The 66,700-nt window shown below is 40.4% G+C and overlaps 1 protein-coding gene across 1 annotated transcript; it reads right to left on the reverse strand.

Moving 5' to 3' along the window:
- Positions 1 to 25,029: 25,029 nt before the first annotated feature.
- Positions 25,030 to 60,476, reverse strand: LOC130839560 (phosphatidylcholine transfer protein-like). The gene is made up of 7 exons (XM_057713811.1): positions 60,411 to 60,476; positions 56,009 to 56,242; positions 32,950 to 33,067; positions 30,280 to 30,359; positions 27,098 to 27,269; positions 26,204 to 26,271; positions 25,030 to 25,095 (listed from the first exon to the last, which is right to left on the reverse strand). Exons 1-7 carry the CDS (start codon positions 60,474 to 60,476, stop codon positions 25,030 to 25,032), a joined length of 804 nt encoding a protein of 267 aa, XP_057569794.1.
- Between the last annotated feature and the right edge of the window lie 6,224 nt (positions 60,477 to 66,700).

The raw sequence follows: 66,700 nt of genomic DNA on the forward strand, positions 1-66,700 counted from the left end.
CCAAAGCATCACATGGTATCTAAAACAACAGGAACAAAGTGAGAACCACTTTAAGTAGCTTTCACGCAAACATTTCAATCTGTCGTGATCCCTTCCACGGGTGAAGGAACTGAAAATGAAGTATTTGGCTCTCAATAAGTAAGGCTCAATTCTTGGTTCACTTTGATAAATATTGATCTTGTATAAATTACTCAGGGGAGGCAGTCGATGGTTCTCTGAGCAACACACACACAGGCCCCCCCCCCTTTTACGCAAAGACATAAATCACTTATGAATAGAGCCCCACATGCTATATGAATAAGTCCCTTGGATTCCAAGATGACTGATACTCAAGCATTTTTCTCATTTGAGTGCAGACCTAAATTTAAGCAAACAGTCAGACTACATGAAGTTACAATGCCCTTTTGTTCACTGTAAGGTGAGAGATGCATAATAGGTTTCCAAGGGTAAACATGCATGCTTCCAAGTAAACACCATTAAATACGACAGCACATCTGTGCCTTTAATAAAACTGAAGGCAAGGGGATAAGCTCTTTAAAACATTTCATGTCATCATCATTCAATTTTAAGTTTTAGTTGCTGCTGGAAAGTGTAGGGTTAGTGTGTGTATGTGTGTGGAATTGTGCAGAATTCGTTTTCTTTGACTACAGTTGAATCAAGTCTCTGGTTTCATTTGGAAAGTTGTGAATAGCACAATGAGGTGTCTGTGTGTGGTGAGGAGTCACTAATATAAAAAACCAAAGGGCAGCAAACATTGGTTTTCAGGGATTCTAGTGGTAAGATTACTAATGAGAGTGTTTAACCTCTGGGGACTTCATCATTGAAGGGACAGGAGGAGGAGAAAAAGAGACTGACAAATAGCTTGTGGTCACTTGGCAGGAGCTGGAATTTGTCATTTGAGCTCACACAAAGGGTCAAAATGCTGAAACTTCTTGGAAGAAAGAAAGGAATGTGACTTATGCTTCTTGGTACCTTTATTTATGTGACTTTCCCCACCTTGAATGTTCCCCGCCCCCATTCCAACTTTTCACATTCTGCACATTTTTGTCAGTTTCATACTCAATTTAAAAGGCATATAACCCATGACAGAAGAAATCCTATTTTTAGGAATTAACGGGCAGAAAATCTTTAATGAAAACTCAGAGATGTACACACAAGAGAATTACTGTAGAATTATTTATAGAGGAGAAAATAGGAAACCACCTAAATGCCCACAATAGCACATTGGTTAAACAAATTATGAAACATTCTTACAAATAAATGAAAGGCAGCAGTTAAAAATGCAGTAGATAAATACAAATATAACAGATAGAATGTTGTCCAAGTTATATCGAAGTTTAAAATGATGAAGGGGGTACTGCAGAACAATATTTATAGTGGGATTCCTTTAAAACAAATAAAACAAAACCCAAATGTCATGTCTTTATACACAGATATATTTTATGATGGTTATGTCTTAGAAATGTAATTAAAGCAAGAGTGGGGGGAACTTTCACTTTCACTTGTTTGTATTAGTTGAATTTATTTTAACACATGGGGTTGTTTATGTTTTAGTAATTGAAATGATTCTTTTTAAAAAAGCTGATCCGTCTTTTGGATTCAAACTCAAATGTCATTTTATGTAGAAATGAATTCTCCCATTTCCGAAAAGCAGTAGATTTTTGTACCAATTTTTAACACTTGCTGAATATTGCTGCAGTGTTATGTAGGGAAAGCTTAATTTGCTATCAGAAAACTAGAGTTCAAATCTAATTCTACCACTTTCTAGCTATAGAGTCACCTTGGGAAATGATATATTTTCTAAGCCAAAATTTTCCTTTCTGCAAAACGGGAGAAACAATGTTAACTCCACAGATTCCTTGGGAATTGTAAAGGAGAGGCATGAATATACTGGTTGTTCGTGTACTTCTCTTGTGTATCCTATAACATTTAAATCCCCTCAGAGCACGGACTCCTACATTCATTGATTCATTCAGTAGATTCAGGAACAACTACGATGTGTCAGGCACTGGGCTAAGCTTTAGGGATACAGCAATAAAGAAGAAAGATGGCATCTTCTCCCATATGCAACTTACAATTAGGAGAAGGGAACACATGTAACCAGATAATGGCCAAACAGTGTAGCAAGTGTTAGAGTAGGAGAATCAGGAGGCTGCTTCTGTAGGAAGTAATATTTCCACCCGAGACCCAGAGAAAGAGTCAGCTTTAGGAGGCAAAGAAGGTAGATACATCAACTCAACCATATCTTTGCTGCAACTGCAGGCAAAGGGTCAGAGATCAAGATGCTTCTGAACATACAGAAAGCTCTGGTATTAAGACAAATATATGAAACAAAAAAAGGTATACTGCATTTGAGTAACAACACAAAGTCTAAGAATCATAGCATTTTAGTGATCAAAAAAGCTTTTTAAGGCACTTGGTTATCTCTCTTATTTCTTACAGCAGGGGTCCCCAAGCCCCTGTCTGCAGACTGATGCTGGTCCATGGCCTGTTAGGAACTGGGCTGCACAGCAGGAGGTGAGCAGCAGGTGAGCAAAGCTTCATCTGCTGCTCCCCATGGCTCCCCATCACTTCAATTACCACCTGAACCATCCCCCCACCCTGTCTGTGGAGAAATTGTCTTCTATGAAACTGATCCCTGGTGCAAAAAACATTGGGGACCGCTGTTCAGAGGATGAAGCCTGATGCTCAAGGACAATGAACTCTAGTCATTTTTTCATGCAGGCATCCATGAATTATCTCTAACAAGTGCCTAGTGGCATTTCCCAGTCCCATAAGCTGGGAGTAGAAAGATAGAAGAGTGCTTTCCTCTGACTGCACAGTGCTTACCACCTAGTAGTAAACCAGTTAAGATATTTTGAGATATGATGCAATACAGTAGAAACATCACAAGGAAAAGTAGGAAGAAGGAATTTAGGAAGTTTCACTGGAGAATTTAGCATGGAACATGTTCTGAAGAAGTGTAGGTCTTTGGCAGGTTCAAAGCAGAAGATAACACTGTAGACAGAGGAATCAGGACACACAGACAATAGCATAAACATGCCAAATCAAGACAGCCATTGGCAATAAAGCATTTACAAAGTAGCAGCAATTTCAGATCACCTGGCCAGGATATGAATGGCACTTTCTCAACATCAATCCCATTCCTAAACAAAAAGAAAGTTGAAAGTGATGGATGAACTCACATCTCCTAACACCATAATTGCTAGACAAAAACATCTAATAATAAGTTATAGATTTGACTTTCTAAGAGTTTTATTTTTCAAAAGGTAAGAAAAGAAAAAAGCATGAACAGGTATTAATCATTTAATTCAGGTTTGTAAGGAAGGAAATGATGGTTATATGCAAGGTGGCTAAGTGAAGAAAGTGGTGAAAGTGGGGCAGTTGTATTTTAAATATACTAAGTGATTATTGTACATAATTTTATTTACTTTTCAAAAAACTTAGGGTGTGAATATTACCCCATTTTAGGGATGAGAAAAATGGCAGCTCAGAGACTTATCGGGGGGCACAGAGCCAGTAGGGGCTGGGCTCCAAGTTTGAGTCCTAGTCCATCTTCACTGTGAGTGTTCTTTCTATTACGTGACATGGAAAAGGAGTAAATAAACTATGGTCACTGGATCTGTAATATAGTAGCCCTACAACAAGTATTTAACAAATGAACCTAAGCACCATCACCATATATAGTCATCAGATGAATATATGTTCATCTTATTTACCAGGAAAATGACAAACATAGTGTTCATTGAATTTTCATTCTAGTAGGTAAGTCAGCTAATAAATAAATATATGACATAAATGTAAGGAGCAATAACTTCCATAAGGAAAACTGCAGATGGGTAAGGGGGTAGAGGATAATGTGTGATCAGTTTTGTTGATTTGATTGGTTTGGGGGGTGCAAGGCTACTTTAGACACAAAGACATTTGAGCAGAGACCTGAGTGAAGTGAAGCACAGGATTAGTCACCTATTACTGTACCAAATTATGCTAGAACTTATTGGCTAAAAACAACATTTCTTATTTCAGGGTTTCAGGTGTGGCTGAGCTGGTCCTGGTGTCTGGCTCAGCATCTCTCATGAGGCTGCAGTCAAGGTGACCTCTGGGACTGCAGTCCTTGCAAAGCCGGACAGGACAGGGAAAGATCCTCTGCGGTCTCACGTGCAGGTTGTTGGCAGGACTCAGTTCCTCACAGCCTGTTGGACGGAGGGTCTCAGCTCCTGAGTGGCCACTGGTCACGTGACCACCCTCTGTTCTTTGTCACATCAGCCTCCCAAGAGAGCAGCTCACACATGGCAACTCACTTCATCAGAGCAAGTGAGAAGAGCCAGAGAGAGAGAGTGAGCAAGAAGGACGTCCCAGTCTTTCATAACCTGATCTCTGGGTGACATCCCATCACTGTTGCTCTTTTTTTATTTATTTTTATTTTTAAATTTTTTTTTCAGGTTTGCAAGGCATTTGTTGCCCTTCTTTAGAGCAGGTCTACTCTAGTCTGTTCTTTAGAAGCAAGGCACTAGGTCCTGCTCACACACAAACATGAATCCCAGGAGGTAGAGCCCTGGGAGCCCAGTCAGAAAGCTACCCACCACAGGAGGGCATTGTCCAGAGAACTGGGAGAAGAGCCCTGTGGATATGGGGAAGAACAAATGCAAGGTCCAGGGCTTGTTTGAGGAACAGAGAAAAGGCTGGAGAGGAATAAGAAGAGGAGGAGGTGGAGCTTGTAAAGTAGGCAGGGGTCAAATCCTAGATCATATGGCACTTGTCAGGTCTCAGTAGTTTGGATCCGATTATGAATGTGAAGAAAACTTCTTGGAGGGATTGGAGTCGAGGATGTTAAATTAACCTTTCGTTTATGAGATCACAGTGATAGCAAATGCTACATGCATTCTATTTTTTTATTTGTTCATTTTATTTTTAGTGACTTTTCTAAGGGGAAACTGGCCATTCCATATGTATGTTTCTTATATTAAAAAAATTGTGTTATTTTACTGGTTCTTAATACCCAGAACCTAGCAGGATGATATAAGGTGATAATTTGACATTAGATTTTTTTTAGGATTTGAGCTCCTCCATGTTTTTTTTTGGGGGGGAAAAGACATAGTTGGTTTTCATTAATACTAATTATTATTTTACTATTGTCCTTTGCAATCAATTGAGATTGTTCCGCTACAAGCTCAGGCAAGATCAGGAAAACAAGGAGCTGGGATGAGAAGTAATACGGTGAGTGTGATCCTGACCATGCATGGGGAGCCATGGTGGGGAGGGTCTCCTAGAGCCCCTGGGTATTCAGGGAGTGCAGGGTCTAATTCCTTCTGGAGAATAAACACACTGAAATTGCTAATTCCTTCTCCCTAGTTGTCTGGGTCAGTTAATCCTAGTGCAGAGCTGCTAGATGAACTCTTCTCTGGCCAAGCTGCTCTGCTTTGAAATCCTCCTGCAGACTACCTCACCCAGTAATGTCAGAGGGGGTGAGTGCCCACCAGCCTGCCCCTCTAATAACATGCTGTGTACTGTCTTTGCTCAGGAAACATCTGGTTGATCTGCTAGTCCTCCAGAAGATTGCTGGGTGTTTCATAAGTTAGTGGAACAGAATGGGATGGGAAGATGTGAAACTTCAGCAATTACTCAACTCCACCAGTAAGTTACAAACTTTAAAATGAGATGTGGGGGAACAGCCTCCCTGGCAGGCCCTCTCTGGGGGCCTACCACCATTGCTGCAGAGTCACATTTCCTAGATTAAATGAAAAATGAATGCTGTTTACAAGAGCCTGAAGTGGCTGGAAGGGGACTGGAGCCAAGCAGTGCAGTGGAGGGAGAGCTCCTACTTGGACACTTTCAGGAATCCAGCAGTTACTCAACACCACCCTGAAATAAGGCTCCTAATGAAGATCACTATTCACTGTCCCTGGGAAAATGAAACTCCACATTCATTGGGAAGCAGAATCCATGACCACTTAGAAATAGGCTCAGACCCTTCTAAGCTGTTTGACATAGAACAAAAGTTTCTGTGTGTCCTTCACTGAGCCCTAAGTATCGTTTTTGTCCTGCTTGTTTTCCATTGACTTTTTCTTAGTTTATGAAGCACAAAAGAGGACTCAAGTACAATAGATAGGAGAAAATAGATTTGGTGTGCTCTGCCCCCACCTCACCAACCTTCATATCTGTCCCTGGGGAAATCAGGTTTTCTGAACTTCCAGGATCTTGGCCTGCAAATGAAAAGCTCTTCTCTTCTTCTCCTGCTTTTCCTCCTGCCTCTCTCCCCTCCTCCAGTTACATTGATGATATATTTCTAGTGTATCATTTTCTATACAGTCTGTATAAGTCCTCCAAAGGTGTTGAATGAGAATGAAAAGGCAAAAAACAAGTTAAAAAAATTTTATGTTATAACATTAGGAAAAAAACCTGAAAGACAAATTAATTGTAGCTTTAAAAAAGTCTAAACATTTATTTGTTCTCAAAGTTTACCCTTTGAAAATTAGGTGGAAATCAAGATAAAAGTATACATTTTTATATCCATTTTTCTGTCATAGGATCAAATTGAGATCCTGGGGCTTTGGGGTTGCTGCCCCACCATCAATTCATTCATCCCTTCAGAGGAGAGTGTGAGTATTTCACGTGTTCTGTATATTGAGTGTAAGCTGGGAACAAGATAAAAATCCCATGCTTTCTCAAAAACTATATGTATACAAGATGAGGATGAAACAATCTAATGTCTGTGAAGTGCTCAGCCTGTGCCTGGCATTTAGAAAGTGGTCAATAAATGTCACTATTATTTAGTTATTAGCCCCAATTGCAAATATCTTTCTGCCTCCCAGTATTCCTATCTCTGTGCTTTGATGCAAGATATTTATTTTACCTCCCACATTTCAAAGGAAATCCTTCCCACATTTGTCAAATTGTGGTCCAATTCAAGGCTTATAATAAGGAATTGTTTCACATGATTATGTAGGCTAAGTCTCAAAAAGTTTTGGGAGACTTTTTAAGTAGACATAGCATAAAACATTTTATGTATAAACTTTTGTCTTACATTTAGTTTCCTTTATCTTAACATGTATGTTTAGATCACTCATGAAAATTTCATAAGACACTAAACAGCCAACCTTTATCTTTTCTGAATATTACTGTTTTTAAAAAAATTAAGCTGAGAGGAATCAAGATGGCAGAGTAGGAGGATGTGCACTCACTCCCTCTTGCAAGAGCACCAGAATTACAACTAAATTGCTGAACAATCATGGACAGAAAGACACTGGAACTCACCAAAAAAGACACCCCACATCCAGAGACAAAGGAGAAGCCACAATGAGACACTAGGAGGGGTGCAATCGCATTAAAATCAAATCCCATAAATGCTGGGTGGGTGACTCACAAGCTGGAGGATAGTTATACCACAGAACTCCATCCACTAAAGTGAGGGTTCTGAGCCCCACATCAAGCTTCCCAACCTGGGGGTCCAGCAACGGGAGGAGGAATCCCCAGAGAATCAGACTTTGAAAGCCAGCAGGATTTGATTGCAGGATCTCCACAGGACTGGGATAAATAGAGACTCCACCCTTGGAGGGCACACAAAAAAGTGTGCTCACCAAGACCCAGGGGGAAGGAGCAGTGACCCCATAGGAGACTGAACCAGACCTACCTGCTGGTGTTGGAGGGTTGCCTGCAGAGGTGGGGGGCAGCTGGGGCTCACTGAGGAGACAGGGGCACTGGTGGCAGGGGTTCTGGGAAGTGCTTATTGGTGTGAGCCCTCCTAGAGTCTGCCATTAGCCCTACAAAAAAGCCTTTAAGTGTCAGTGCTAGGTAGCCTCAGGTCAAACAACCAACAAGGTGGGAACACAGCCACATCCACTGGCAAACAAGCAGATTAAAGTTTTATTGAGCTCCACCCACCAAATCAGATTAAAGTTTTACTGAGCTCCACCCACCCAGCCAAACCCACCATCAGTCCCTCCCATCAGGAAGCACACATGAGCCTCCTAGATAGCTTCCTCCACAAGAGGTCAGACAGCAGTATCAAGCAGTATCAGCAGTATTTCATCTTGTGGAACTGAAAACCACAGCCACAGAAAGACAGAAAATGAAAAGGCAAAAGACTTTGTACCAGATGAAGGGAGAAGATAAAACCCCAGAAAAACAACTAAATGAAGAGGAGATAGGCACCCTTCCAGAAAAAGAAATCAGAATAATGATGGTGAAGATGATCCAGGACTTTGATAAAAGACTGGATGCAAAGACTGAAAAGTTGCAAGAAAAGTTTACCAAAGACTTAGAAAATTAAAGAACAAACAAACAGAGATATGCAACACAATAACTGAAATAAAAAATACACTAGACAGAACCAATAGCAGATTAACTGAGGCAGAAGGGCGAATATAGTGACCTGAAAGACAGAATGGTGATAATCCCTGATGTGGAGAAGAATAAATAAAAAGGAATGAAAAGAACTGAAGACAGGCTAAGGGACTTCTGGGACAATGTTAAATGCACCAACATTTGCATTAGAGGGGTCCCAGAAGGAGAAGAGAGAAAGGACCCAAGAAAACACTTGAAGAGATTATAGTTGAAAACTCCCCTAATGTGGGAAGGAAATAGCTACCCAAGTGCAGGAAGCACAGAGAATCCCAGGCAGGATAAACCCAAGGAGAAACGTGCCAAGACACATAGTAATCAAATTGACAAAAATTAAAGGCAGAGAAAAGTTATTAAAAGCAACAAGGGAAAAATGACAAATAACATATGAGTGAACGCCCATAAGGTTAACAGCTGATTTCTCAGCAGAAACTCTGCAAGCCAGAAGGGAGTGGAACAATATATTTAAAGTGATGAAAGGGAGAAACCTACAACCAAGAATACTCTACCCAGAAAGGATCTCATTCAGATTTGACGGAGAAATCAAAAGCTTTACAGACAAGCAACACCTAAGAGAATTCAGCACCACCAAGCCAGCCCTACAACAAATGCTAAAGGAATTTCTCTAAGTAGGAAACATATGAGAAGAAAAGCACCTACAAAAACAAAAACAAAAAAATTAAGAAAATGGTAATAGGAACATACATGTAGATAATTACCTTGAATGTAAATGGACTAAATGTGCCAACCAAAAGACACAGACTGGCTGAATGGATACAAACACAAGACCCATATATATGCTGTCTACAAGAGACCCACTTCAGACCTAGGGGCACATACAGACTGAAAATTAGGGGATGGAAAAAGATATTCCATACAAATGAAATCAAAAGAAAGCTGGAATAGCGATACTCATATCAGATAAAATAGACTTTAAAATAAAAAATTTTACAAGAGACAAGAAAGGATGCTACATAAAGATCAAGGGATCAATGCAAGAAGAGGAGATAATTATAAATATATATGCACCCAATATAGGAGCACCTCAATACATAAGGCAAATACTAACAACTATGAAAGAGGAAATGGACAGTAACACAATCATACTGGGGGACTTTAACACCCCACTTACACCAATGGACAGATCATCCACACAGAAAATTAATAAGGAAACACAAGCTTTAAATGACACAATAAATCAGCTGGATTTAATAGATATCTATAGGACATTACCTCCAAAAACAGCAGATTACCCATTCTTCTCAAGTGCACATGGAACATTCTCAAGGATAGATCACATTTTGGGTCATAAATCAAGCCTTGGTAAATACAAGAAAATTGAAATTGTATCACGCACCTATTCCGACCACAATGCTATGAGATTAGAAATCAATTACAGGAAAAAGCCTGTAAAAACACAAACACATGGAGGTTAAACAATATGCTACTAAATAACCAAGAGATCACTGAAGAGATCAAAGAAGAAATCAAAAAATACCTAGAGATAAATGACAATAAAAACACAATGATCCAAAACCTATGGGATGCAGCAAAGGCAGTTTTAAGAGGGAAGTTTATAGTGATACAATCCTACCTCAAGAAACAAGAAAAATCCCAAATAAACAATCTAACCTTACACCTAAAGATATTAGAGTAAGAAGAGCAAATAAAACCGAAAGTTAGTAGATGGAGAGAAATCATAAAGATCAGAGCAGAAATAAATGAAATAGAAACAAAGAAAACAATAGCAAAAATCAACAAATCTAAAAGCTGATTCTTCGAGAAGATAAATAAAATCAATAAACTTCTAGCAAGTCACATCAAGAAAGAGGGAGAGGACTCAAATCAATAAAATTAGAAATGAAACAGGAGAAGTTACAACAGACACCGCAGAAATAAAAAGCACCATAAGAGACTACTGTAAGCCACTATATACCAAAAAATGGACAACCTGGGTGAAATGGACAGATAATTAGAAAGGTATAAACTTCCAAGACTGAATCAGGAAGAAATAGAAAATATGAACAGACCAATCACAAGCAATGAAATTGAAACTGTGATTAAAAATCTTCCAACAAACAAAAGTCCAAGACCAGATGGATTCACAGGTGAATTTTATCAAACATTTAGAGAAGAGTTAACACCCATCCTTCTCAAGCTCTTCCAAAAATTGCAGATGAAGGAACACTCCCAAACTCATTCTATGAGGCCACCATCACCCTGATACCAAAACCAGACAAAGATACTACAAAAAAAGAAAACTACAGATCAATATCACTGATGAATTTAGATGCAAAAATCCTCAACAAAATACTAGCCAACAGAACCCAGCAACACATTAAAAGGATCATCCACCATGATCAAGTGGAGTTTATCCCTAGAGGAATCTTCAATATATGCAAATCAATCAATGTGATACACCATATTAATAAATTGAAGGAGAAAAACCACATGATCATCTCCATAGATGCAGGAAAAGCTTTTGACAACATTCAACACCCATTTATGATAAAAACTCTCCAGAAGGTGGGCACAGAGGGAACCTACCTCAACATAATAAAGGTCATATACAACAAACCCACAGCAAACATCATTCTCAATGGTGAAAAAATGAAAGCATTCCCTCTAAGATGAGGAACAATACAAGGATGTCCACTCTCGCCACTACTATTCAACATAGTTTTGGAAGTCCTTGCCACAGCAATCAGAGAAGAAAAAGAAATAAAAGGAATCCAAATTGGAAAAGAAGAAGTAAAACTGTCACTGTTCACAGATGACATGATACTATACATAGAAAATCCTAAATGTGTCACCAGGCTAATTGAGGTATTCAATGAATTTGGATAAGTTGTAGGATACAAAATTAACACACAGAAATCTCTTGCATTTCTACACACTAACAATGAAAAATCAGAAAGAGAAATTAAGGAAACAATCCCATTCACCATTGCAACAAAAAGAGTAAAATACCTAGGAATAAACCTAACCACAGAGGTAAAAGAACTATACTCAGAAAACTATAAGACACTTATGGAAGAAATCAAAGATGACAAAAACAGATGGAGAGACATACCATGTTCTTGGACTGGAAGAATCAACATTGTGAAAATGACTATACTACCGAAAGCAATTTACAGATTCAATGCAACCCCAATCAAATTATCAATGGCATTTTTCACAGAACTAGAACAAGACATTTTACAATCTGTATGGAAATGCAAAAGACCCCAAATAGCCAAAGCAATCTTGAGAAGGAAAGATGGAGTTGGTGGAATCAGGCTTCCTGACTTCAGGCTATACTGCAAAGCTACAGTGATCAAGACAGTATGGTACTGGCACAAAAACAGAAATATAGATCAATGGAACAGGAAAGAAAGCCCAAAGATAAACTGCGGTCAACTAATCTATGACGAAGGAGGCAAGGATATACAATGGAGAAAAGGCAGCCTCTTCAATAAATGGTGCTGGGAATACTGGACAGCTTCATATAAAAGAATGAAATTAGAACACTCAACACCATACACAGAAATAAACTAAAAATGGATTAAAGACCTATATGTAAGGCCAGACAACTATCAAACTCCTAGAGGAAAACATAGCAAGAACATTCTTTGATGTAAATCATAGCAAGATCTTTTTTGATCCACCCCCTAGAGTAATGGAAATAAAAACAAAAATAAATAAGTGGGACCTAATGAAACTTCAAAACTTCTGCACAGCAAAGGAAACTATAAGCAAGATGAAAAGACAACCCTCAGAATGGGAGAAAATATTTGCAAATGAATCAACAGACAAAGGCTTAATCTCCAAAATATATAAACAGTTCATCCAGCTGAATATCAAAAAAACAAACAATCCAATCAAAAAATGGGCAGAAGATCTACATAGGTATTTCTCCAAAGAAGACATATGGTTGGCCAAGAGGCACATGAGAAGCTGCTCAACATCACTTGTTATTAGAGAAATGTAAATCAAAACTGCCATGAGGTATCACCTCACACTGGTCAGAATGGGCATCATCAGAAAATCTAGAAACAGTAAATGCTGGAGAGGGTGTGGAGAAAAGGGAATGCTCTTGCGCTAAATTGATACAGCCACTATGGAGAAGAGTATGGAGGTTCCTTGCAAAACTAAAAATAGAGTTACCATATGACCCAGCAATCCCACTGGTGGGCATATACCCAGAGAACACCATAATTCAAAAAGACACATGCTCTCCAATGTCATTGCAGCACTATTTGCAATAGCCAGCTCATGGAAGCAACCTAAATGTCCATCAACAAGTGAATGGTTAAAGAAGAGGTGGTACATATATACAGTGGAATATTACTCTGCTGTAAAAAGCAATGAAACTGGGATACTTGTAGAGACCTGGATGGACCTAGAGACTGTTATACAGAGTGAAGTGAGTCACAAAGAGAAAAACAAATATCGTGTATTAACACATATATGTGGACTATAGAAAAATGGTACAAATCAACTGGTTTGCAAGGCAGAAACAGAGATGCAGATGTAGAGAACAAACATATGGACAGCAAGTGGGAAAAGTGGGGAGGGTTGGTGGGGAATGAATTGGGAGATTGGGATATCAAATTGTACACTCTAAATATATACAGTTTGTCTGTTAACTGCATCTCAATAAAAGTTCTTAAAAAATGAAGCTATGTTCTAAACATCATCTTATCTTTCTTGCTAAGAAATTTTTGAGTTTGAGGTATCATGAACTTATTTGATTTTTTGTAAACTTGGGTAGAATAGAAGTATTATATTTAATGCTAAAGATCCCCCTGTTTTAATTAAGCTGATAAATTTAAACTAGCTTTTATTTACTGAAAATTATCTTTGATCACAGGAACTCAGAAAATATTTGAGTTAGTTTCTATATTTCTGAGAGTATACTTGATTCATATAATGCTTGTTTGTCTTTAGTCAATTAAATAGAGCTCTTTAGGAAATAATTTTGGTAATACCAATCAGAGGTACAAAAAATCACATACCTATAGTATACACAATAGACACACATAAACATACAGATGCACACTGAGATCTTACAGCTTTCACTTAAAGATTTTATTCATGAAACAGAAATGATAATGCAAATCTCACTAGTTTATAAAACAACAGTTGGGTCCATTATGTTTCTGGCAGATGGAATAAGTTAAGGTTTCCTACTCAGATCACTTTTTACTAATATTTGTGAAAGAGACTGAAATGGAGCAGGACTCTATGGGCCCCTCCTGGGTACCAAAACTTTCTGTGTTCCCTGTTTTTGGTTTGTAGGAAATAAGCTTCATACAGCCTCCTTTGACCTTCCCTGAGTTCCAAAGGGCAGATTCAAACAGTTGCTAATCAGGGAAGGGAGAGAATGAAGAAACAAGGAGGAATAGTCAAGAAACAATAGTGCAGCCATGGGGAAGGTTCCTGGTTCTTCCCCAAGATATATACATAACACAATACCTTTGCATTATTCTGTCAGAACTAAGGCCCTCACCCAGGTGAAGGATGGTAACATTGGACGGAGGACAAGGTTCCTGGAGCACCACCAACCAATCAGAAGAAAGTCTGCACATGGTGGAAGATAACAAAGACTTTGATCCCCTCCCACAATAATTCTCCTTTTAAAAACTTTTATCGTTAAGCAGAATCTTTGGAGTTAGATTTTTGGGGTTTTTTTGTTTGTTTTTCTTTTTTTTGTTGTTTGTTTGTTTGTTTAAAGATTTATTTATTTTTGGCTGTGTTGGGTCTTCTTTGCTCCACATGGGCTTTCTCTAGTTGTGGGGAGCAGGGACTATTCTTCGCTGCAGTGCAAGGGCCTCTCATTGTGCTGGCTTCTCTTGTGCAGCGTGGGTTCTAGGCATGCAGGCCTCAGCAGCTGCAGCATGCAGGCTCAGTAGCTGTGGCTCTCAGGCTCTAGAGCACAGGCTCAGTAGTTGTGACACACAGGCTTAGTCTCTTTGCAGCATGTGGGATCCTCCCAGCCCAGGGCTCGAACCCATGTCCCCTGCATTGGCAGGCTGATTTCCAACCACTGTGCCACCAGAGAAGTCCCTGAAGTTAGGTTTTGGGACACAAGTCCATCATCTCCCCAGGTTGCCAGCCTTCTGAATATAGCAACCTTTCCTTTACAGCCAGCACTTATTTGGTTTTGAGTGGTGAACAGTTGAACTTGAGTTTCGTAACAGATTTTGCCACCTTAATATGGGCTGTGCTCTTGTTGCGTCTGGCTCGTCCGGGCTTCCTGGAGTAAAGCCACTGACTGCATCAAGCCTCCAGGACAATCATGATGAGCCAGCTGCTCATGGCTAGCTAGCCTCGGAGGGGAAATTTGAGGGAATGGGGAATGTCCCAGCAGCTGCTGAAACCATTGTTGCAGGGACTTTCCCCATCTCCTCCCTGCCCTATACGAACTGCTGTCATGGCTTTTGGTTGGTGGAAATGGAAACATGCATTTGATATGAGCTTATGAGCTCTAGGACCAGGTGTGTCTACTGGAGTGCACCTGGGCAGCTTTTCCTTTGTGCCCAATTGATTCTGATGTGCATCCCTATTGAGCATCATTTGTAAGCATGAGGAACTATTTGGGCCAGTTGGCTCTGATATGCATTTGTCATTGAGAGCTGTTTGTGCTTTAAGGGTATATCTGTTTAAGAGCAGGACTGGTCATGTGGATTTGTGACAGCCATTTGTGTTTTATCATTTGTGAGCACCAGGTACTATTTGTGACAGGTATTTGTGTTTTGTGTCTCATATTTTTCTGTCTTATGAAGTGGAAAATTCTGGTTCTGTGTGTCTCTGCTTCCAAACAGTACTTCTATTGTACCTAGGTTTACTAGTGGTCAAATATATTATATGTGCTGCAAATTTATCAACAGGAGACATAACTTGGTATGATGAAACTTTAAGTAAATATAAGTGAGATAAGAGATTTTTTTGATGGACTTGTTAGAAATGGTTGTGTTCTGGGAATGTTGGCTTTGGGGCTGTCTCTCCAGATTTTAGTAATTTGAAACTAAACTGAGTTGAATGGCAAGAATTCATTGATTGTCCAGGTCATTTAACACAGGATAAAATATTGGAACATTAATTGGTGGGCCGGTCTAAATTTACCTACCTGTGCATTCTTAGGACGGGAAGACTAAAGCATAAAGTTTCCAATTAAGAAATGCTGGTATGACAAAATTCACACTTACTTGCTTCTTGGTTTTTGCTAGAAATTAAGGTTTTTAAGGGTTAAAATTATAAGTAAACTACTAAATGAATAAGAAAAACATTTCATTATGCCAGAAAAGATGTGTGTTTTCAGTAAAAGAAGGTATGAAGAATAGAAATGAATTTCTTGGAAAAAGAAGGGTGAGTTTGTCCTAGAATGGATTATTTGTGAATGGAGAAGAAAATGAGAGAAAATAATATACATACAGAAAATTGTAGAGAGTTTGCAAAAAAGGAATGCTGGGAAAAGAGTTTTGCACTTGATCAGGATTTTCTAAGATTGCATTAAGTTTAATTAGATAAATGGATTTTGTTAAGAATAGACTAGGGGCAGGACCAGATTTTCTGTTCCTTTGTTAAGAAAGCAAAATTTTCTTGCAATGTTGCTTTTAGTAACAGATTGTGTGATCTTGCCTTTAAATGATCTGTATTTGCTTTTGAAATCTTTTGTCACTTTGGTTAAGTGAATAAGTTTCACAGTGACCTGTGATCCTATTTGACCAAGTATTTTGGAACCTTTTTGACATTTTGGACAAAATCCCCAAATATCAAATTCTAACTGAGGCTCTTCTGACTTCCAGCTAATTGTGAGATGCTTTAGAAGAACCCTGAGGCCTCTCAGAGAGATATAAAAGTTAACTAGGATTATGTGGTACGGGAAAGTTCTACTGGTTCCATCTGGTGTCATCTCCCTATCAAGGAGTGAGCAAATCTAGGCTCATTACGAATCACTCTGGGTTCATTCTCTTTCAAAAGCTGGGACACTCTGGAAGCCTCCATCTAGGAGTGGGAGTAGGAGTTGTAGACTACACCTCCTCTGATCTTCTGTCTTTGTGACTGTACCTTATTTGTTGTTTGTGTTTTTGTGTGTATTGTTTTGGGGTGAGCCACTCTGGCTTGCACAGCCTGGGAATTCTACCCACTGCATCTGGGCTCACTTCCCTTTCAAGGGGTGAGCCACTCTGGGCTCACTGCCAGCCAGTCTGGGCCTATTCTCTTTCAAGAATTGGGCCAGTTTGTTTTGAGGCATCTGCTTGAGAGTGGAAGTGGAATTTGGGGGCCACATCTCATCTGACATTTTGTTTGTGGGACCATATTTGTTTGTATGTGTCTGTGTATCAGTTCTTGTGTTGGCTGGTGGAGACATCTCTGGTCTCTGAGCTCTGAGGACACCAAAACATTCTTCTCTATTGCACTGGCGTTACCCATGGTGGAGCATCGGATGAGATTTTCCCTTTCTGGGGCTAGGGCACTATGACCTTTAGTGACCATTTTGCCTTGTATAGTTTGCTTGATATTTGTGTATGGGTGACCAGATGTATTTTCCATCTTATAGGCCCCCAGGGTGTATTTTTGCAAAACCGGGAGATCTTCAGCTATGCTCCCATGAATGAAAGAATGATTTTTTTATTGTAATACTGTTTGGCCTCAGTGCTCCTTGAGATCTGGAGAACAAGAGCCCCTAATGGCTCTGCTCTTGTATCAAAGTGAGCCTTTTGGAATTGGTTTGCTTTTATCTTGGGTGTGTGCATGAATGTCCTGTTCTCTCTTCCCGGTTTTGACCTTTGTTAAGGGGTCCTGGTAACATGAATCCTGATTCTTGTTCCTCTGAAAATGAGGCAGAGGATTGTGAGTGAATGATATATTTTATTGTCTATTACTGCTATTGATTATGACTGAATTGACTATCTAGAAACTGAAAAAAGTCCCCCAAAGTGGCCAAGATGGAATTCTTTTGACATTCTAAAGCTGTTTTTTTGCATATGCAGTTTCAGGAAGATAGTTTTCTAGAATGAATAAATATTTCTCTTCCTGTGACCTTGAGATGTAAATAATCTACCTGGAACCTTGTCAAATGAGTGATAAGCTTTTTTTCAGGTTTTATTATATGGGTAATTGTTATTAATATGGAATATCTAAAAATCTGATATGTCATGATAAAATGTTTACCATCCATAATTCTTGTTATTGCAACCAAGTTTCTTGATTGATTACATAGTAATCAGGTGTTAACTGTGCCTTCTAAGTCTTTTGTCCCTTATAGACAGTTACTATTGCATGCTGATGCTTTTGTAAAAGTGCTTCATCTTCAAGGAGATACTTAAAAGAGCTTTTGACAAGCACAGGTCTCTGATAAATTTCAGATTGTACTGCTGAACTGGGCAAGAAGCTAAAGAATCTTAATGGAAAAACCTGATGCCTTTACAAAGCTATTAATAAAAAAGATCAGTTACTCAGTGAACTGGTGAATGTGGTTATGATGTTTATGGTTTATGTCTGGAATATTACTGGTTTTGATTTGTGTTTTCTAGATGTGGGGAAGCCCTTCCCCTATTGTATGTTGTGACTTACAACAGTTTGGTAAATCATATCCGTATGAGTAGGTTTGCAACATTTTTCTTTTCTCTCTGCCTGGTACCTCCAGAAATTGGAGACTCTTGGGTTCTGAGCAGCCTTATTAGATGAATGGGAAAGACTCTCTCCTGGCATGTGCAGGAATCTCAATATTTTGGGGGCCTCTAGGAGTGAGAAATCCACCAAGGCAGAATCTGATGGCAGATTTTGGTGTGACTTTCCAGGCCTTGAGAGGCCTTTGGGGAACTTTGTTTGAGACCCCTGAGGAATTCCACAGCAGCCAGTTTGGAGGAGCCACACTTATTTTGCAAACAAATTAGTCTTGATTTGGCTGTGTTTGGTGGAGATAAAGGTAATTTTACAGGAAAAAATATTATGTTTCAATAGATGTTATATTCTAGCTTTATTAATTGAGATCTGTATTTATGAAAATTATTGTACTAGCCACACTTTTGCCCTGATGTTCAGGAGGAAAATGAAATTATCTAGTGAAATTATCACAGTGTGTAACTTCTTGTGATATATCACTGCTTCTTTTAGGTCTACTGCTAAAAGCTCATGTACAATGATTGTGTAACAATTTGGTAAAAGTGCTAAAATGTATAGCCTATAAAATGTTTCCCTGTTAACATTACCTCTGAGCCTGTTCACAATATCTGATTAGTTTTGCTCCAATGTGGATAAGTAGGCAAATATGAGGGCAGCCTAGCACCAAGGGACATGATCTGGACCCAAGGCAGGCAGTCAATGGCTACCCTGACTTCAAGGGACAGATATTTTGGGGTTGTCAAAAGGGGAAATGATGGGAAAATGTGCACACATTGAGCTATGGGGAAGTCATTCTGGCTTAGACATGGTTTAACATAAACTTTACTGACCAGAGTGACCTGTTTTGTGGACTTTTGGACATGCATTTTATATCTGCTTTGACCATTGAGGAGGGGAATGCATTTGAAAGTCAAAATGGAGTAGCTGTGGTTCAGACATCATACGTGGCCATCGTGGATGTAATTTCAGGCATATTCCTATATTGCTGAGATCTTAGAGATTTCTGAGCTGTGTCAGATTCAAGATGCCACTAGCCATTCTCAAGGCAGTTTTTGCTGGCAGATGGAAGCTGCAAGGCTTCAATATCTCCTCTTGTAACTATTAGATTTTAGACAATAAAATTGTTTTAGATCAGATATTAGCAGAAAAATGTAGACATATGTGTAGTGGCCAATAGATCCTGTTATGTGCACAACAGAAGTTTAAACCTACTTAGAGAAATCTAGACAACTGGCTACCTGGATAAATGTTAAAGTGACTGGACCAGACTGGGTTTCAAGCTTATTCTCCTGAATTCCTAAGGCAATGGATCTATTTTGTCCATTAACGTTCAGGTTGTCACTCCTTCTACTTCTAATTGGGTCTATCGCAACAAAACAGCAGATCAAGGGATTAAGATTTTAATCATACAAGATTCCAGGACCTGGAACTCGAGAATATTTCCAATTTGGTGTCCATTCTTCTAATCAAGGCAGGACTATGCCCAATTTCAGCAGGAAGTAGCCACAGCAGTTGGTATTTTATTCCCTGAAAGATTTGAGAAAGGTTGAAACAGGAGTGGGTACTGAAATTGAGACCCCCCTGAAACCAGTTCCTCTGCCAAGTTTATGATTAACCTATCTACCCAAACTGTTATTCCTTTTCTTCACCAACATCTGTTCTCCTCAAGATTGAGGAGTAACAAAGAAAAGGAGGGGAGGGGACTTCCCTGGTGATGCAGTGATTAAGAATCTGCCTGCCAATGCAGGGAACCCATGTTCCATGGGTTCAATCCCTGGTCCTGGAAGATCCCACATGCCTCAGAGCAACTAAGTGTGTGAACCAAAACTACTGAGCCTGTGCTCTAGAGCCTGCGAGCCACAACTACTGAGCCCACATGCCTAGAGCCCATACTCCACAGCAAGAGAAGCCACCACACTGAGAAGCCTGCACACCACAACAAAGAGTAGCCCCCACTCGCTGCAACTAGAGAAGCCTGCATGCAGCAATGAAGACCCAACACAGCCAAAAATAATAAATAAATAGGAAAAAGAAAAAGGAAAAATGACTGAAACAGAGCAGGATCCTGTGGAATCCTCCCTGGTACAAATCCTTTTTATGTCCTCTGTTTTTTGTTTGTAGGAAGTAGACCTCATTCAGCATCTTTGACCTTCTCTGAGTTCCAAAGGGCAAATTCAATCAGTTGTTTATAGGGGAAGGGAGAGGATGCAGAAACAAAGGAGAAGCAGTCAAGAAACAATAGTGCAGCCATAGGGCAGGGTCCTCGTTCTTCCTCAAGGAATATATATAACTTACCATCTCCAGAGGTAGCAAGAAAGCAGCAAGCTCAAGGGCTCAGCAGGTACCCAAGTCTGGTTGCTTTTGCTAATGGGGATCTTTGAGGGCCTCCTTTGGCCCCTCTTCTGACACTACAACTGTTAAAAGATAAATTGAGACATATTAAAATTCAATATGAATCAAGCAACATACAACCTATGAGATAGAAAGGAGCTTCAGAGAGCTATATAAAATGAGAGACCTTTATAGGCAGAAAGGAGCAAGAACAGGAAGTTATATTAAGAAAAAAGTACGTTGGTTATTGCAAGGCTACTTTCCTTCAGAAGAGGGCAGGGATCAATCAGGAGGATTAGCTAGCATTGATCAGGCAACTGGTTTGAGATTCCATTTCTGGGAGAGCCAAAACTTTAACTCAACTTTCGTTGGGATGTGGGATTTAGCATAAGCAACTCCATTTGGGGCTTTTTGTCTTGTTTTTAAGAGTGGCTAGCCATAGACTCAACATTTATTACATATTTTCCTTACACAATGTGGTGATCTCGTTCTCTTGCTATCATGAACTATGTACATATTCCATGTCCTCTGTAGTCTGCTAATTCCCTAAGGGAATAATTCGTTCACCTTTATGAACTCCACTGCCGAGCACTGAACCTGGCACATCATGTAGAGAACTTGCAAGTCACTCACATAATATGCTGCCTAGCTGTTGTTCCATTATTATATCTTATGAAAAGGAGCACATATTATATGTGTCCAAGCAGACACACACAAAAATATATATAAATAGATTAGCAACACAAATAATTTTTATGAAGCCCTCTTATTTTGTTGGTTCTAAACACTGAGAACCTCAACAAACAATGTGCTTCTGTGTTCTCAAGAAAAAAAATATAAATATAATATAATATATAATATATAAATAAATAATAACTATAATAAATGAATATGTAAATAAACATAATAAATATAAATATATACATATATATATACACACATATATATAGAAAAAGAAATGTTGGTGAAAGCAGACCTGCTTACGTTTTGTATGCCCTTTATTTTCTCTGCCACTTCTGGCTCCTGCAGCAGCTCTGCTCTGATGGGCTGCATGATGCAGTCACACTGGAGGGCATGTTGACAACAGTGTGAGCCAGGAACATCAGGGGCTCTGTCCATGGGTGTTCCCTGCTCCCCTTTTTCTCTTGTTAAACTTCAGAGGCTGATACTTTACTTTGGAAACTAGGTTTGGGTGTGGGATACTCAGCATGCTGCCTCAGAATGGGGAGGATTCAAAGTGACAAGGCCTAGGGCATCCCCATGCCATGTTGGAGGGATGCTGGAGATGGTGAAGAACCATGGGGGGAAATGAGCTGCTGTTAGGAATGAACATGTCTCACCCGGTCACTGCTCAGCCTAAAATCCTTCAAAGCTTACTGGTGTTCTCGGCATGAAGTTCAAATTCCTTGCCACAGCTCTCAGGATCTCCCATGACCTGACGGCCACCTTCCTCAGCCACATGTGAGATGCCTTCCTCCACTTTCATTGCTCAGATCTACTGGCCTTTGCTATTTCCTCCAACATGACTGGCTCTCCTGCCTGAGGGGTTTTGTGGAAACCGTTCCTTCCATGTGGAACAGTTTTCTCCTCCAATCTTCATCCAAGCCAACTCCAACATGTTCTCCCCTGATCTCTCAAGCTTGGTTAGTGCCCCCAGGTTTAGACTCCAGCTCCCCTTACTTGCCCTTTCTCACAACTCATTACCCTCTCAACATCTTGTCCACTGTGTCTTCTTCACAGATCATAAGCTCCTTGAGAGCAGATACCAAGTCTGTCTCACTCATCCCAGGAACTACCATGCTTGTCCCCTTGCCAGATGAACATCAGACCATTGAGAAATATCTGTGAAGTGAACACACATCTTAAAGATTTTAAAGATAATTCTCTCGAGCCAACTTGGTGATGCTACCAGAAACATGAGAACCAAATGGACTCTTCCTGCTTTCTCTCTCTTTCAAACCCAGCTGGGAAGCAGGAGGATTGAAGGGCAGGCAGTAGAGATGGGGATGCTGGATGAGGAATCTCAGCCAGGGAGCCAGGCCAGGACCCTCATTGTGAAATAGGAACATTTTCGGGAAGTGACCCTCTGCTGGAACTCCTCAGTTCTGAGGTGGTCATTAACTTTGAACTGTTATGCAGTGTGAATAATTTGCCTGTGGAAAAAAATTAGCACTGAGAGTAGTGCTGCTTTCATCATGAAATCCTGACTAATCTCTGCTGGACTCAGTCCAGGCTGCGCCATTTCTATAACATTAAAGTATAACCCATAACCACACCAGCAAAGCCACCCCTTAACAAACAAAGGGCCCAAGCACTTTCAAGGAAAGACCAATGGGAAGCTGAAGAATCTGGAACCCCTAAAATGAAGACTTGAGGAAATAATTTGAATTGAATTAAATTATTAAACATTAAAGTAATATTTAATGTAGTGAAATCAAAGCTCTATATATGAATGGGTTGAGCCTTCTGGGTGTGTGTCATTTGGTCAATCTTCTCCAAGTCATTAAAGTCTCTCATTTAGTTCCCACTTGAATGCCTAAAATACACGCCCTTAGCGGGCAGTAATCAAAGTAAAAGAAGGGTTTCTACCCGAAGTGATCTTATTGTCTATTCAGAGAAACAGATAATGGAGAATAAGTGAAACAAAGAGGTAGAAGAATGATAATATATTTATACCTTTCAAATTCCAAATGATACTTTCAGACCCTGTGGAAAGGCCACCTTGAAGAATCCAGCACAACCTCCAAAGCACCAATTCTACCTTTTTTGGGCTTCTGGCATTTACTATTGGCTCAGGGGTTGTCAGTTTCCCAGGTGACCTCATACATCAATGTTTTGTAGGACTGTCTTCTCTGCATTAGTAAGCATGAATGCCAAAGTTTCTTAACTCTACTAATTATAGCAAGCTTAGTGACTTTTTTAAACTGCATTACATAGAAACTCAATATTCTTAGTATTCTCAGCATTCCTAGCAAATTATCAAACACTGTTAAAGATATGGTATTCATCAGACAATTTTATGCCGATTCTTTGCTCAAAAACTTTAATCCCAGTGCTTGTGTTACAGTGACTCTATACATAAAATATCAGCTTGACTTCTATTACATAAGATGTAGATTTAGTTTACTTAAAATTAAATTCCAACTATACTTATCAATAATGATATTTTAATGATACATTTATGATGTTTTGGCTTATTTGCATAATTCAATCCATATAAGCCCAATGACTAAGGTAGGGATAGGCACATGGTTTAGAGGGAGTCCTGAGATGATTTGGGATCAACTGGAAAGATATATTATCTTTTTTTGACTTGGCATGAACCTGGGAAGATGTAGGCCTATTTTTCGCTGTTAGCAGCCATCCTGCTTCCAAACACAGCTCATCATCATAGATAACTTGAAGAACAGAGCTGATTCCTAATGTCAGTTTGAGAACCTGTATCAACCCCTACCTGAGGCCACTCTACACCTGGCCTTGCATGTAAGTGAGCCTAAAATTCTTTTTATGTTGAAGTCCATGAGTTGAGTTGGGTGTGACTTGCAAACCAAAGAGACCAAACTGATTCATTCTCACAGAAGGAAAAAGGTAGGAAGGAAACTACTTATTTATATGTATTCAACACACTTTCTTTTCAGAGAAAAAACACACAGCATGAGGTATCCCATTTTAATAAATCCCCTGCTTTCAACTTTACATCTTGAACTTTTATACCCAGAAATCAAAGTTCAGTACCATCACACACAGTGGTTAAAATTTTTCCCTGAGATCATAAGGCTATGTTTTTGGCCACGGAATATCTTTACGTTTAAAATTCAGGAGAAAAGTAAGAAACTGGAAGTCTTTGGGTGGTGAAAGAGGCAGATAACTTCAGTAGAATTCCTGAGAAAAAGGTGCAGTGTCAATCACACCACTAATTAATATTTCCCTGGCTGTGAACTCTTATCCCTTCAACATCACCATCATTCGATAAGGGAAATTAATTTATTGCATATAAAGAATCTTTATCTCAATGGTGTGTGCAAAACAAGTTGGCTACTGCTAAGTGCCAGAGTTGATGCCTCAGTTTCCAATAAAATGCAGAGCTAGTGAGGTTCAGACAGCTTTCCCCAGGGCCATATGGGAAAGAGAAAAACCCAGACATGGATGATGAGAAAAAATTGTTATCACACTATACACTTAGGCCTGCAATATTTTTCAAAATGGTTTGAAATCAAAATAGCTTGTGATCCTCTGCGAGTAGGAATGGGGAGAGACAGTGGATTATTATCTCAATTCCAGCCAAATCAAGTCATCAAAGCATAAGGCAAATGGACATCAGCATGTGTCACCCAGTCTTTGTGCACTAAGAGTCAGCTCTGAAGGAAATGCAACTTCAGCAGAAAAATCAACCCCCTGGATTGCAAGGAATCACATGTGGGAAGGAGCCAGCTCACCAGGATCAGTCACTCTTAGGTGGTGGTGTCAGTCCTCCACCCATGATCCCCCTAGAATGGCGCAAGGGAATGACTATGTTCTCTATTGAGGACTTCCCTTTTTAAAAATAAACAAGCAAAGGTTTCCCTAATCTGACCTACATTCAACAGCCAGTCCTGGGGAAGGGAGAGTGGGAAAGGAATCAGGGATGACATGCTCAAGAGTGTGCAGGCCTCTGAAGACAAAAAAATTGACAGGCAAGCTGAGCATCAGTAGCTGTGGTACTTCCAGGGATATCATTCCATGGACACAAGGTCCAAATTCTCTCTCTTAGGATCTCCTGGGATAGTTATGACAGGCATTCACCATGTTTCTCAAGTAGGTAGGGACTCCTTTCTGCAAAGGAAAGAAGACTGTCACTTCTATGTCCTCACAGCGATTACTTCTGACTCTTCAGGATATGGCAAAGGTAAAGGAAGATGGCTTTGGGACTAATAAATATGACAATAGGGCCTATGAGCAGATTTCCACAGAATGTTGTCACAGATGATGACAAAAGCTAAGACACAGGGCACAGGTAAGGCTGCATACTTTGGCTTTTGCTAATAAAAAGCTAAGCTATTTCTGAGACATCATTTTTTGAAAAGAAAAAAATAAGAACAGGAAATGGGATTGGGTTGGGCGGTGGGTTTCTTCCAAAGAAGTGAGAGAAAGGACTTGCTTTACAAATAGGAAATGGTAAGGATTGGGGCCAAAAGGCAGAATATGCCATCCTTTAGTTTTGAACATTGTTCAAGACTTTTCCCAAACATTGTTCTATTTACTCTTCCTCTATAGGGTGAGAATATCCATCTCCATTTTTAAGAGGGAAGAAACTGATGGCTTCCCTAGATCACACAGTCAGATAAGCAAGGCCGGGATTCAAAATATTTTGTGTTTGACTCAAAGCCTTTGTGCTTTTTCACTCTCCCAGGGAATGGGTGAGCCCTCCAGCCAGGAAGTAGAACCATACAAAGCACTGAATGGTCACCATGATTCCAGGTCCTAGGCAGTCTCTCGTGATCTGGGTACCACTGCGGTGCCCTCTCCTTACAGAAAAACAAAATAACCATAAAAAACTGGAGCCTTCCCCAGGCTTGGACATGACTGACTGTCTCCTGGGCCAGGGCAGCCTAACTCCTGCATAAGCAGATACAGGGTCCACAGGCACCACTGTTCCTACAAGGAGCAGGCTACTGTCCAGAGGTTCCAGAGAGTGATCCTGAAGGGATCTCAGGGGAAGAGCAGAGAAGGGCTGGTATTCCAGGTAAAGATTCTTTGTCTTTTGTCCCAGCCTCCTTGCTGGCTGTTGGAAACCCCAGTTCTAACTATAGTCACTCAACCAAGCTGCTTCATAAAAGAGTCTCATGAGGCCTGAGACAGTGCATCTCTTCAGCCTGACAGCCCCATGGGCTAAGTCAACATTTGTTAAACACACTTCCCCTCCTGTCTCCTGGGATCTCACCTTGGCAGCCCACTTAAAGAGCCAGTTCGGAACTGGGCAATCCAGGCTATCATAGTAATACACGAAAACTAGAGAGGGAAAAAAAGACAATTTAGAAGGAGGAAACATGTTAAAGATACAGCAATAAACCTTGCAAAACTCCCACATTTATATGCAGGCCCAGATAGTAAGGAGAGAGATAACATGGAATTTGTGTATTCTCCCCTCTGCCTTGCGTTATGGGAGACTTACATACAAACACTTTGAAAAACAGCCAAAGAACATTCTGCTGCTATTTATTAAAAGCCTGGCAAGGGCTAGACACTTGGATATAGTCTCTCACTTAATTATCTTAATCCTAAAGAGTTGATAAAATTAAACCTCAGTTTACAAATAATAAAATGGAGACTCAGAAGTGTAGGGTGACACGTCCAAAGTGGCAGATCTAACACATGTCAGAACTACAGTTCAGATTTTGCCGTAGTCTCAAGGCCACACTTGTTCCAGTCCAGCAGGTGGGCGCGTGGCCCAATCTGAGCTTCTCCCTCGCGGGTGGAACTCAAGGCAGGCAGGTCCTGAGTCCCTGTGTTCTTGCTGAGCAGGAGCTGCCTCCTCAGAGACAGTCCTGCCAGACCTCCTTCCCCACCTCGACCAGCGTATGCATGGACGGGACTGGCCTCAAGTGGCCTTTGAAACCTTCTAGTTCACTTGGATGTTTTGATTTCATCTGGACAATGCAAGAGTCAGTGAAGAATAAATTGATCAGATTTAAACATCCACCTTGCATTCCAGCCAAGTTTCTGGGGGTGAATTGAGTCTCCCTCTTTTGCACCCATGGGAATAAGCATCATGCATTTTATGTGACCTTCCCAGGGGTGGCCTTGGCCAGTGAGCCAACACATGCCCTCTTCTTACTTTTGCTCCCGTTCCTGCCATTGCTCTGGAAGGCCAGCCTCTGCTTGTACTGCCTCACCCGGAGCACTCCCGACTTCTCTGGAAACTGCGGCACAGAGGTGTTCTGGGCCAGGATCACGTGGACCTTCTGCCCGTTAAATTCCATCTCTCGGTGCTGCTGCACGTAGACGTACTACATCTCCAGTCAAGGCACGCATCAAAGCCAGCATCTCAGAAGAGCTGAAGGAAAGCCCACAAGCCAGAAGCAAAAGGAAAGTATTCTGTTCCTCCACTTGGCATTTGCTCCCTTGCACTGTTACTTCACGTCCTGCCCTGTCTACCTGCCCTGCAAAACTGTGGCTCCTTCCACCCGGTGTTCTCATTTCAGAGTGTGCATTACCCACTGTTGAATGGTTCCTTGCTGCTTTTGGTTGTGTTACCCACTCCTCCTTTCTCCAAGAAGGCAATGAGGTCTCAGATGATTGGTCACTAATCAGCTGTGTGATCTTCAGTTGGTTACTCAACTTTTCTGAGATTGGTTTCCCTCTGCAAGAAAAGAGGGTAACACTGCCCTGAATGCAGGCTTTGTGGGGACAACTCAAGAGAGACTGGAGCAGAATAAGTGCTCAGTAAACAGTGGGGCCATTTCTCTTTGTCCTCTCCCTAAGACACAATCACTGACCTCTATGCACAGAAGATGGTCAGGCCAGGTTACTAGCACCCGGAGATTACAGGAAGACACATGAATACCTGAATAGTTAGTAGGCAGACACCCTTGCTTACTCTGGTTCACCAGGAATAACAAAGCCATTCCATCCCAATAAACACTCACAGAACAACCACTGTGTCTATGGCTCTTTCACAGGGAATATAATCTGATCCTAAAGAACAACAGGAGTCACCACTAACTGAGCCCTTACCATGTACCTACATCATGTGCTTTACATTTAGCATCAGTTTTGATCCTGAGAAAGTCCCTGTGAGTTTGGCATAAGTATCCCCATCTTACAGATGACAAAATTGAGGCTCAGAGAAATAAACTTCCCAAAGATCCCATAGCCCAGTTGAAGTGACAGAACCTAAATGTGAACCCAGATCTGACTCCAAAACCTGGTAAGACATACACAGCTGCACAGGGTTCAGCTCTTTAATGTGTTCATTAGACTTTCCCATGGCAAAATTTTAAGTTTTACAGGAGAAGATATTAAAGCCTAAAACAATCCAAAAAAAATCACTCTAAGTGTAATATAATTTCACTTACTACAACAGCCCGGACCATAGCCCCAAGCCAGCTTGGAGTCTCTACAGCACCCACAGTGGTTTGCCCCTCCCCCAGGCACCCTGCAGGATGGTCTATTGCCACGCTTCCCACCCCCAACCCATGTACTGATGAATGAAGCTCTTAAATGTTTTAGGGAAGAAACAGTGTTGCTTTGGCTCTAGATTTCCTCTTTCCCAAGACTTTTATTTTTTCCTTGCAGCAACGATTTCCTACAACTTGCTCAGCTCCTGTGATAGACATCACCTGCTACTCTGCTGAGGAAAAATTAACTTGGTGTGTTGATTACAATGTGGCAGAGGTCTTTGCAGGGTTAGAAGATCCAGTGTGGCACACAGTCTATGAGTGGAAAACCACCAGTTCACTGAGGCCCAGAGAAGTGAAGGGCCTTTTCCAAGCTTACACAGCAAGCCAGCAAATGAGCTCACACTCAACCTGCAATCTTTCCCTTCAAAACTAATGTTCTTTTCCTGTACACTGCTCTCTGTTCTCAAAAACTGAGCAGCCCTTATAGGAGAGACACGTTTGTACACACAAAGAATAAGAAACTCATTATGGGATTGTGTGGCATTGGAAAGCCAATGAAATAGAACTTTAAGGAGCCCCAAGTGTCCACTCTTGAGAACAGCATCCAGCAGCGTCCCCGTGAGGTCAGAGAGTGGGGCTACCCTCGTCCAGATCACCTTCTCTGGACACAGCTGGACCTGGGCCCAGGCCTGCCTCTGCCACCCACTAGTGGTGAGAACCTGATGAGAACCTGAGCAGAGTTCTGAATTTCCCTCAGCCTCAGTTTCCTTCCCCGTCTGATGGGGATGATGGCTCCTACCCTGCACAGTTGTTGGCAGGAGGAGAGAAAACCATATAAAATCTAAGGGATTAAGTAACCACAATTTGCTGAAATACATGCATCTTGCATACAAACTACCTAGCAGTCTGTGGGAACTGTGCCAAGAAATAATCCCTTATGTAGTTTATAATCTAGTTGGTAGACACACACAAAACACATACAAATACCCACAAACACCCCCACCCCCAAGCTCCCTCTCCTTTTGGAGAACAATTATATGGGATCATACAGACTTACAGAATGTTAGAGCTAGAAAAGATTCCAGTGATCATCCAGTTCAGTGGTTTCCAAACATTTTTTTTAATGTCTGAGTTCCTTTGTTAATAGGATCCCTTATGGAAATTAAATGTGTGAAACACTTGGCTTCTATGATTGAAGAAGGACAGTGGAATTAAAGTCTCTCCTATCCCCGCCTACATTCTACCCCATCCTTCCGCTCAGTGAATGTCCATCAAGCCCTCCTGGGCTGGACCTAAGCCAGGCTTCTTAGAACCTTGCGGTGTCAGCTAAAACTCCTCACATTCTTTACAACTGCTTCATATCGTAATTGAGAAAACTGCGGGTAAAAAACATGCACACACTGTCCAGAGTCAATAGTTGAGGAGGGATGGCTGTGGGGTCACCAAAATTGGAGGAAAGTAGAGAGAGCTGGAAACGTGGGTCCTGAGATCCAGCCCCAACTCAGCCATGAAATACCTGTGTGCTTCTCTCACAGTACCTCTCTGGGTCTCTACTTCCTCCTGTATAGAGAAAGGGAGTGCACTGAATACTCTTTATCAAAAGTTTTTTGCAAGTCCCCAATTCTGTGGCCCAACAATTTCAAGCCCTAGAAAATTTCTCAGGAAAGTATGAGCTGTCTTCCCGTGACCACAATTACAGATGCTCCATGTGGTCTGGCCCAGAAATCACATCTGAGGTCTCTGAAAGCCACATAAGAGGCAACAGCTTTAGCAGATGCCTCTGCAAGAATCAAAGACCATGTTGTCCACACCTGGTGGACATACCACCCTTGGGGATGGCCACGTGCCACATAAACACTTAGAAAGCTGAGTAACGGTGCTTCTTTAGAAAGGATACATCTCTGTTGAACTTGGGAGACGGGCAGTTCAGTTCCCAGTAGATCACTACCTCTCCGTTGCATTCTTCTTCATAGAGCTCTTAAAAAAGAAGAAGAAGAGAAGGAGAAGGAGAAGGAGAAGGAGAAGGAGAAGGAGAAGGAGAAGGAGAAGAAGAAGAAGGAGAAGAAGGAGAAGGAGAAGAAGAAGAAGAGGAAGAAGTTACTGCATCTGGAAGCCTCTCTGGCTTCAGTTAACAAGAACTTTTGATATGATAACCTTATAGGGAATTATAAACCACTAACTCATAAAGCACAGAGATCTAGAAAAAAACTCATTATCACTGAAATCTTGTGTCCAGGACAGTGTCTAGTAGATATAAAAACCCAGTAAAAATAAAAGACCCCAACAAATCTTGTTCATCATATACCGCAAATAACATTCTCAGATAGAATGCAGTGAGACAAAATTAGGCATTCATAAATAAATTTTAAGGTTTAAAAATCAGGGTAACCACCAGATGTCACTAGAGTACCAATAGTTTTACTAATGTGTCCTTAACTCCCCTTTTAGGCTTCTTGATAGACAGATGTCCTAGGACTGAGCTGCCCAGTCTAGTGTGTTCACTTGGGAAATGCAGGTTCCAGAGAGGTCACTGTCCTTTCCTAATAGCTAGAAACTGGTTTAACTGTGGCTAACTCAATTTCTTGCCTCTCTCCCATGTTGCTTTATATCACAACTACAGGGACCAAATCTCCTTTATATCCACCACGCTATTGCATGCAAATAGTATCAGCTCTTGGAGGGAGGTAGCAAGGGAAGTCTATGAAGTGCACAGCCTCTGCCCCCAAGCTGTGCAGGAAGCCTCTAAGTAACCATTTAGAGGAGGAGCCAACCAAGCTCCCTGAAGGAACCAAGAGAGTCCCTTGAAGAGATACTGACTGCAGAAATGTGTTAATTTTTGAAAAGGAAAATCTATTAGAAGCAGACCACAGAGTAAGTAGTTTGACAGCCCACTGGTAAAAGAGGCTGTAGGTGCCCTTGAAAGGAAGGGAAGGAGTGGACATCTGTTGCCTTTGTATGCTCAGCTAGGACTCTCCCCTTCTTGGACCAGCATCTTAGTCTCCTTCAGGGCCTCACCCTTCCCGTGCTTCTCCACTATGTGGTTGAAGCAGGACTGACTCAGCATTGATTTCAGGGCTGGGAAAATGAGTCATACGTGGCCACAGTGATTAATTCAGGGATGGTGTGTGGGGACAAAGTCTTGGCTTGCTTCTCTAGCAAGTTCAGGCCAAAAAGTGGTTTAATAAAGTCTCTCAAGTAGCTCACAGAAGATCTAGGTGAACCAGAGTTAGGTTTAGAACTTCAGAATTTTTCCAGAGAAGCCAAAGTGTTGCTGCTTCTGGACCATGTTCCATAGTGTGGAACACATGGCATAGGACTGCTGATGCCAAGTACCACACATCAGAGGCTCTGCCAATGTCTACAGCACACGACTGGACCCCGGCTACTAGGGAAGTGGACAGAAAACGTCTGCCTTCTTCCTTGAATAGGTGGCATCACAATTCCCCTTCGATAGTAAGAGTTTTTCAAAATTAAATGACCCCAAACCATGACAAATATACCCACGAAAGAAGAACATGACCCATGCTGAGGCGATGAGAGCCAACCCTGGGACTCTGGCTGCATCAGTTGGAGAGTTCCTATTCCTCTGGGGTTATGTATGTGGTTAGAATGTAAGCCTGCATCTTCTGGTGGCATCTGTGCCATGACATGAGAATCTGCCTGAGCATGAGGTCAATACAGAAGAAAACAGAGTCAAGATGGAAAACTAAAGTATTGGATGCAGCTGTCCCAGAAGCCAGATACCAGTGCACTTTCCAATGCCATGAACCAAGACATGCTTTTTCCTTTTCTTACACTGGCATTGTTAGGTTTTGATTACTTGCAACCAAGATTCCTGACCACAGCAAGGGTCTCTCAGGATTTCTGTGCCCCTGGGCTAGCTGCTGCATATCTATTCCACTGTGACTGGGATGGCAGAGGCCACTCCCCACTCTAAGTGGCAAGAAGATCCTCTATCTAATGCCTCTCATAACTCCCCATCACTTTTAGGGAAAATCTAAAAAGTGTAGCCAGGTGGCCAGCCTAGGTCCTTAGAGAACTGAACCCTCCTCCCAGCCGAGTTCCAGATTCTGCTACCCCAACAACCCAACAGCACCAAATTGCTCACAGATTTTTAACATTTTGTGTTGTTTCATGCCTTCCTCACTTTAGTCATGGTGTCCTCTGGGCCTTGAAGATCTTAAAATTACTCACTCCTCACCTCTCATCTCCTCCCATATTTGTCTCCCATGCTTGTCTCTAAAACTTTCATCGAACTTCTAAAACAAAGCTTGGGCACCACCTCCTCCAAGAAGCCTTCCATGGAGACATAGGTACGTGAGATGACAATGGACTTATACTAAGTGCAAAGCGGCCTTCAGAGCAAACTAGAGAGTGAATCTAGTGGTATGCAGAGAGCAAGTCCTGAGAATAACAGGTCACATTTTAGCCTAGCACTTAAGATGTTTATGTCAAAATTAAAAATGAAACATAACAGAGTAGAAATTAAACCTGTTGCTTTCTATTCGCTAGAATAAATAACAATAGACTCAATAATTGATTGTTTAGAATTGTAGGTGTCACTCACGTTTAACAAAGTCATCCCAGTTTTTTCTATAGTTGAAGTCCAGATAGACATCTGTAAGCAGACCCGGTGGGCAATCCTCCAGAACGCCAAAGGCCTTATACTCGTAATGTCCACTTGGCTGTAAAAACAGAACAGGCAGACACAATGTATTGATTCCCACGTTGCGACTACACAGCATATGAAAAAACAGCTGTCCATGCAGCACCACTATTGAGTACCTCCTCTATGGTCTTGGTGACACAAAGGTGAAAAAGCAGATGAGAATCCTGCTCTCATGGGTCTTATATTTGGCCTTAGGCATCAGTGGTGGTGACAGCTACATGCTATCTGGGTAATGTAAGTAGGATAAAAGAGGGTTCTGTGATAAATGGGGCCTGGGTTTGGGGGGCAGGGGTTCAATACTATCAGGTGATCAGGAAATGCCTCTCTGAGGGATAATATTTACAGAATGGTTTCTTCTAGATATTAGAAGGAGCCAGCCATGGGAAGAAGAGTAAACTCCATTCCTGTTGGGAGAGGGCCCTCAGGTTGATGGACTGGCTTACTCACAGAACAGAAACAGAACAGAAAGTCAGGGCTCCAGAGAACTGTGATGGGGGAGAGCTGTAGGAGCTGAGGTCAGGGGCAGGGGGCAGGCCTAAAGTGCTTTGTAAACCAGGGTAAAAGTGAAAGGATTTTATTCTAACTGCTATGGAAAACCAGTGGATGACTTTAAATAGGGGAATTACTTTTAAAAAGTTGGTTCTTACTGCTTGATAGAAAATAGATGACAAGGGAGCAAGGAGATGGGTTAGAAGGCCAGCGCAACGGTCTTGATGAGATGTTGGTGATTGAACAGGAAGGTAACAACACTGATAGGGAGAAGTCAGTGATTTAGGGACACATGCTGACCGACTGGCTATGGGGACAGAGAAAGCAAAGAATTGAGGATAATTCTTATAACATTTGCTTAAGCAACCAGGTAGATGGGAGATCCATTTTCCAGGATAGAGAAAACTTGCAGAGGAAGTGATTTGTGGTCTGTGGAGTAACTAAGAGTTCAACCCTGGACAAGTTGATTTTGAGATACTTGTTAAATATCCTAGTGGCAGCGGGGGAGTTGTGTAGGCAGCTAGCATTCAGGGTTCAGACTACCATTCTAGAGATCCACAGGGTAAAAGCCTAACACACTCTTTTACCAATTCCATGACAGAATTTTTCAACAACTGCTTCTTTTTTCTATTAAAAAAAGAAAAAAAGAAATATGTGTATAAAAGAACAAAAAGGGAAAGAACACCCGTTTTAAATCATGCTAGTCCCTTTCATTCAGTAAAAGACCATGTCTAGATTCCTAAGTACAACAGGTTGCTCTTGTTTTCACGTTAAGCTGTGTCTTCTTCTGTGAGAGTTCTGGGCTGAAGTTGGCAGCACTACACAGTTCACTCTCTGTACAATGGCAGCTAACAATTCATGACCCTCACCTTGCCTAAAGGCTCCTTTGTGAAGACTAAACCAATGGCTCTTAGATTTAATTTCAGTGCAAAGCAGACAAACAAAAACACAAAAATTAAGCTTTTAGATGCACTCATACTTCCAGGTGCTAATGCAGTGTTTTCTGCAAAGTGAACACAAATGAACCCATCTTCTTAAACACTGTTCCAGGGACTTACGGGAAGTCAAGGGATAAACATGGAGGATCTTTCCAGAGATCCTGAGGCTGACTCAGGTGGTATAAACCAGAGATAAGCACATCCCAGTTTAGGAATCTCAGATGTATGTGAAAGTACCTGGTAGGAAATGGAAGGTAGAATTGAAACTGATTTCGTAAGGATGTTTCAGCTCTAAAAGTATGTGGCTTTATACCAAGGGTTTCCAGCCAGCAAATGACAAACTTGTAAGTCTGACCCCCTTACATACTGTGCCATGGATGCCCCACAGGAAGGGCAGGACCAGGGAGAAACATCTCCTTCCCTCCTGTCCCCTCCCCCAAGCTCACAGATAGGAAGAGAGCAAGGGATTGTACACACCACACATCTACACCCACAGACATTTTAATCAGCTTTGGGAGAGAGACAATTAGCTTCTGTTCAGGAGTAGTGGGTCCCCATTTTCTACACACACTGAGCAAAAGGGATAATTATGTATAGAGATAATGACCTCCCCAACTCCACATGAGTTAGCTTTGGTTATCTGGATGAATTAAGACAAACTGTTTCCTAGAACTGGTTACCTTCCCTCCTGAATGTAGCTTTAGCTGTTAGTGAGCTCAGTCCTGTAACATCAAAAGAATACAGAAAGCCCTCTAGGAAGAGAAAAATAGAATAATGTGACAATTTTTTCTTCCCTCTGGGAAGAGAAAAACAGAACAATAGAAATAGCCAAGAATGAACTATTGTGGAAATTTCATTTAAACACTCCTTTTGTGGCAGGACTGAGAAATGCCAGAATTCTAGAGAAACAAAATGGTCAGTGACATCTTTCCTAGTCTATCAATAAAATATTCAAGTGCTGAAATTCTTGGATCAAGGCATGGTTTCACCCATCATTTAAGATGCTCTCAGCAAACAAACTTACATTATTATTATGTCTTTCAAGACTTAAAGTGTATTTTTATAATTACAAACAAAATTAGAAAATGCTAAAAATAGGAAAGTAAATTAAAATGGCATGTAACCCCCCAATCCACAAATACCTAATAATAATATTTGACATATTTCTTTTAAGCAAATAAATACTTTTATGTAGTATAAAATGTGATTCATTTGATATAAACAGCTCGTGTTCTTATTTCCAACAATATTATTTTGAAGTTATGGAGAGATCATACCTAATCAAATTATTCTTATGTCATTCCTATGTCCATATATTTTTACAATTATAAATATTGCTGGAACAATTATTCCATATAGACAGCTTGGTCCATAATTTTTTCATTAGAGAAGCAGGAAGCTTTATTAGAGATAAATTTTAAAGTAAAGGACATTAACACTTTAAGGCTCTTTATACTTTTTATAAACTTTTAAGAAGGTTTTTTACCACTTTATACTGTTACTAGTAGCAAAGGAGCATCTCACCAGGACTGGTTACCATTGTTTGTACAAACAATTTAATAGGAAAAAGCATAAATCTTAGTTTTATTTGGGCAATGTTTTTATTATTGATATGTAAGTCTCTTTCAAATTAGAGATATAATCACTGTGTAACATTTGCTGCAGATATGTGTCCAAATGTACTAACATTTCAATAAACAACTCCAAACAAGTTTACTCAAGAGGTCCTTGGCTTTTCCTGACGCTCCTCCAGAAAACCACTTCTAAGAATGTATCAATATCTTTATCTAAAGTAAAACACACTGCATACTTTTCTAATGCTCAATTTATAGGATATTTAACTTCTTACACTTCAGAGAGTAAAATAAATATTCAGTGGTGGAGAATCAGTCAATGTTATATCAGTCAATACAATTCCCAGAAGACACAGAAAATTTGTTATAGCATATACTCTCTTTCTTGTTAAGAGAACCCCTACAGCCTTGCGGGTAGTTAATAACTTTCCTGGTCTCTTATGCAGATAGAGGTGACAATATGATACCTCCCTCCTATTTTGAATATGGATATGATGCCTGTTGCTGCAGCAGCTATTTTGTGACTACGAGACAACAAACATGAGAAAGCAGAGTAAAAATATTCAAAGAGTTTTATTGACATCATTGATCAGCTAAACCAATGCCAGCAACTACTGACCTCTGCACTACTTGTTAGGTGAGAAAAATAAACCTCTCTTAATTTAAGACATTGTTAATCCAGATTTCTGTTACTTGAAGCTAATAGTAACCCTAATTTTTATAAGTGGTTCTTACTGACAGTTAATTTTACTTGAGCCCTGTGATCCTGGAAAATAGTAAAGGTTAAGAAACTCCCCACACCCTCTGTGTTCCAAAAAACAGCTTACAACAACAGAACCACCTTTCCCCCTATGACTTGTATGAGACTCCCACACACACACCTCTTGTTTACCTATCACAAATCCAGACACAGTGCCTCTAAATTCCCTTTCATTGTCTCATAAAGGATTGGCTAATTTGCTTACCCCACTGATCAATCAGAACAAAATGCTTGTTAACCACACTGGTTAAGCATCTCTCCTTCCTTCAGGCCCCTAAACTTTGGCCCAGCCTCAACCTGAGCCAGAATTCAGTCCCTCCTGAGAATAGACTGGCCTCAGGGTAAGATATTTTCTGTTCTATTCTCCAGTCAGGCCACCTTCATCTCACTTCCCTGCACATGGTTCTAGCCTTGCTGACTCTTCTCTATAAAAGAAAGACCTTTCTGCCTCACTCCTGAGACACTCACAGATCTTACGGTCAAAGCATTCTCCCTATTACAATAACCCCCAACCCTTGGCAAGAATCCTTTTAAACAAAAGTCTCTCCTTACTAAGTTCAGGTTTGGCTTTTATTTGACATTATTCTAAAGTAGAAAACTAGTCACAAAATAGTGCTGACAAGACTTATGAACATTTGCAAGGAAATATGATTATGTGTAAATTCATTAAAATTGCACAGACATACATAAGCATTAGCAGAATGCATTGTCAAGGAAGAGAGGTAAGAGACAATGGGCACTATCAATGGACAATAAGTTGAAGTATATTTAATTCTGCACAGAAATATCTGAAATTCCATACACTCTATTATAGAAAGTACCAGAAAGCAGCCAAGATGGCAGAGTAGAAAGACCATGAGCTAACCTCCTCTTATGTGCATACTAAAATCACAACTATCTGTAGAACAACCATTGATGAAAAAGACTGGAACCTACCCCAAAAGATCTTCTACAGCTAAATACATAAAGAAGGAGCCACAGTGAGCTGGGTAGGAGGGGAGGACTTGCGATATAATCAAATCCCATACTCCCCGTGTGAGCAACATACTAACTGGAGAATAATTACATTGCAAAGTTTCTCCCACAGGAGTGATAGTTCTGAGCCCCATGGCAGGCTCTCCAGCCTGGAGTTCTGGAACTGGGAAAATGAGCCCCAAGAGCATTTGGCTTCGAAGGGCAGTAGAGCTTAGTTATAGGAACCCCACAGGACTAGGGGAAATAGAAATTTCACCCTTAAAGGACCACACAAAATCTCACAGGCACTGGACATAGGGCAAAAACAGTAATTTGATTGGAGCCTGGGCCAGACCTACCTGCCTGTCTTGGAGAGTCTTTTGGAGAGGTGAGGGGCAGCTAAGGCTCACCCTAGGGACAGAGATTCTGGTGTCAGACATACTGGGAAATTTTCAGTTGTCATGAACACGCCTGGAAACTGACATCTTAGATCATTAGCGCCAACACCTGGCCCCACCCCACAGCCTGTAGGCTCCAGGGCTCAGATGCCTCTGGACAAACAAATAAATGGGTGGGGACACAGCTCTGCCCATCAGCAAACAGGCTGCCTAATGACTAAAGAGGCCACGGATACCTCTAGACACAGCCTTAGCAGGGCCCAGCCCACCAGAGGGCCAAGATCTAGCTCCATTCAATAGTGGGCAGGCACCAGTCCCTCCCATCAGGGAGCCTGCACAAGAGTCTAGAGCAGCCTCACCCACCAGGTAGCAGACACCAGAAGTGAGAAAACTATAATCCCATAGCAAAGGCTAGACCCTACCCTGGGACCAGCTAAGCCTTGGCCCTGACCACTAGTAGGCCAATTTAACCTTCTGGAGATACCGAACCCCATACTCAGCCATAACAGGAACTACCCACCCACCCCCAACCACCCCCCAGTGATCTGAAATGAGCTCTGGGATCCCTGGGCCCTGCAGCTAGCCTCTAGGAACCAGCTCTGCCGGCCTGCAGTTCAGTACGAACTACAGGATGTGTCTTCACCTGCAAGTGGATGGACCACAGTCCCAGAATCTTTGAGACACCTATTTGCCCAGCAGAGAGCCAGCACTATCCCAAGGCCCCCCAGGATTCCACAACCAGCCACTTCATGACCAGGCCCCACTAAACAGCAGCCAGCAGCATCTGCACAACCTAGCATCTGACAACCAACTAGAATAGGGGCCAACAAAGCCTTCCAGACAACCTACATATTCAACCCATCACTACAGAAAGAACCCACAGCCCTTTAAGAGGGAAACCATAGAGCATATAGCTTGGGTGACAAGAGTGGAGTGCACTGCTGGAATATATGGGATGTCTCCTACAAAGGGCCACTTCTCCAAGGTCAAGAAATGGAGCTAACCTACCACATGCATAAAAATACAAACAGCAAATTAGACAAGATGAGGCAGCAAAGGAATATGTTCCAGATGAAGGAACAAGATAAAATTCCAGGAGAAGAACTAAGTGACAGGCAATCTATCTGAGAAAGAGTTCTGATCATAAAGGTGATCAAAGAACTCAGAAAGAGAATGGATGCACAGTGAGAAGTTAGTTTTTAATGAAGAGTTAGAAAGTATAAAGAACAACCAAACAGAGAATACAATATCTGAAATGAAAAAGTACACTAGAAGGAATCAACATTAGAATAAATGATTTATAAGAACAGATCAGTGAGCTGGAAGACAGAGTATTGGAAATCACTGCAACTGAACTGAAAATAGAAAAAAGAATTTTAAAAAATGAGGACAGTTGAAGAGACTTCTGAGAAAACATCAAGTGGACTAATATTCACATTATGAGAGTCCCAGAAGGAGAAGAGATAGAGAAAGAGAAAATATTTGAAGAGTCAATAGCTGAAAATCGCCCTCACTTGGAAAGGAAACAGTCACCCATGTCCAGGAAGTGCTGAGTGTCCTATATAGGATTAACTGAAAGAGGAACACACCAAGACACATTGTAATTGACATGACAAAAATTAAAGGTAAAGAGAGAATACTAAAAGCAACAAGGGAAAAGCAATAAACAACATAACAGGGGACTCCCATAAGGCTATCAGCTGATTTTTAAGCAGAAACTCTGCAGGTGAGAAGAGAGTGGCATGGTATATTTAAAGCAATGAAAGGTAAAAACCTACAACCAAGAAATCTCTACTGAGCAAGGCTCTCATTCAAATTTGATGAAGAAATCAAAGCTTTACAGACAACCAAAAGTTAAAAGAATTCAGCATCACCAAAACAGCTTTACTACAAATGTTAAAGGAACTTCTCTAGGTGAAAAAGAAAAGACAATAATTAGAAAAAAGAAAATTACAGAATGAAAATGAAATCATCACACACAAAGCTAGTAGGGAGGTTAAAAGATAAAAGTGGTAAAATTATCTGTATCTGCAATAAGCAGTTAAGGCATACACAAAACAATTATAGATTTAAAATATGATATCAAAAACAGTAATCATGAGGGAAAGAGAGAAAAAATGCACAGTATTTAAAATGCATTTGAAATTAAGAAATTATCAACTTAAAACAATCATGAAAAAAACAATAGCAAAGATCAATAAAACTAAAAGCTGCTTCTTTGAGAAGATAAACAAAATTGATAAACCATTAGCCAGACTTATCAAGAAAAAAAGGGAGAAGATGCAAATCAACAGAATTAGAAATGAAAAAGGAGAAGTAACAACTGACACTGCAGAAATACAAAAGATTATGAGAGAATACTACAAGCAACTATATGCCAATAAATTGGATAACCTGGAAGAAATGATAAAATGGATAAATTCTTAGAGAAGTACAATCCTCCAAGACTGAATGAGGAAGAAATAGAAAATACGAACAGACCAATCACAAGTACAGAAATTGAGACTATGATTAAAAATCTCCCAAAAAACAAAAGCCCAGGGCCAGATGGATTCACAGGCGAATTCTATCAAGCATTTAGAGAAGAGTTAACACCTATCCTTCTCAAACTCTTCCAAAATATTGCAGAAGGCGGAACACTCCCAAACTCATTCTACGAGGCCACCATTACCCTGATACCAAAACCAGGCAAAGATGTCACACAAAAAAGAAAACTACAGACCAATATCACTGATGAATATAGATGCAAAAATCCTCAACAAAATACTAGCCAACAGAATCCAACAACACATTAAAAAGATCATACACCATGATCAAGTGGGATTCATCCCTGGAATGCAAGGATTCTTCAATATACACAAATCAATCAATGTGATACACCATATCAACAAACTGAAGGATAAAAACCATATGATCATCTCAATAGATGCAGAAAAAGCTTTTGACAAAATTCAACATCCATTTGTGATAAAAAGTCTGCAGAAAGCGGGCATAGAAGGAAATTACCTCAACATAATAAAAGCCATATATGACAAACCAACAGCCAACATCGTTCTAAATGGTGAAAAACTGGAAGCATTCCCTCTAAGAACAAGAACAAGACAAGGGTGTCCACTCTCACCATTATTATTCAACATAGTTTTGGCAGTGTTAGCCATAGCAATTAGAGAAGAAAAAGAAATAAAAGGAATCCAAATTGGAAAAGAAGAAGTAAAATTGTCACTCTTTGCAGATGACATGATATTATATATAGAAAACCCTAAAGCAGTTCTAAGAGGGAAGTTTATAGCAATACAGTCGTACGTTAAGAAACAAGAAAATGATCAAATAAACAACCTAACCTTACACCTAAAACAACTAGAGAAAGAAGAACAAAGAAACCCCAAAGTGAGCAGAAGGAAAGAAATCATAAAGATCAGAGCAGAAATAAATGAAAAAGAAAGGAAAGAAACCATAAGAAGCATAAATAAAACTAAAAGCTGGTTCTTTGAGAAGATTAACAAAATTGATAAACCATTAGCCAGACTCATCAAGAAAAAAAGGGAGAAGATGCAAATCAACAGAATTAGAAATGAAAAAGGAGAAGTAACAATGGACACCTCAGAAATACAAAACATCATGAGAGACTACTACAAGCAACTATATGCCAATCAATTGGATAACCTGGAAGAAATGGATATATTCTTAGAAAAATACAATCTTCTAAGACTGAACCAAGAAGAAATAGAAACCATGAACAGACCAATCACAAGTATGGAAATTGAGGCAGTGATTAAAAATCTCCCAACACACAAAAGCCCAGGACCAGATGGGTTCATGGGCGAATTCTATCAAACATTTTGAGAAGAGTTAACACCTATCCTTCTCAAACTCTTCCAAAATATTGCAGAAGGCGGAACACTCCCAAACTCATTCTATGAGGCTACCATTACCCTCATACCAAAACCAGGCAAAGCTGTCACACAAAAAGAAAACTACAGACCAATATCACTGATGAATATAGATGCAAAAATCCTCAACAAAATACTAGCCAACAGAATCCAACAACACATTAAAAAGATCATACACCATGATCAAGTGGGATTCATCCCTGGAATGCAAGGATTCTTCAATATACACAAATCAATCAATGTGATATATCATATCAACAAATTGAAGGATAAAAACCATATGATCATCTCAATAGATGCAGAAAAAGCTTTTGACAAAGTTCAACATCCATTTATGATAAAAGCTCTCCAAAAAATGGGCATAGAAGGAAATTACCTCAACATAATAAAAGCAATATATGAAAAACCAAAAGCCAACATCGTTCTCAATGGAGAAAAACTGGAAGAATTCCCTCTAAGAACAGGAACAAGACAAGGGTGTCCACTCTCACCATTATTATTCAACATAGTTTTGGAAGTTTTAGCCACAGCAATCAGAGAAGAAAAAGAAATAAAAGGAATCCAAATTGGAAAAGAAGAAGTAAAATTGTCATTCTTTGCAGATGACATGATATTATATATAGAAAACCCTAAAGACTCTACCAGAAAACTGCTAGCACTAAGTGATGAGTTTAGTAAAGTAGCAGGATACAAAATTAATGCACAGAAATCTCTTGCATTCCTATACACTAACAACGGAAGAGCAGAAAGAGAAATTAAGGAAACTCTCCCATTCACCATTGCAACCAAAAGAATCAAATACCTAGGAATAAACCTGCCTAAGGAGGCAAAAGATCTGTATGCAGAAAACTTTAAGACACTGATGAAAGAAATCAAAGACGACACAAACAGATGGAGGGATATACCATGTTCCTGGATTGGAAGAATCAACATCGTGAAAATGTCTGTACTACCCAAAGCAATTTACAGATTCAATGAAATCCCGATCAAATTACCAATGGCATTTTTCACAGAACTAGAGCAAGAAATCTTACAATTTGTATGGAAACGCAAAAGACCCCGAATAGCCAAAGCAATCTTGAGAAGGAAAAATGGAGTGGGTGGAATCAGGCTTCCTGACTTCAAACTATACTACAAGGCCATAGTGATCAAGACAGTATGGTACTGGCACAAAAATAGAAAGGAAGATCAATGGAATAGAATAGAGAACTCAGAAGTAAGCCCAAACACATATGGGCACCTTATATTTGACAAAGGAGGCACGAGTATACAATGGAAAAAAGACAGCCTCTTCAATAAGTGGTGCTGGGAAAATTGGACAGCAACATGTAAAAGAATGAAATTAGAACACTTCCTAACACCATACACAAAAATAAACTCAAAATGGATGAAAGACCTACATATAAGGCCAGACACTATAAAACTCCTAGAGGAAAACATAGGCAGAACACTCTAGGACATCCATCAAAGCAAGATCCTTTTTGACCCACCTCCTAGAATCATGGAAATAAAATCAAGAATAAACAAATGGGACCTAATGAAACTTAAAAGCTTTTGCACAGTGAAAGAAACCATAAACAAGACTAAAAGGCAACCCTCAGAATGGGAAAAAATAATTGCCTATGAAACAGAGGACAAAGGATTAACCTCCAAAATATACAAGCAGCTCACGAAGCTTAATACCAAAAAAGCAAATAACCCAATCCACAAATGGGCAGAAGACCTAAATAGACATTTCTCCAAAGAAGACATACAGATGGCCAACAAACACATGAAAGGATGCTCAAGATCACTAATCATCAGAGAAATGCAAGTCAAAGCCGCAATGAGGTATCACCTCACACCAATCAGAATGGCCATCATCACAAAATCTGGAAACCACAAATGTTGGAGAGGGTGTGGAGAAAAGGGAACCCTCCTGCACTGTTGGTGGGACTGTAAGTTGGTACAGCCACTATGGAAAACAATTTGGAGGTTCCTTAAAAAACTACAAATAGAACTACCATATGATCCAGTAATCCCACTACTGGGCACATACCCAAAGAAAACCATAATCCCAAAAGAAACTTGTACCATAATGTTTATTGCAGCACTATTTACAATAGCCAGGACATGGAAGCAATCTAAATGCCCATCAACAAATGAATGGATACAGAAGATGTGGCATATATATACAATGGAATATTACTCAGCTATAGAAAGGGATGAGATGGAGCTATATGTAATGAGGTGGATAGAACTACAATCTGTCATACAGAGTGAAGTAAGTCAGAAAGAGAAGGAAAAATATTGTATGCTAAATCACATATACGGAATCTAAAAATGGTACTGATGAACTCAGTGACAAGAACAAGGATGCAGATACAGAGAATGGACTGGAGAACTGGAGGTATGGGAGGGGGCGGGGGGTGAAGGGGAAACTGAGACGAAGCGAGAGAGTAGCACAGACATATATATACTACCAACTGTAAAATAGTCAGTGGGAAGTTGTTGTATAACAAAGGGAGTCCAACTCGAGGATGGAAGATGCCTTAGAGGACTGGGGTGGGGAGGGTGGGGGGGACTTGAGGGGGGGAGAGTCAAGGAAGGGAGGGAATACGGGGATATGTGTATAAAAACAGATGATTGAACCTGGTGTACCTCCAAAAAAATTAAAAAAAAAAAAAAAAGATGAGGCACTGAGTTGAACTGAGGAAAAAAAAAAAAAAAACAGATGATCATCTCAATAGATGCAGAAAAAGCTTTTGACAAAATTCAACATCCATTTATGATAAAAAGTCTGCAGAAAGTGGGCATAGAAGGAAATTACCTCAACATAATAAAAGCCATATATGACAAACCAACAGCCAACATCGTTCTAAATGGTGAAAAACTGAAAGCATTCCCTCTAAGAACAGGAACAAGACAAGGGTGTCCACTCTCACCACTATTATTCAACATAGTTTTGGAAGTGTTAGCCACAGCAATTAGAGAAGAAAAAGAAATAAAAGGAATCCAAATTGGAAAAGAAGAAGTAAAATTGTCACTCTTTGCAGATTACATGTTATTATGTATAGAAAACCCTAAAGACTCTACCAGAAAACTGCTCGCACTAATCAATGAATTTAGTAAAGTAGCAGAGTATAAAATTAATGCACAGAAATCGCTTGCATTCCTATACACTAACAATGAAAGAGCAGAAAGAGAAATTAAGGAAACTCTTCCATTTACTATTTCAACAAAAAGAATAAAATACCTAGGAAAAAACCTGCCTAAGGAGACAAAAGACCTGTATGCAGAAAACTATAAGACACTGATGAAAGAAATGATGATACAGACAGATGGAGAGACATAACATGTTCTTGGATTGGAAGAATCAACATTGTGAAAATGACCCAACCCAAAGCAATTTACAGATTCAATGCAATCCCTATCAAATTGCCAATGGCATTTTCCACAGAACTAGAACAAGAAATCTTACAATTTGTATGGAAATGCAAAAGACCCCGAATAGCCAAAGCAATCTTGAGAAGGAAAGACAGAGTTGGTGGAATTAGGTTTCCTGACTTCAAACTATACTACATGTCTACAGTGATCAAGACAGTATGGTACTGGCACAAAAATAGAAAGGTAGATCAATGGAACAGAATAGAGAACTCAGAGGTAAAGCCACACACATTTGGGCACCTTATCTTTGACAAAGGAGGCAAGAATATACAAAGGAAAAATACAGCCTCTTCAATAAGTGGTGCTGGGAAATTTGGACAGCTACATGTCAAAGAATAAAATTAGCACACTTCCTAACACCACACACAAAAATAAACTCAAAATGGATGAAAGACCTAAATGTAAGGCCAGACACTATAAAACTCCTAGAGGAAGACATAGGCAGAACACACTATGACATCCATCAAAGCAAGATCCTTTTTGACCCACCTCCTAGAATAATGGAAATAAAATCAAGAATAAACAAATAGGACCTAATGAGACTTAAAAGCTTTTGCACAGTGAAAGAAACCATAAACAAGACTAGAAGGCAACCCTCAGAATGGGAGAAAATATTTGCCAATGAAGCAACTGACAAAGGATTAATCTCCAAAATATATAAGCAGCTCATGCAGCTTAACACCAAAAAAGCAAATAACCCAATCCACAAATGCGCAGAAGACCTAAAAAGAAGACATAGAAATGGCTAACAAACACATGAAAATATGCTCAATATCACTAATCATTAGAGAAATGCAAGTCAAAGCCACAATGAGGTATCACCTCACACTGGTCAGAATACCCATCATGAAAAAAATCTAGAAACAATAAATGTTGGAGAGGATGTGGAGAAAAGGGAACTCTCCTGCACTGTTGGTGGGAATGTAAGCTGGTACAGCCACTATGGAAAACAATTTGGAGGTTCCTTAAAAAACTAAAAATGGAACTCCCATATGACCCAGCAATCCTACTCCTGGGCATATATCCAGAGAAAACCATAATCCAAAAAGAACCATGTACCATAATGTTCATTGCAGCACTATTTACAATAGCCAAGACATGGAAGCAACCTAAATACCCATCAACAGATGAACAGATAAAGAAGATGTGGCACATATATACAGTGCAATATTACTCAGCCATAGAAAGGAATGAAATTGAGCTATATGTAATGAGGTGGATAGACCTAGAGACTGTCATACAGAGTGAAGTAAGCCAGAAAGAGAAAAATATCGTATGCTAAGTCATATATATGGAATCTAAAAAAAATGGTATTGATGAATCCAGTGACAGGGCAAGATTAAGGATGCAGATGTAGAGAAAGGACTTGAGGACATGTGGCTAAGGGGTGGGGGGTGAAGGGGAGCTGGGACAAAGTGAGATAGTAGCATAGACACATATACACTACCAACTGTGAAATAGATAGCTAGTGGGAAGTTGCTGTAAAGCAAAGGGAGATCAACTCTATGATGGGTGATGCTTTAGAGGTCCAGAACAGGGAGATAACAGGGAGGGTGGAAGGGAGTCGCAGGAGGGAGGGGATATGGGAATATATGTATAAATACAGATGATTCACTTTGGTGTACCTCAAAAACTGGTACAAGAGTGTAAAGCAATTATATTCTAATAAAGAGCTTAAAAAAATCATGTATATACATATACTGCTATATAAAAGCCTCATGGTAACTGCAAATCAAAAATCTATAATAGATATACACAGGAAGAAGGAAAAGCTATCCAAACATAAATCTAAAGATAGTCATCACATCTCAAGAGAGGAGAACAAAAGAAATGGAAAAAAAAAGACGTACAAAAAAATAAAAAATAATTAACAAAATGGCACTGAGAATATACAATTGATAATTAGCTAAATGTAAACAGATTAAATGCTCCAATCAAAAGTCACAGACTTGCTGAATTGATACAAAAACAAGACCTGTATATATGCTGCCTACAAGAGAGCCACTTATGATCTAGAGACACAAGGTATTCCATGAAAATGGAAATCAAAAGGAAGCGGAAGTTGCAATACTTATATCCGACAAAATAGATTTTAAAATAAAGACAGTTATAAGAGACATAAAAGGACATTCTGTAATGATCAAGGGATCAATCCAACAAGAAGATATAACATTTATAAAAAAAAAAAAAAGACTGGAGAAAGGATGACTATTATCACCTTCAATGAACTAGGGCTGTGCTCTCTTTCCATATATTATTCCAGAGTTATCTCAAGAACCTCATAACCAGGAAATACAGCTTGGTGTTTGTAGCATGGGCTTGGAGACATAGCCTGAGTATGGTCTAAGCTGTTCCACCTACTAGCCTTGCTTTACTCAACTGCAAAGTAGGGCTAATAAGAGTTTCTACCTAAGGAAATGATTATGAGGATTTAATAAGATAACCCATTCATCTAACGTTCTCACTGTGGTGCCAGGTATATAATAAGTACTTAGTAAGTATTAGATAGCATTTTCACTAATAAGGTAAGTATAATAATAGTCTCTTTTTTTTCCAGATTAAAGAACTGGGGATTCAGAACTACAACAATGCACATTTTGGGAGGGACTACCATCTATGGGGTACCTATTCTAAACTGGCCACTGTGCTTGGAGGTTAATACTCATGACAATCCTGTGAAATAAGTATCTCATTACCTCCACTCTATCAGTGAAGACTTGGAGGGGGTGTGGAGGCATGCTTCAGCAATTTGCTTATGTTATCATATATATTTGAGATCTCCTATTCTTCTTGCTAACTTGTCTAAAAATCAAGCTGTTATATTTCTTAACAATGTTGATTGAAATGCATTAAAAGCTGCATTCTTTTTCAGTTGCATTCATAGGGTTGAGATATTTAGAGAAACGTTGCTGCCAGTAGCACACTTATTTGTTCCTAAGCAGAATCAATTCTGCAAGAGCTAACGTGTTTACATATAAGAAATGTCAAAATCTCATAATATTTGCATTTAACATTTGCAGTTCCCACATGGGAGTAATTCCTACAGAGAAGTAATCCCCACTGTCCTTACACCCTGCCACCTGACCTGGAGAAAGGCATCACTCATTCTCTTCAATTTATGGTGTTTATCTGCATTTACATAACTAACTACAAGACAGCCTCAATGAATTACATCTCTCTAATCCTGTAAATGCATCCTCAAGTGTGCACTGAATTTTCTTTGCCTCTCATAGAAAAATTCATTTCCATTCCTTAGGGGCCAGGAAGCCTCCCCAATCTACCACTGTGGAAACTATCCAACTCCAGCACTCGGTGGCAAGTAACAGGCTCAGATAGTAGGAAAAGCAAGCATTTTTCACCAAGGAGAATTGCTCCTAATGGCAGGTGTGAAAGCTGCAGCTGCTACTGGGCAGTGTGTACCAAGACTATAGCAAGAAAGACAGCTGACTAAATCTGAATTGAGGTCTCTCCAAGAACACATGGCAGATTTAATCCTGAAGCACTGAAGAGAGCTAGGTAAGAAAACAGTGATAGATGATGCTTATTGTGTGCTTACTGAATACCAGGCCCTGGGCCCAGTGCTTTACAGGGGTCATCCCACTAAATATTCAAAACGGTAATGTGAGGTACAGACCATTGGTAAACTCATTTTGGAGAAATGAAGAGAGAAGGGTGAGTAGGGTCCCCCATTTCTGTCTCCAGGTACAGCTCTGTTTTTCACCTGATCCCTGGATGAGGGTCACAGGAGGTAGCTATTAATAAACTGAAACTTTGATTTTCAATGGGCCTTGGGGATCCTTGAGAGGAGACCTTGTAGGAAGGATTTGGACATTCTGGATCTTTTGACATAACACCATACCAACGCCTGGGTGAACTGGGGGCTGAACTGGGGCAATGTCAGGTGGAGGATGGCTCCTGCTTGGTCTTCCAACCTGCCTTTAATATCAAAATCACCGCCTAAGGGCAGAAAGAGAGTTCTAGCAGGCTCTCCAGTGGGAGTACGTTCTCACTCCACAAGCTCACCACTTCCTGACACTATTTTGGCGGGCTATTTTACCCTTCATGCAAACTATGCAAATGAATATATTTTTGTAAGAAAGGGAGAATCCCTGTGAATACCAACATTTGAATTTTAGCCTGGAACTTTTAATGTGTTTTCAAGACACAAAAGCATCTTAGAGATATACATAGCTACCTTATCCTGCCATTTTGTTTAGGAAACATACCTTTCCATAGCTACTTTTGGATTTTCTGAATATACTCTAGTGAGAAGAAAACTCCAGAATATTGGTTCATGTACCCACTCAAGCTGTCTTTCAGGACCTGTTGTATGCCTGCATTTTGCTAAGCCCTGGTGATGCCCGATGAATAAGACAAAGTTCATGCCTTCCAGAAGATTTAAGACAATAAAATAGGCACATGTTATGCTATGTAGATTTGATTTCCTGACCTATATCATTTTTTCTCTCTTTTAATATTTCTTCCAGAGCAGATCTGCCACTGGTGAATTTCCTCAGTTTTTATTTGTCTGAAAAAGTTTTTATTTTTTCTTCACTTTTGAAGGACAGCTTCATTGGATATAGAATTCTAGGTTGGTGGCTTATCTCTTTCAAAACATTATATATTTCACTCCACTCTCTTTTTTCAGGGTGGTTTCTGGTGGGGTGTCTGCTATAGTTCTCATTTGTAGTTCTCTATAGGTAAAGCGGTCCTCCATCCCTACCCACACCCCTCCCGCAGCTTCTTTCAAGATTTTCTCTTTCTCTTTGGTTTCCTGAGTTTGAGTATGATATATTTAAGAGGTTTTTTTGGTATTTAACCTGTATAGTGTGTTCAAGATTGGCAGATTTTCTTTGAAGGGTGTTCTGAGCTTAAATGGTAAATGCTCATGTGATTCAAAATAAAATACAATATATTTGAAGCTTATGATACAATGATTTCTCTCTTACAGGTGGAATTGCAGTACTATTCTGTAATAATTCAGAACTTTCTTGGGTTGTATGTTTTGGAAGTGGTGGTGGCAATGGTGTAAAGCAAGATTCCCCAAATATTTTTTCTACAAAAAGCCAGATAGGAAATATTTTGGACTTTAAGGGCTAAGAGGCAAAATGGAGGCTATTATGTAGTTACTTATACAACCGCTTAAAATGTAAAAACCATTTTTAGCTTGTGGACTGTTCAAAAATAGCCAACAGACTGTACTGGTCTAGAGTATAGTTTTGATGCTTAACTGCTCTGTGATTTTAGGATTTATGAACCTAAGACCTTTGCTGAGTTTCAGCTTCTCAATCTATAAACTAGAGATAACTTTTGAAGGACAGATAACTCTTGTTTTGCCAAATTTGTACAGGGATCCAATGAGAGGATACATTTTGAAGGGCCTTATAAATTAGATGGTGTTTGGCGGTGAGCTATAGCAAGGGTGATTTATGTTCCAATATACCCACCACAGGCTTGGTTTACACTTGTTCTGGTGAAACATTTTACAACACCCCTTTCACTCAAAAGTGTTCTGGTTGGCATGATAAATTATATCATCACCCTGGCTATAGCTATGTGCACACTGATGGCTTATTATTTATCTAATGATATGTTCGGAGAAGTCAGTGACAATTTGGAAGCTGTATCATAGACCTTGAACTCTCCTTTCACATTACTGGCTTTGAGTCCAAGTTCTGTTGCAACTAATGATTTCAAGTCAGGTTCATTAGTTGTGTGACCTTGGGTGAGTTTCATAACATCTTTAAAAAAAAAAAAAAAACAGCTTTATTAAGGTATTGTTTAAGTGCCATAAAATTCACTCATTTTAAGTGTACAATTCAATGATTATTAGTAAATTTATGAAGTTATGTAAACTTCCACAAGTTATACATTTGTGTAACCCCCAAAGAAACCACTTGTTCAGTTGCGTTCACTCCCTGTTCCTATTCCCAATACCAGACAAGCTACTTCCAGTGTCCAAAAGATTTACTTTTCCCAGGCATTTCTCAGAACTTCTTTAAATCTCAGTTTCCTTGTCTGAAGAAAACAAACAACATGAAGATCAAGAACAAGAACAAGAAGATAAGGAGGAGGAGGAGGAAGAGGGCAGAGAAGGAGAGGAAAGGAGAATGAGAAAAGAAAAATGCTAACTCTCAACCTAGACCCACTGAATCAAAGCTGGGAATGGGGTCTTACTGCACATTTTAATAGGCCCTGAAGGTGATTCAGGTCACCAGCATTTCAAAATACACAAAAGTAGAGAGAACAGAATAATCAACCTCTATGTGAAAGGGAAGCTTTTCAAAAGGATGCCCAAGCCCACCCCAGCTCAATTATATCTGGGATTCTAGGATAGGGCTTGGAGATGTCCTTAGAGCTCCCCAGGGAATTCTAATGTGTTTGGGCTTTGAGAAACACTCTCTGGTCCATTTCTCCTCCAGATATTTGCAGGACACAATCTCTCATTTCACTTCTATCTCCACTCAAATATTACCTATGGGCAGTGGGGCTTTCCAGATTTCCTTTATCTAAAACATATCATGTCACCCCTGGATACCATCTCTCTATCCCTTTATAACACATTACTTTTTTTTTTTTGGTAACATTTTCCACCCCAATTTCATTATATACCATGGGTTTATTCTCATCAGTGAATATTGTTCACTGTTTGAGAAGATCTTTGAACCAGTAGCTCCAACTTCCTGTTCCCTGCTTATGCTCAGCACCTACCAGGGCAGTACCATGTGGAAAGCATTCAATTAATATATCTAAAATTAATAAATGAATGATAGTAGGGCAGAGCAGAAATTTTAACCCAGGACTATCTGCCCCCAAAATGCGTGCTCTTCCCAGGATACCACATGGATAGCACGTGGCAGCTCTGCACTGGTTTTGCTTAGTTTTCAGAAAGAGAATGTTGAAGCAAGCGGTATATTTGGTACTGAGTTTATCAAAATAGACAGGTTCATGTTTAGTTCCTAGTTATGAGGCCTTGTGTGACTCAACAATGCTGGTTCTTACTGCCATCTGTAAAACAGGAAAATAAGCCTGTGTCTTACTATCTTCCAGATTTGTTGAGAGGGATACATGAAAACTATTTATATTTAACAGAATTTTATATTTTAAAGCACTTTGTAAAGATAAGTTATTACCATTACAACATGGGGAGAAAAAAGAGAAGATGAGAACAAAGAAACAGAGTAGGCAAAGAAAGCAGAAAAGTGAAAAATAATGGGCAGTGCTATTGGACAGAAGAGTTTCTAACTCTAAAATTGTGTGCTTTAATAGAAAAAGAGAAAAATGAAAAAAATCAGAATATTGTATATAAAAAGTAGCCATTTGTCCAAGGACAAGATTCACAATTATTTGTATCTACTAAAAAGAAGCCACAACTTCTGTTAGTTTGAAATACAAAACAAATGTAAACATTTGTTACATTGAAAACCCTTTTAAGTGCTTCTACACTATTTCATTCTTTTCACAACATTTAACAGTAACTTTGTTACAGCATCATTTAGATCATGACCACAGCTCACTCTGCTTCGGGGCCAATCATAGATGGCTATACATGATCCAAACTCACAGCAGGTTATTCCCTAGGGAACAGCCAGCCTGGTTCAACTGGATACAAGCCACTGTAAGTTCTGAGAAGGGGGACTATCTGATTCTTCCTATCCTATAAATTCCAAAAGGTACACCCCTGATGAAGCAGCTAATATGATTTGTACACAAGCCATGTTGGACTGGCTTCATGATCAGAGTATTCATCCATTGAATATGCCTCTTATCCAGCAAAAATTTAGCAAGAACTTTGAGGAAGAGGGTCCCTTTTACATGGATACCTCATGTAACCTTACTCAGCAAAATTGAGTAATCCAAAAATTGGATTACCTGTCTCAGCTTCCCCTATGGGTTTTATGTTAATAAGAAATTGGGAGAGACAGGGAGAATCAAGGGAATCATCCCACCAGAGTGGAAACCTTTAGATGGTTTTTAAGAAATAAGATGAATGAAGTGAGTATTTATGGGATTGAAGGAAAGGTCTCAATGCAGCACTATCAGAAGTTGGGTGGATCAATAGGACCTCCTGCCAATCTCCCAATATTAAAGGGCCACAAACAAGTCCACTTTATATACCCCAGGTGGAGGAATTTAAAAAGACAGAAGGCAAAGACTGCAATGAAAAACCTCACCTGGAATCACCAGGCAATAGTCAGGTGTGTGACTCAAGGTGAAAATTGACCAAGGGGCCAGGGTCTTCTGGTCTGACCTCATGTCAGGGACCTGGAGACCCAAGGACATATGGACATGTGTAGGTAAAATGGCTCTGGGCAGGGAAGTGGGTGGAGGAGGAAGAAGAGGTGCATAATGGCAACGACATGCCTAGTGGATAAAACCACACTGGACCACAAGACGGAAAAGAGCAAAGGGCTTTAGGGGAGATGAGTGCAGGTCTAGGCAGAGTGGGGTGAGCTGAATTCACTTTTGATGCGGAGTGGTATTCAGAAGACAAGATTTTCTAAGTGGAGATGAGAGGAAATTCTCTTCCAGGAGGAAAGTAAAGGATGGGAGTCAACCTGGAAAGAAAATGAGGCTCTGGCAAAATGGGTCAGGCAGCTACTAATTCTGGACATGCACTGAGGGTTCGAGGAAAGAAAGGGCTTTTACCCTGACACAGCAGTGCCTCTTGACATGTAATATAGACTGAGATCAAAATGGCCATGGGGCAGTGGCCCTCCATCCTAGCTACTGAGGCTCAGGGACACACCTATGGGAATCATATGGCCTCCAAACTTATGAAAGTTTTCTGGAAAGATCTGTAACTTACATGAATGTACCATGACTGCCCTCAGGTCCAAACAAGTGGAAATAAGACATATCATATAATATGGTTGGTAGAGATAGGGACTATACTCTGAATACCACTCACATCCTCAGCACAGGAGGGTGGAGGGCCCTGGTATATGACAACACACAGTAGAAATAATACACAAAACAAAGTCACTCACTCTGTCTCAGCTCAGGCAGTTGTGGGACAAAAGTTACATAAGCAAAATAGCACAGTCCGTGGAGGGTATAGGCAGAATGGCTGTGGTTGCCTGCAGGACAGGAAGGGTATGCATGAGTCATGGGAGGTAGAGCTGGTGTGTGAGTTGGGGCCAGACTAGTGCCACACGCATAGCACACCTGCCAGCACTTGCCCTCTTTCAGAGCCAATGCAGGAACGTATTTATGGCACAGGTCTGGAGCTAGACAGCTGAGTGAGTCCTGAGCAATCAATTTAGCCTTTCTGCATATTCTTTCTATACAGGTAGAAAGGTGACAATCAGTACCTTGCATTAGGATTGATGTGAAGATTGAGTATGTTAATACCTGCTAAGCACTTAACCAGTGCCTGGAGCCTAGAAAAGCATTCAATGAGATAGCTATTACAGCAGTTATTATTATTATTAATTCTGCAGTCAACAGGGCCATTGGAAGGGGACTGAGGTGATCACAGCCTCTCTTTCTGGTACTTGATTGGACTGTAGTGTGTAGGATGGAAGGGATCAGAGAGGTGGAAGGCCAAGAAGCTAGTTAGGAGGTCACTGCAATTCTAGGTGAGAGTCACTACCCAAAATGGCAAAGGTAAAGAGGAAAAAAGCAAAGGAAAGGGGCCAGAGATTAGATATATCTGTGCAGTGAATTGACAACACTTGGCAAATGCCTGCATGTGGCTGGTGTGGAAAATAAAATGGTCAGAAGATAAAAGGGTGTTGCCTGAAAACCTGTCCATGTTTGCACTGAAGTAGCGGCTGAAATGACACTTGGAAATTAATTCTGCCTGCTCTAGACTGAGCTTCCGGCTCATCCTATTGTACCCAGTGACCCTGGTACACACAGACATTAGAGCTCCTCCCTTCTCTAACACTCCAATACTCTAATCCTCTGCTAGGAAACCTCAACTTCACTTACGTTGCCTCAAAGTGACTTTTAAGCCACTTGCCTTGCAGCTACCAGCACACAGAGTAACTGATGGCTGTCTGGCTCCAAAGGCCTCCAGCCACACCTCCAACCCCATTCCTCCTACCCTTTTACTTAATCTTTCTCCCAGGAGTTTCAGACTAAAGTTATTAAGTCCAATGTACAAGGAAGGGGGCAGCCACCAAAGGAAGTAAGTCACCGAAATGACTAGACACAATGCTAAGATACTCCCCTGCACACAAACAGCAGCCGGCATCCACCCAGGAGCCAGGCTCCACGTCCCTTGCAGGCAAGTGCAGGAGGCTAAGAATCAGCCTACCCATGTTTTAACTCTGTCATTAACCTCTCACAAACCACTGGCCCCATCAGGCCTCAGACCTGAGACTAAATTCTGCTTACCTCCCCACTCCCCAAGACTCAGGGGACAAAGTCAGCTGGAGGCACAGGCAGAGCTAGCTCCTCCTGGCTCCAGAAGACTCACGGTGTCCTGACCTGGCTACAGCCTGGAACTTCCTGCGGGCAGCCCCCTTCCCTCCCTCCTTGGTCCCAGTGTCTCTAGGGGGCCAACCCAGCCAACCGCTACCTGGTTCAGCCTCTGGTAGATGCTGATGCCCATGCACGTCACCAGCAGCTCCCAGTTGTCCCCAGGCACTCCAGGCTGCTGCAGCTCCAGGCAGACGTCCCTGAACTGCTCCTCGGAGAAGTGGCTGGAAGCAGAGGCCATCCTTCCTTTGCCGTAGCTCTTCTGCCTGCAGGGAAGGCCGAGGACAGCCTTATTTTTGTTAGGGGTGGGGGCGAGAGGGTGGACCAGCATGATCTGCAGGGACCCAAAAAGAGATAGGGTAGAAGGCGGGACTTAGCAGTGAGAAGGAGCTAGAGTGGGGAGGAGGCAGCAGCGAGCGGTGGGTCTAGAGAAGTGCACCAGGCTGAGCAGGAGATGAGCGGGGACGGAAAAGACGTAGAAGTAGAGAAATACTGGGCTTGATCTGCGGGAAGATGGAGGGGCTAGAAAATGGGGAGGTTTCGAGACAGAAGGGAAAAGGAAGACACTAATGTCATCTCAGGAACACCATTCCCCAACAGCATACTGTCCAATCCTGCTTGAGTGTTTCTCCTCTACCTTCTCTGCAGAAGGTTAGGGAAGGTCTCTCAGTGGTTTGGAAGAAATGGGAGGTGAGATGGACAGAACAGACATGCTTGAAAATCTCAGGGATCAGCTTCTAAAAAAAGATTCCATTCTTTGTGTTGTGCACTTTAAAACATTTTTCTGAGAAAGGATCCGTGGGATTCCCCAGAAGGCCAAAGGGGTCCACGGCACAAAAAGGATTAAGAAACCTAACCCATAGTGATAATTTGCCACCTGGATGGTAAAGGATGATCTAAGAGGTATCATGGTATCCATCCAGGATTTCTGCAGCTTGTACAATTTAGATCTTTTGCAACTCAAAGGTCTTTTTCTCCCTCAAGTCCCTTGGGTCTTACTGTTTTTCTTACTACCAGACTGTATTTACATTTGAGTAGACAGTTTAAAACTCAATCAGTGCAATACCTCATGGGTGCCAGTAAATTCTGACAACCTATGTTTTCCAATTTGTAAAATAGGGTAAGAATTGTGCAAAAATTTAGCATTGTGGAAGTGATTACATAAAATAAACATAGAACATGTTTGCACACTGCCTATCAAAGTAAATGTTTATAAAAATGTTCACTTGTTTTACATTACTATATTGAAAAGTTTCTCCTTCTGTACTTGAAAGAAAGACTTGAAGTTGATGTTCAAACTCTACGTTTATGCCAGTTTCCAAGAAGAGAAATAAGATCAGACTTGGCAGCACAGATAAGTTACTGCTTTATTCATTTCAATGCTGATTCTGTTCTGTTTTATGAGGATGGGAGGAGGGATGTGATAGGTCCCTACACTAAATGCACAAGAGATTAGAGACTAAAGTTTTTGTAATGCCTTTTAAGTTCTGTCTTCTTTATACAAATGTATTTACACTAAAATTCAATTGCTTAAAATAGCAATTGCATCAAAAACAATTGGCTGTGAAGTATTTTCAAATTCATTAAGGAATCCATTTTAAGTGTGAGCTTTGATGAAGCTGCACCTTTACCACTTTATAGCAAAAAGATGACTCTTCACCTTCCCCTGGAAGCTAGGTATTAAATCATTACTAGATGACAGTAACATCTAAAAATTACTTCTCTATAACTTGCCAAGCCATTTCTTCTTTTTTTTTCTTTTTGCTTCTCTGTGTCAAGCAAGCATTTATTCAACACAAAATAGAAGCAGCCTTAGGCTTGTCTCATCTTTATTTTGCACATGACTTGGAGAATCATAGAATTTTTTAAAGAAGGCAATGGCCATTATTCAAGCTATGGGAAAAAGGCTTCTCACTGGGCTCTCAGAGCTCAAATTAAGAGACTTTCAATCCTGTTTAGACATGGATGAAAAGATAAGTATCTAGTACCATCTGCACTTAACAAGTCACGTACTTGGCCCAATTGCTCTCTTTTTTAAATAAGAAAAAAAGACACACAAGATATTAACAAACTTGGTGGGAATATAGCCAACTTTCTTAAGGGAAGAACCATCTGATTATCTAAAGAAGCTTCTTCTTAACTTTCACTTTTTCTCCCAAATTCCTCCTTCTCACTTGCAAATTTATTTGTATATCCAAAGTCAGGATTTTTCAATGAACCCTTAGAGTGGGGATGAAAGAAAAACGTGGAAACATTGAAAAGGACTGATGATGATTGAAATCCATGCCATGCTCTAGGAACATGAAAGAATCTGGAGCTGTAGGTCCCAGGATGTTCCAAGAGAGAGTTCAATGGGGCCTTGAATTAGTCCCAGAGAACTTCCAGGACACTCAGCTTCCAAAGTTTTGACCTCCTTCAGGGCACTGGGATAAATATGAAACACAGGTCTGTCTATGATCAGGAACCAAGTAACCTACAGAATTCATAACAGTTAAAAAATGTTGGCACCAAAGCTCCCCTCCCTACCATGAGGTAGCTCCAATTATAAATTACCACTGCTTGATATTTGGGCCTTAGAAACTTTGCATTTATACCTACAGTATTGTCAGGTGGGCTGGGGATGGAGCAGGAGTTAGCTTGAGACATGCACATCAAGGTGAGACAAGGGATATCACCAGATGTGCTGGAAATTAGGTCATGCCCAGTGCTGCTGGGGCTGTACCTGTCTCCACCTTCACTTTGGAAATGTCTGTACCAACAACTTGCATCCAGTCAGTGCAGTTAGAAATAGACTGGTGGACACTGAGAGCCTAACAGGCCAGGTAGACACACTCTCCAAGGTCTTTTTCAAAGGAAGACTATCCAGGTCAGGAACTGGGTCACTATAGCTAGAATCTGGACTAGTAAAGTAGACTAGTAAACTGATTGGACAAAGGAGAGGGCATCAAAGCTGCAGTTCTAGTCTGTGGACTGGGTGAATGTAGGGGAAGAAGGTAGAAGAAGTAAGCTGCAACCCAGTCTTATCCACCCCTCCTGGTAACCAATCCTGCTAGTAGGTCTCAGATCTAATTAGTGGCAAGCAGTGTGGGAGCCCCTCAGTCATCCGGGGTCATGAATCTTGGGTCTGGGATAATATAATTCCAGCCTGGAATGGGAGTCATGCTGCATTACTCATCTCCATCAGGAGCAGGTAAGGGAGCTGAGCCTCTAGCTGGGGAGCATCAGCAGAGCCTGCTGTGAGCAGCTGGGGACTCAGAAGCAGTGGAAGCAAGGCTGGGGCTACTGCAGCATTGAACAAGTTGTAGCTTTTAACATGTGCCCGGTGGTTACCATATGGGAGCTCTGTTGATAACTGCCTGGACCAGAATCCACTAAAAATAACACTTATTGCTGCAAAGAATTCATATATGACATTGACATGCATAAATGGAAGTAAGGGGAGACTGGGAACCATCTTTTTGCCTTGAAGCAAAAATACAAAGCTGCTGGTCACTTCTCTCATAAGATTCTTTTATATATCTTTACTTTCAAATCTTGTTTCCTCAGTGAATAAAAACTATCTGATCATGAGAAGACAAGCAAAAGGAAAGAGATATCCATGGAGGAAGCTTTAGCTCCAAATTGATGTAAGCACCTCCCAACCTCCATTTTCTAGTCATTTGGGAGAACAAGCATTTTAAAGGATGAATCTGGTTCTTTCTCCTTCCTTGAAATTTTGACTTTGGGAGTAAGATGTTATGTTAATGATAAAGACAATGTATTCCTTCCAGGGTAACAGTGGAAGTCAATTTTAAAATTTATCAGCAAAATAGAATAAATATTTGTAGCACAGGGTAAAAAGTCTGACAGGGGATTAGAGCTTCTTAAAGGTAAAAATAGTTACATTTTAACCCTCATTGACGAACTCAGCAACTGACTTTTAAAAACTTTAGTAATTTAATATTGTAGCTCCCAAATGGCAATAGTTTTATATTCATTGGAATGCAAACTGCAGGAGGAGGAGGAATTTTGTCTATTTTATTTACTGATGTCTTTTTAATGCATAGATCATAGTGGACACTCAGTAAACACTGTGAATAAATGAGAGAAACCAACTTGAAAGCATTATATCTACATGTGGAGAGCCTCACACCCATTTCAGTGTTTCAACAAGGGCCCAGCTGTTCCCATGACATCAACCTTGCCCTCCCCTTCCTTCCACTCAACCTATTAGGGAGGGTTTGGGTTTCCTGACAACTAGAGGACGGCTCTCTGATCCTTAGCCTCTCATTTTGTTCTGCTCTGATTCTAAAGAACCCAACGGAAAAATCAAAAGATGAAATGAGGCCACAAAAATTCCGCTTCAGAATGCACAGAGTAAAAGACTGGGGACAGTCATGGAAAGACGATTCCCCTTCCAGCCTCTGCTCTGGATCACAAAGAGTGGAAGGGAAGCATACATTGTTCCTTCTAGGACTTAAATTCTGTTACTTCAATTGATTTTCACTCTGTTTCTCAAAAACCCTGTTATCATAAACGTGCTCATAGTTAATACCCCCATTGAAATCTCCGTTGACGGAGGGTGCCATTGCGCCACCTCCTACAAAAGGGTGATCATGCCTGTGGCTTCTTTTGGGCTTGGATCATTGTAAGCTGTTCAGTCACCTTTGTCTAAGAAGGAAGAGGCAAGGTCAAGGTACTGATTCTGCCAAGCTCAGTCAAACATCCTGAAATGTTTTCCAACACTGGGAATTTGACAAGATTCCAAGCACATTTGGCTTGGGTCCCCCTTTTCCCCTTAATTGCTGAGCTCAAACAGAAGATGTAATCTATCTTCTTCAGAGCCATTTTCCCAAAACTCATCCAGATTTTCCTTGGTGAGAGCTATTTGACATTTTTGTCTTCATGGGCCTAATACCTTCCTCCCACGTTTTATTTTTTGGAACTAGGAAGCAGACAGAGCCAAAAGTGACAGGACTCAGTATCAAACACAAGACATGATCTGTAAAATCAGGTGCCGGGAGTGGAGGGTTAAGGGTCTCCCTTCAAGAATTACAGCTGTGACACATCTGAGGGGGCAGGTAGGGGAACCTCTAGAACAAATGTGTCCTTAGAAGGTCAGAGAAAACAGCTAACTGAGGACAGAGTCCTTTCCACCCCATTCCAGCAGCAACTGGGACCCAACACCTCACCACAGTTCCCTGGTGAGAAAGTTGAGAAGCAGAGGTTTCCCTGACTCCTGTTGTTTGGTGGTTGGTCATACTGAAACACTGGACTTGGAACACAGGAAGGTTCACAAGATCCACCTACGACCTTTTCATAAAACTCTGACACTCAAAGTAAGACAAAAATGGACCAAAGTCCTAACTCCTAACTATTATGGTACTTATTAGTTTTGTGACCTTGGGCAAGTTCATTAATGTCTCCGAACTTATGTTTTTCATTGTAAATAAATATGATAAAACTCTCCTGACATATTTATAGTGAGCCTTAGGTAAGATTATAGAGGTTAGCACAGTGCCTGGCATTTGGTTAGCCCTCAGTTAATAAAGGCTATCTGTATCGTTATTGTTATTTTTTATAACAGCGTTATTGAGGTAACTCACATACCATTAAATTTATGCACTTAAAATGTACTCTTCAGTGGTTTTTGGTATATTCACAGAGTTGTGCAACTATTACCACAATCAATTTTAGGGCATTTTATCACCCCAAAGGAAACTCCATATACATTATCCTTCACTCCCCGTTACCTCCTAATCCTAGACAACCACTAATCTACTTTTTGTCTCTAAGGATTTGTCTATTCTGGACATTTCATAAAAATAGGATGATGTAATATGTGGTCTTTTGTGACTGACTTTCACTTGACAGAATATATTTCGAGGTTCATCTAATTATATATAACATATATTTTATATAAATATGTATTTTATATATATATAAAATTTGAAAAGAATTTTCTCCCATTCTGTGGGTTGTTTCCACTTTCTTGATGATCTCCTTTGAGGCAGAAAGTTTATTTATTTTGATGAGCTCCAATTTACCAATTTTTTTTGTTTCCTGTGCTTTTGTTGGCATATTTAAGATATCATTGTGAAATCCAGTGCCGTGAAGATTTCCACCGCCTTTCCCCATTTTATTCTAAGTACTTTATGGCTTTAACACTTACGTTTAGGTCTTTGATCCATTTTGAGTTCATGTTTTTAGATGATGTGAGGTAAAAGTCCAACTTCCTTCTTTTGTGTGTGGATATCCAATTGTCCCAGCACTGTTTGTTGAAAAGATTATACTTTCCTCATTGAGATTTTTGGCACTCTCTGTGGGAAGTCAATTGATCTTAACTGAGGTTTATTTCTGACTCAGTTCTGACTGATTGATTTATGATTATCTTCTTCCAATACTGCACTGTCTTGATTAATGTATATTTGTAGTAAGTTTTGAAATCAGAATCTGTGAATTTTCTAACTTTTTTTTCTTTTTCAAGAATTTTTTTCTATATACAAGATCCTGTCATATGCAAATAGAGATAGTTTTACTTCTTTCTTTGCAATCTGGATGCCTTTTATTTCTTTTTCTTACCTGATTGCCCTGGTCAGAACCTCCAGTGCAATTTTGATTAAAAATGACAAGAGCAGACAATCTTGTTCTTGATCTTAGGGGGAAAGAATGTTTCATCATTAAGAACTGAGGTTAGCTGTTGACTGTTGATGGATGGTCTTTAACAGGTTGAGGAAGTTCATTTCCATTCCTAGTGTGTTGAGTGTATTTACCATGAAAGAATGTTATTGTTTTTACATAAAAATGCAGGTGTTCTACTTTTCCCCTCTTCCCTTTTTTCTTTCTCTCTTTTTTTCCCCTGTTTTGATTTCTTTCCAGAGTCTGGTAGGACACCAGGACTTCGTCAGGAAAGAGGAAGCCACGGGGTGCTGTACATCCAGTCCCTGAAGGGCCCCACGAGCAAGCATCTGCCACCCCCTCCCTCCTGTGTGCACTCCTGACCTAGTGATGCCCTGTTGTTCCGGCACAAGCTGCACCCCACCACTGTGATAGACTTCTGTGACATACTGTCTCTTGGTCCTGGGACCCTGGCTTCCTGTCACTCTTCTTCATCATTCAGATTCCGTTTCTACCTCTTTTCAGGTGTCCTTGGCAGCTACTGTGTGTGTGTTTGGAAAGCAAAAGGCTGTTTTCCTGGTAGTAGAGTTTCCTTTTCACTCATATGTCCAGTTTGATTCCACAGATATTTTATGAAAACTTTTTAATGCCAAGCATTTTGCTTGTTTGATCCTAATAATATTCACAATGTTGCCACAATGTTCTTCCCAGTTCGGTCCCATTTTTCAGAAGAGAAAATAGAGGCCTTGCGTGGCTAATTTGTCTGAGGTTACATACATAGAAAGTGGCAGATTTGGCTACACATCTGTCTGTTCAGGGATAAAGAGAGGGATATGCATAAAGTTGAAACTAGACTCTAATATAGAACTCATCAGTTGCCATGATGGAAGAGCCATGAAGTGCTAGGAAATTACTACATCTCATTTCAAATACAAGGTTTACCAACTTATCCAGCCTCTCTTCCAAAAAAACGCAAACCCACCCACCCAAGACACACTGAACCACACTAGGCTATCTCTGTTGTGCTTTTTTCATTGGCTTGTATCTCTATCTGTCTTCTACTCCACTGCCAACTTCTTGCTGACTGGCTAAGTCCTATTCCTATTTCAGGCCCAATAAAGAAATCACTTCCCCTGGGAAGTCTTTCTGACCCACCCCAGGCTGTGATCCATCATATCCCATACCACCTACGTCATAATGCTCCCCACATTTATATTCTCCTTCTCCCCAACAACCAATCATTAGCACCTTGAGGGCAGTGTTTGTGGTTAGTTGTCCCCTCTCTCCTGGGACCCAGGATAATTCCTAGCCTGATACTTTTTGAATCACTAATTTAATCTTCAGAATGGGCTCCTATTGACAGCTGATTTCTCCTGTAAGAGACATAAACTACCTCTCTACCCAAGCAGATGAAGGTCTGGGACAGTTTCATGCTTCCTTCCATTATGCAGACTGTGAACCCTAAAGCAAAGGTCTCAAGCCTATGAAAATATAAGCTTAAAACAGTAAAACCTCCTTTCCACTCTGCAAAATACAACTCAGAGTCACCATGTCAAGATGAGGCAGATCTCAGGAGAGATTATGACCCAAACGAAGAAACCAAGGCTCTCACTTTAAGTGCAGGGCAAGAGCACCCTAACTTACTCAGATACATCTCAACATCCAGTGATCCAGAGACCAAACGTGGGTTGAAAAGAACAAGACATTTGTGTCTTCAGCTATTAACCAAAATGATCATTTCACTTCCGACTCAATGCCAGCTCAGTGAAAAGAAGCCAGCTGCAAGAAAGGAGCTTTCTGGACTTTTTATCACAACTCTGAGAGCTAAGCCTTAATGCAGTCACCTTTTGCTTTCTCCTCAAAGAGAAAGCTGTGAAGTCAGACCCAGGATGATAACGTCTAAAGGCCCCTGAAAGGCTCTTGGTATTAGTCTTTGCCAATTTCCCTTCAAGCCTTGGACATCTTGGGCTAAAGGCACACATGTTATCTTCATCTAGGCATGAATGCTGAATCACTGTTTTTTTTTTTTTTCCCCCCCTGGGCTTTCTGATAACTCTGTTTACAAAATGTGGTTTTAAGAAATATTACTCCTGGTTACTTATCTAACAGGCCATACTGTGATCTGTAAGTTCCATCCTTTTTGAAATTTTCACATTATATAAAATGGGAAATTTACTCAAGCAGGGGAGCTCATTTGAGGTTGAAAATGTAACGTGGCCAATTATCTCTCAGCCATTGGTTGCATATGATCTTTACCTCAAGCTTCGGCAATAAAGACAACATTTAGCAAACATCTGCTTCACAGCTAATGTTTTGGAAAGAATAACAGCAGGTTGGGAATAAATTACATGGTCTGTAGTACATTTTAGTGCTACTGCCTGTTAACAGTCAGAGTCGTGTGCCAGCTCTTGCGAGAACACCAGTCTTCGATGAAATTGACAGATTCCTGAACTGTCAAAATTATGGCATCCCTGTTAAAGTTGAGCATGCTGGGAGCACAGGGGGACATATCTGTGGGAGCTGACCTAGGGGAGCTATGAACCATAGGTCGTCCTTCCATTCTGATAATATCCAGACCATTAGCACGTCCTGAGTAATGGCATTTGAGGCTTTTCATCTAAGACTACCTAGTTTCTCACACCATGCGTTATATTAATCCTAACACGAGGTAACTTGATATACCTAACACAAGTAACTAATTGAACCTTACTCGAATATCTACTAGGTTCAATATATTTTGCCAGGCTCTGTGGAAGAATAGTGGGGTGCCTTAACAGATCATTGATTCCATTTCTATGAAATGTCCAAAATAGGTAAATCCATAGAGACAAAATTTAGCTTAGTGGTTTCCTAGAGCAGGGAGAATGGGAAGGCTTGGGGAGTGCTGGCTTAAAGACTGTTGGGTTTCTCTGGAGGGTAATAAAATATTCTAAAATTAATTGTGGTGAGGGTTGCACCACTCTGTGCATACACTAAAAGCCCTTGAACTGTGCACTTTAAGTGGGCAAATTGTATGGTATATGAATTTTACCTCAATAAAGCTGCTTTAAAAACCACAAAACCTTGCCCTCATGAAGAGAGGAAACATGTTAATACTTTCAGGTGGAAACAGGAAGAACTAAAGTCAGGTACCACAGAAGCTGAGGGAGACCTACACAGCATAGATTTGGGCTTTCCTTTCATCTGGAGCTGTCACCTTCTCTCTTGGCACATGATTAGGTCTGGGGGGGTGGGATAGATGAACTTACAGGAGCAGGAAGCAAGCTTATAATAACCGACTAGAAATTAAACCCATGGAAAGATGAAAAAAGATGTCCTGGGAGTAGAAACATTAGACTTGATCCTCCTGGTGGGGTCCCAATGCAAGTGCTACCTCCTGGATAGCTGGTCGAAAGCACAGCATCTTATTTAAAGGGGGAAAGAGGGAGGATGACATTCCTTCAGCTGACTGATGTCTCCTCTTACTGTGGCTTCTCTGCTCCGAAGACAATTTTAGAAGACCACCGTCCCCACTCCTACTCAGCCTCCCAATCTCTTGGGCCAAGGTGCTCTGGAATCAGGGCTGCCCCCAAAACTAAATCAACAAGAGCTCTCCTTATGGCAATTTATAAACCTAAATAGTACCTTGTACACAAACAATACAAACCTATATTTTAGGCTGCCATAAAATCTCTTCAGTCAAAAGAAGAAATTTTATTGCATGATTAAGAGATTATGTTTTTATTGGGGTGAGCTTATTATATTCAAGAAGATCCATCACTATTTTCATCTTCTTGATAGCCCTCTCTGCCATAATTTTTAGTTTTTCCCCTGAATTTCCAATATTTAGTCAAAAGTGAAATTATCAGGTGTATTTAATAGAAATAATTGCAAATAATTTAAAATGTGATAATACTTTAAAATTTTAAACTGTTTGAAATATTATAAATGATAAATTGTTTTCATGAGTAATAGTAAACTGTCAAGCAGTGCTGTGTATAAGCATTTTAAATAAAAAAAATTATCGAGAGATTATTTCGCAGGAGTGTGAGCCTGAGTTCCAGGCTTGGTGTCCTGTGTACCTGTGGACCTCTGCTTCCTCACTCTGGCAATGGGGGTCCACCACCATTTGGTGCTGCTGTTGTCTGTACATTGTTGTGGTCGGGACAAAGCCTGAGCTGAGTGCCGAGTTAAGGAGATGGTGGGGCACGGGGCA

This window comes from Hippopotamus amphibius, chromosome 17, assembly GCF_030028045.1.
Source record: "Hippopotamus amphibius kiboko isolate mHipAmp2 chromosome 17, mHipAmp2.hap2, whole genome shotgun sequence".
NCBI classification, from domain to species: domain Eukaryota; kingdom Metazoa; phylum Chordata; class Mammalia; order Artiodactyla; family Hippopotamidae; genus Hippopotamus; species Hippopotamus amphibius.

What these genes read in the sequence shown, in the direction of transcription:
- LOC130839560 (XM_057713811.1), bottom strand. Translation starts at nt 60,476, where the DNA reads ATGGCACCCTCCGTCAACGGAGATTTCAATGGGGGTATTAACTATGAG. An exon ending in AGCACGTTTATGATAACAGG is followed by an intron (nt 56,243 to 60,410) that starts GTTTTTGAGAAA and finishes GGGTCCCTGCAG; the next exon opens with ATCATGCTGGTCCACCCTCT. An exon ending in TCTTTAAGTGGGCTGCCAAG is followed by an intron (nt 25,096 to 26,203) that starts GTGAGATCCCAG and finishes TTTCCTTTGCAG; the next exon opens with AAAGGAGTCCCTACCTACTT.